This window comes from Anopheles nili, chromosome 2, assembly GCF_943737925.1.
Source record: "Anopheles nili chromosome 2, idAnoNiliSN_F5_01, whole genome shotgun sequence".
NCBI classification, from domain to species: Eukaryota; Metazoa; Arthropoda; class Insecta; order Diptera; family Culicidae; genus Anopheles; species Anopheles nili.
The window spans coordinates 43,638,547-43,698,275 of record NC_071291.1 but is presented as its reverse complement, the minus strand read 5'-3'; the positions used below and the strand labels follow the sequence as shown (position 1 = coordinate 43,698,275).

General features: G+C 48.2%; 8 protein-coding genes and 1 non-coding gene across 9 annotated transcripts; 6 read left to right on the top strand and 3 right to left on the bottom strand.

Moving 5' to 3' along the window:
• The first annotated feature begins 5,227 nt into the window (after window positions 1–5,227).
• Window positions 5,228–6,505, top strand: LOC128730415 (uncharacterized). Its single transcript, XM_053823463.1, has 2 exons — window positions 5,228–6,011; window positions 6,078–6,505. The coding sequence occupies exons 1-2, from the start codon at window positions 5,228–5,230 to the stop codon at window positions 6,281–6,283; spliced, it is 990 nt and encodes a 329-aa protein (XP_053679438.1). The 3' UTR covers window positions 6,284–6,505.
• A 14,639-nt stretch (window positions 6,506–21,144) lies between these two features.
• Trnae-cuc (transfer RNA glutamic acid (anticodon CUC)) lies at window positions 21,145–21,216 on the top strand. Its single transcript has one exon. It is a non-coding gene; the product is annotated as a tRNA-Glu (tRNA).
• A 1,798-nt stretch (window positions 21,217–23,014) lies between these two features.
• On the bottom strand, window positions 23,015–27,216 carry LOC128723756 (elongator complex protein 1). The gene is made up of 3 exons (XM_053817525.1): window positions 23,657–27,216; window positions 23,164–23,579; window positions 23,015–23,079 (listed from the first exon to the last, which is right to left on the bottom strand). Exons 1-3 carry the CDS (start codon window positions 27,214–27,216, stop codon window positions 23,015–23,017), a joined length of 4,041 nt encoding a protein of 1,346 aa, XP_053673500.1.
• Window positions 27,217–33,207: 5,991 nt separating this feature from the next.
• LOC128723745 (uncharacterized) lies at window positions 33,208–36,362 on the top strand. The gene has a single exon (XM_053817514.1). The coding sequence runs from the start codon at window positions 33,208–33,210 to the stop codon at window positions 34,978–34,980; it is 1,773 nt and encodes a 590-aa protein (XP_053673489.1). The 3' UTR covers window positions 34,981–36,362.
• A 578-nt stretch (window positions 36,363–36,940) lies between these two features.
• On the top strand, window positions 36,941–38,032 carry LOC128730710 (protein THEM6-like). The gene is made up of 2 exons (XM_053823789.1): window positions 36,941–37,079; window positions 37,156–38,032. Exons 1-2 carry the CDS (start codon window positions 36,941–36,943, stop codon window positions 37,587–37,589), a joined length of 573 nt encoding a protein of 190 aa, XP_053679764.1. The 3' UTR covers window positions 37,590–38,032.
• Window positions 38,033–38,037: 5 nt separating this feature from the next.
• LOC128723734 (nucleotide exchange factor Sil1) lies at window positions 38,038–39,902 on the bottom strand. Its single transcript, XM_053817503.1, has one exon. The coding sequence runs from the start codon at window positions 39,900–39,902 to the stop codon at window positions 38,568–38,570; it is 1,335 nt and encodes a 444-aa protein (XP_053673478.1). The 3' UTR covers window positions 38,038–38,567.
• Window positions 39,903–40,448: 546 nt separating this feature from the next.
• LOC128721811 (protein THEM6) lies at window positions 40,449–41,175 on the top strand. The gene has a single exon (XM_053815604.1). The coding sequence runs from the start codon at window positions 40,449–40,451 to the stop codon at window positions 41,037–41,039; it is 591 nt and encodes a 196-aa protein (XP_053671579.1). The 3' UTR covers window positions 41,040–41,175.
• A 32-nt stretch (window positions 41,176–41,207) lies between these two features.
• Window positions 41,208–56,020, bottom strand: LOC128721809 (intermembrane lipid transfer protein VPS13B). The gene is made up of 7 exons (XM_053815602.1): window positions 53,061–56,020; window positions 49,865–52,987; window positions 49,641–49,797; window positions 47,902–49,572; window positions 47,173–47,832; window positions 44,409–44,623; window positions 41,208–44,334 (listed from the first exon to the last, which is right to left on the bottom strand). The coding sequence occupies exons 1-7, from the start codon at window positions 56,018–56,020 to the stop codon at window positions 41,352–41,354; spliced, it is 11,769 nt and encodes a 3,922-aa protein (XP_053671577.1). The 3' UTR covers window positions 41,208–41,351.
• LOC128721810 (alanine--glyoxylate aminotransferase) lies at window positions 45,488–47,106 on the top strand. Its single transcript, XM_053815603.1, has 3 exons — window positions 45,488–46,158; window positions 46,291–46,386; window positions 46,650–47,106. The coding sequence occupies exons 1-3, from the start codon at window positions 45,488–45,490 to the stop codon at window positions 47,071–47,073; spliced, it is 1,191 nt and encodes a 396-aa protein (XP_053671578.1). The 3' UTR covers window positions 47,074–47,106.
• Window positions 56,021–59,729: the final 3,709 nt, after the last annotated feature.

Sequence of the window (59,729 nt, the reverse complement as noted above, 5' to 3'; positions counted from 1 at the left end):
GCATCTGCCATTACAAGTGTACCGACCGGACCCGGCTACTGGAAATGGTGATCAGTTGAGTAGGGCCTAAAGGGACAGCGAGATTAATCTACCATCTGGCGTCGGTGTTCTTGGGTTGGTTTGAGCCTCTACTTTAGACACGCATGAGGAGTTCTGATGCATGAGCCTCAAAATTTGCCAGCGCGCATTGGAATTGTGGAGAGCATTCTTCATTAATAAACGTTGTAAATGCGAGCTCATAAATCTTGTCTTTGGTTTAAACATTCCTAGTCATACTTGCCTACTTAGCCAAGAAGGCCCTTTGATCTGGTGCCATTCAGATGGGAATTTTTAATCCCCACTAGCCTTTAGCAAAGGGTTCGGTTCTTCTGCGCTTCTAGCATACAAGAACAAAACCTTTCCCACACCGGCATTTGGCACAGTATGGAAGCTTCCGAGTGGCAGAACGCGCTGCTTTGTCTGCGCTGTTCTCCCCGCAATTTGAGCCAAGTTTCCCAACACCCCGGGGAAAACGAAAATTCAACGCCCGATCGACAGTAGGCTGGGGCCAACATCACTAAAGCACGAAAAACACAGCCTACGGACACGGACAAAGGCTCGCAAAAAATGGCTGCCCCAACCTCCCCAAATAGCCGGTGGGCGCTGGGAAATGTTCGCGCAGTTCAAGGGTAGCGCACTAAGGCATTTGCGACATCCAATGCTGTTTGCAAAAGCGCACACTTGCGCGCCTGGTATCGATGGAATTATTATGATACGGTTGGCGATGGCGAAGGCGTAGGTGATGGTGGGACGTGCTCAGGTGGTTATGAAACCAGCACACGCGCGACACCGTGGAGTGGTAGCGTGGAAATAGCGGCCAGCTAAGACCTGTGGCCTGTGGCTGAAAACACGCGCCCATCGTCGGTGAGGGATTGGTGAGGGAAAATCCAACGGGAACGGTGTCCGGTGAGGTTCCCAGCCGTGGCGTTCCCGCATACCGGCCGGGTGGCCTAATTTTGCGCCCGGGAACGAGCGAGGAAAAAAGTGGATCAGTTTTCCGCCTCGTTCTGCTGTTGGTGCACGGGCCGAGAAAACCGGTTCTCAGATCGTCCGTACGATCAGGGGACACTCGGTTCGAACAGGGTTGAAGTTTTCACGTGGAAACGCCACCAACCGAGATGCCCCACAAAGGCAGCGTCTTAAACGCATTCCAATGTAATAATTGGAATATTACCCCGTCAAATGTTAACCTCGTGGATAAAGGATCTTTAAAATGTGCATTAATCTTCATTTTCGCGGCATTTGCAGTTCGACACGACACGCAAAAGAGGACTCATGCTGTCAGTCCGATCGCGAAGAAGATGGCTTGTCAAACCGGAAGGGAAATAAATCCTCCCGGAGGCCTGTTTTGTGCTCCAGCGAAGCTTTTAGACGAGATGAGCTCGATTACTGACAGGTGCATGACGAAGTGTACGACGAGCTGGCAGAAGAGCTAGTGAGCTGAATCACGATCAAGGGATACAACCAAAGCGAGAACCGAGTCTGTTTTTATTTTGTTTGCCAGTAGTTAAAGCAAAATGGGTCACAAATAGGTGTACGGGAATTGTTTCAGTGTTGCGACATCTTCGCGTGGAACATTTTTGCTCCATGAAGGATGATAAAAAATGTCCCCGTTGTTGATGTGCAGTTGGTGCTTATCTTGGGCGCTCCGTTACTGTTCTTAGGGTCCACCTCAAACGGGTGTCCTTGGTGGGGTAATCTCGTAGACCTGTATAAGCCGTTTTAATAAAACATCCATTTTAAGCATCTAACATCTAACTACCAACAGACATTTCAACAAAAATATAATTTCAAACAGAAACGATGACGTCCAAGTCATCTAGTCTGTTAGCTTTCACATCTGCAACGGCAAGAAAAACGGCTTCGAATTATGCTCATTTGCATTTACGTAACGTCGTGCTGCAGCTAGCCAAAAAAGGGCTTATAAAAAGCGCTCAGATCATCCGCAGTGGCGTACCGTCGATCATAGCTGACAACAACAGCGAAAAACCCACCACCTCGATCACTGTCCATCGTTTGTCCGTAGCCAACACCTTCCTGTGGTGTTCGCACGTCGTCATGCGCTAAACTGTCCATCGTGTGATGCAACCGATGCCTTCCCTTGTGGTTTAATCCGTCGTCATGCGAGGCATTACTTCGCTACAGAGACCACAGGTTTGAAGAAACACACGAAAAAAAAAACCAACCCCCAAACACACGTTCAGTGTCTGGTAACGTACTAAGTGTTGTCGACGAAGTGTTTCGAATGCACTTAACGAAAGCCTTAGGCGGTGTTTTTCTTTCGCCAAAATAGAAGCTTTTATGGTGAACATGGTGAATGGTGGCGTTTTTTTCCTTAACTTCCGTTTATTCCGTGCCATCTCGTGCGGTGAAATGCAGGAAACAGGTGAGCACAATAGTAACCACAGGTGGTCTTGTCTTTCGACTGGTCGTGGTAATCGCAGCGATCGACACGAAACACGCGACAGCTAGCTCTGGGGGAGCTTTAGTGACGTTCGAAACGTCCGAAAAGCGGAAGCAATTCCCGCAGGTTATAAACAGGGGGTTCATAAAGGCCGTACCCATATATCTTTAATTTCGTAGTTCCTCTTATTTCAATCAACTTTCAAGATTTCCATCAACTTGACAGATGAACACCTCCAAGAACTACCAGAGCATCACCAACCTAATTTAGATGTCTTTCGCTTCCGGTTCGTCCCACCCATCGAATTCCGTTCCACCGGAGATCTTCACATTCCAGCAGCTAATTCTTGCGAAAGCCAATCCCACTCAACCATTGCGAATATTTCCCCCACCGGGCGAAGATTGAAGAACCAAACCCTAAAAACCAACCCAAGCTGCCTCCCTTAGCGCTCGAGAGGTTAGCTTCCTTAGCGCCAATCGTCACAGATCGCTTGCAAAACGCATCGTTTGCTTAACGAGTTGTCCCCCCGGCAGTACCGGCAGCGTCGGTTGACAGAACTGCGACGGTTAATCCCATGCTCGAGGGATTGCGCCCGCCTAAGCTTGTAGCGCAACCGATTTGCTTACCCAATTCCCGCCACTCACTAGCGCTGGTTTGCGAAGCCAAACCCTCGAGCAACACGTGCGCAGAAGCCGTGCCTAAGAGCTACTATTGCTGCTGATGCTGTCGTCTCACGACCCACGCGCAATCGGTTGCTTGCTCTCGATTTCCGTACGCCCACTTTGGTTGGGTATTTTGCGCACTCGCTTGAATCACTGCGGAACGTGCTATTTCTGCCTCAGAAGACCCTACACGGGTGAGGACAACAGGACAGACCTCATTCCAGCTTGGGAGGGATTCCAGTAGCCTTTGCTTGTCTGCCATCGATCGATCGCGGAAAAAATGGAAAACAAAACACACAGCAAACGCCATTAGAGTCTGCTGGAAACGGTCAGAAACTGGAGCACAATCGATAGCCGGAATCCGAGGTTGAATAACAGGGTTCTAGCCACGCTCGTCATATGTAGCACAACTCCGGTAGTTGGTCCTCCAGAATTAGGACACCCACCGTCACTAAACGGAACCGACGGCACGTCCTCGTGAAGGAAGGTGCCAACACGAACTCTACCATCCGGACACACTGAAGGACACGCTCGTCCTACCCCAACAACACACACACAATGGCGCCGATTCCAGTGGAAGGGGTTGCGAACATGAGTCGGAATGTTTGACGCCCACCCCCGAAAGGGGACGATTGCGACAAAACGAGAAGGGAAACAAGAAAACGAGAGCAATAAATGTGTTTAATACGAATGCAACACGCAAACGCGATAAATGACATGGCATGTCCTTACACCCGCCTATCCGGTGTCAGTCGTATCAGCAAACGAGAGAGAGAAAGAGAGAGAGAGAGAGAGGGTTGATTATTTCATGGATTCGCGCAAGCTGGTGTTGCTGATTTAGCGCTGGATGATGAATTTAGCAGCACGAAGAAAGAAAAAAAAACCATCCCCCATTGGGCCCAGCTGGTACGTTTTTCGAGCAGGTTGCGTGCTTTGGTAGGTGGAGGATGTTGCGCTGTGTGTGAGTGTGTGTTTCTTTTTAATGTTTTTTGAAGGTTCCACCCTCAGACGAAACCGTTTCCTAACGTCCGACGAAATGGACCAGACCAGAAAACGACGTTCGCTCTCGTTCGCGATGCCCTTCGACGACGTGGGTAAGTAACCAGAGAGACTGGTACATTCACCAACCACGGTCGTTAGTAGTTGGGGGTTTTTTCCAACCAACCCAGTGGGTGGTGGCATGATACGATCGAGACGAAACGATCCATCCTCCTCGAAACAATAGCCAACAGTCGTTTGGCACGATTTGGATACGTTCAACGGGTTTTCTAGAAGGTTAGTGCAGCGTTGCAAAAAAACACAACTACCCACAAAAAAAAACAATGAAGATCTTCAACATATTGCTATCAGAACATTTGGAGCACGATTTCAAAGCAGGATGCGCGTTATCGGTCGTAACGTGCCAACCACCATAAGGGCCAACCGTAACGCTGGGTACGCCAGCCAAAAACCGGACGCCTAATCACGATCAAGACCACGTGTCCACGCGACCGGTATTCTATCGCGTCAAGGGGTTTTCTTTTCGTTGCTGGTGATTAAACAGGACGTATCTCTCGCTCAAAAGCGTCCCCAAAAAGCCGAACCGATCGCAAGAAACTCGGCTCACGCGATACAACACGTACGCTCCGGGTGTTGCTGAGGCTTATCCTGCCGACTGGCGTCATTCTTGCCCTTGCTGGTGCGTTTCGGCGAAAGTTCTAGCCGTGCCCCTTACGCAACGGTACACCTGCTGGTACGAGAACAAGCCCGACCAAGAAGACCACGCAGAGTTTTAGCGTAGTTGTTTGCCCCGCATTTATGCTAATGTGGGACGCGATCAAAACCGACCGACGGCGCGCTTGCGCAATCGCAAATTTGTGCGAAACAAAAACGCCAAGTCGTAGTGAAATAAAATAAACCCGACTCCAGCCCGGCAAACGAGAGACAATCGTCATCAGGCCCAGGGCCACTTCCGCGGGTTTCCATCCATCCGGCGACTGCATCACGGCCTCATGCCGGCTCAGAATCGCGCTCAATTGGGTGGAATTATTCAATCCCGCCAGTGCCGTCGGCCACTTGGTCCGAGGAGAGGCACGTATAAAAACGGTCCCAGCGCCACCCGGGCGCGGTTACTAACGGTGAGATGTCCATCCGTGCTGGACGGACGCGCGTGATGGCTACATTGCGAGTGTTCCTGACAGTGGCCCCGATCGTGGTGATCCTTGCGATCACGCCGACTGCAACCGGCCACCAGTGTTACTGTGGTGTGCGGCAGGCCCAGAACGAATCAATCTACCCGGACGTACCGATCGAACCGGGTGAGTGGCCCTGGCATACGCTCATCTATTTTTGGGCCGGTTCACGGCTTGATCCACCGGCAAAAATCTGCGAAGGTGCGCTCATCGATGAGCGGTTCGTGTTGGCTGCAGCTCACTGTCTGACGGTGCGAGGTTCCGGCGATCTTCTGCCCTCGGATCAGCTCGTAGTGCACGTTGGTGCTGTGTCGGTGCAACAGGATCACGAGCGATCACGCCGCTTTCAGGTGCGCAATGTCACGGTCGAAGATGAGTCGGATCTAGCGTTGATCGAGCTGGTTCTACCACGTGCACCGGAACCGATCCGGATTATGCCAGATTCGGGCTCGGCCAGTGATGAAACGAGTGGTGATGGACCGGCTATGGATGTAGATCCGAGTCCGGTCTCGGTTGGAGGTTGGAAACCGACGCCTGTTTGTCTTGTGGATGCGCTTGATTTAACAACGCTTTATGGTACGGAGATGTACATCCTGAATCAGAGTCAACGCAACCGGCTCGGTGGGTACGAACCGGTGCGATTGTTGCTGAGTGAGTATCTCCTTTGTTCCGGATCGACACTTGCCATGAAGCTGCGATCTATCAATGGTACAACCGTGTCCTTTACCATCAACGGTAAGTGATCGAGAAGACCATCGCCTGATGTCAGGAATGCCTCATTTCTGATACATTCCCTTGCAGATCTCAACCTTCCGAGTCACGACCGGGGTACGGCACTCTACTTCCGGCATCAGGGCACGTGGGCCTTGCTTGGGTTCACTGTGTCCCGAGCCAATCGCCAGTGGACGCCCGGATCCGTCTGCCTACCAAACGACATCATTACGTTCGATTGTCTTTATCCCGCGCTCGACTGGGTGATGGAAAACTTCGCCGACACCAACAGCTAGGGAGCGTTACCGGACGTGGTTGAGGAAAACCCGAGCAGCGGAAAGGCACCTCCTATTGTATGTGTGTCCGGGTGTGTATGTGTATGTGTGTGTGAGTGCGTGTGCTTGTTGCTCTCCTTTTTGGAGCTCCCCCTTTTCCGTCACAGGCCGTGCAATTTTTCTGTACGGCTCACCCGGGTGAGACAATAAATAGCCATTGTGTCCGTGTACCGGCCGGAGGGAGTTGGGGTGTTCCTTTTTTTTTTTGGTTTTGTTTTGTTACTTCTCTAGGGTTGTGCCAAATTCCCTGACTTCCGACTTTCCGATCAGCGGCCGTCTGGGCCGTCCGGGAACGTTTGACCCGATGCCGAGAGCAGCCAGCGGAAATGCAAATTTCTCTTTCAATTAATCGACCATCCGGCCGTTTCTCGTGAGGCCACTTGAGCACAATCCGGGTTGGGTTGTCTTTCTTTCGTCTTTTTTGTATTCTTTGTTCAAGCCTAGACTCGTGGTGTCATTGAAGAGGTCTGTAGCGATCCGATCGCTTAATAAGACCGACTATAGGGCGAGAAAGTAACAATCGCGAAAGCATCGTTTACTCCGACTCGTTCGGTTGAAGGAAGTAAACCGTATCGTTAGTGTGGCGGTTTCACCGTTTTGCAACAGAATCGTACCCATTCTGGGTGATGATGATGCTTTACAACATTATTTTGTTGTATAATTGTATAAAAATTGTATAAGTAAAGTTGACAGAGTGTAGAACAAATTTTCTCACATGATCAAGATCCTTCGGGTGTATGATCATCAACTAACTAATCGCAACTACACATGATAAGCGAACAAAAAAAAAACGCCCCCCAGCAGTAAACCACAAATGGGCGTCAAGAAACAGTCGACATACGGAAGGGCGGATTTTGCTTCCGCTCACTGTTTCCGCTAACCAAACAAAAAAAACATGTGCCTTGTGTGCGCAAACATTCTAACCCTCCACCGGATATGGTGGACCTTCCGAAGATCGCAAAATTTACGAAAGAAAAACCCACGCCCAAACGATATTTGGCAAACGATATTTGCCACCAACTCCGGTTCGCATGAGAACGCAGAACGGTGTGCAACCGAGATAAGGAGCGTACGATTGCAGCCGAAAAAAAAACACCCCCAAAACAAGCCCCTTGTCTTATCGTGCTCTAGAGCAAGTGCACGTATTTTATGGGCGCTAAAAGCATACACACACAAATCCTGGCCATTAGTTTGGGTTGCTTTCGTCAGAGCGATCACCAGCCGTAGTTATCGGTTCGCGTATCGAAGCAACACAACCGCCGACTAGATGTAAGTGATCGAACTTTGTTGGTCTTTTTTTTTCTCTGCTGTCTAAATGTTACATCAAAAAAAGAGCGAAAATAACAGCGGTACAAAAATGAACCGGCACACGAGCAACATCCGCGGGGCTTTCATTACGAACATCACAGTTTCATCGTTCTCTGTACCAGCTGTTGAATTCAGCCAGCCGTTACGTCTGCAATGACTCATCAGGCGGCTCTCGGCCCATATCATCTGTTTTGCTATCTACGTTGCCTTCCGTGTTTGCGCAAAATATGATTTTTGTTGTTTTTTTTTTTATCGTAGAGTAACAACCCCCAGAAACGCTTTCGCTAAGGTGCTGCCTCTAGCCCTTCTCGCAAATATACATATATGAATATGTACCTTCGAGATCTCGTAATGATGCAAAACTAAAGCTAAACACGTATAAAAATGAATGCCAATGCTCGGTGCTTCGAACCTTCGATGCAGACCAGAGAGAGAGAGAGAGAGAGAGGCGAACGCAAATAAACGCAGCTGTGAACGTGTTTCACTTCGATGCGCAGCAGATGCAGAAGCACCTTCTGAGCAAATGACTTGAAGGTAGCTGAACCACGCTGGTAGAATGCCATTGCCATTTTACCCTGAACGAGTGGGGTAAAGAAGACACCTCGCCTGGGTTCTTCTGCTCGGAATGGAGCTTTTCCGTGAGCCAGAACCCGTCATTAGGGGCAATTTTGTTGACGCGATACGGACAAAGAAAATCGTTCGTTTCGTCTTGGCAAAAAAAAAGCGGCAAACACCCGTTGCCCCGCTCAAAGCTTCCAATCTAATGATCATAATTAAATGCCAACGATAAAAAAAACTAAAGTGTCTCTGCTCCACAAAAACGAACTTCTATGTAATGTAAGAAAAGGATTGATATTCTACGAAGAAGCTGGAATTCGAGGGCAAAACATCCGGCTCCTTCCTGGAAGGGCGTGATGGGAAAAAGTCATCGTCGATTATGTATCATGAATCAACTATTCAAGAAAACCTCACTAAATATATCATCATAATTAGATATATAAAATAAGAAAATATCTTATGAACACGAGCTAATAATAATTTATCATTGCTTTTCTATATTCTATATATTCCAGAAACATTTTTAGAGGAACGATGACCTTCTTACAGCAATCTTAAATACCCACCCAAAGTAGGACATTCCTCCGGTCTAGCGAAATCAACACCGAACCTCTGCGAATCATACCCGAAAAGGCAAGCGAATGAAAATTTCCCTTTTTCGGCTGTACCTTTTCGACATCGACCTTCGAGTTTCGAGCCGTTTCCATCAAGGGCAGGTAGGTTGCCCTTCGGAGAACGGAAGCTACCACATTCCACCGCCTTTTGCAAGCCAAACTCTTCGCTATCTCTCCGGTCAAGCCGAAAAAAACATACAACATGAGGATCAAAAGTTGCAAAGTTGTTCATCAGACCATTGCTGTTAGAACGAAGTTCTAAATTTATATTGCACATTTCCGGTCGCCAGGTAGCACGATGCGCTCTTCCGCACCGTTGCGAGTTGTGCAAAACTTACCATCAAAGCTCGATTCCTTCGGTTACTGCCCCAGACTTTACGCCTTCCGCACAATTTCGAGGGTTCGTCACTTATAGTCCGGTCGCTCGATGAAGTCCATTGAACGAGTTCAAACAAGAGGAACGATCTTGAAATCTTGCGATCACCTTGAACACTGAGCTAACTGAGCAGATTGTAACTAATTTCCTGTAAAATATCGTTCGGTTCGTCTAATCTAACTCTATCCTAAAACACCAACGGAAAAGGCAGCAAACAAGAACAAAAAATGAATAACTTTTCATATAAAAAAAACACTTTGATCGCGGCTCGCACCGCCGGAGCTTTTGCAGTCGTCGATCAAAACAACGCGCTGCTGTTGGGAAATGTCACCAACACCAGCACGCGCCGGGTGTGTTGTCTGTTTTACAACCGTGCAGTTAGGTTTACGATCGCTCGCGATCGCACTTTTGTCACCCTGAACGCGTACCGTGTGATGAGAGACAACACAAGAGACAGAGAACGAGAGAGAGAGAGAGAAAGAGAGAGCCAAAGCGTGAACGCACGTAAGGGGAGGGAAAAAAACATTTAAACAAGCGCGTACGACAAAACGGTAAAAAATGTTGCTGGATTAAAGCTCGCCTATCTCACTCAAACATCGATCGCAGGATAATCTTGCCAGCACAAAAACCCGCACACACAGCCACGCGCGCACGCACACTCGTCCGTGTGTGTATGGCCCGTACAGCGAGGTGGCGTTTCCCGTCGCGGGCACATACACACATACACCGGCAACCACGAAACCACCGTCGTGATCTTACGCGAGAGATCGATCGATCAGTCGATCGTGCGTTTTGCGTGTTTCTTTGTACTGCACGCGTCCTGCAACGCGATCACAACGACTCAAGCGGTCCGCGAAACGACCGCAGTGCAGTGCACGTGAAACGCATGATTCATGATCGAGCTTGGGCGCCACATAAACATCCCTTTCGAAATATGCGTCCCGATCGGTCGGTCGTCATTGAGAAACGGCACTCTCGAAATGTCATCAATGGGACAGGCAGCCTAAACCAGCAGCGTGTGGTCGTCGTTGTCGTCATAGTCACCAGTTGGCGAGTGGGGCAACAACACGGGAGAAAACGCACACTATCGCAGTGGGTTGAGGAGCCACACGCAACAACAACAACACAAACTTCACCGTCCGCTGGGGAATGCCCCGACACTCGACGCTTTTCCAGTGGGAATTGGAATTTTGCCTTCGATTGACCGACGAGCTTAGTTTTCTTTTCCACACAACCAAATCAAGCAAACGCTCGAGTTCCTTTGCCTCAAACGCCAGGAGGAGTACCAACAGAAATATGATTCACACTTTCGATTCACACCCAAACGCCCCGTAAGTCTTTGCGTAAGGACCCGCGTTGTGGCTTTGCACGTGTGCCACACTTTGCGACGAGCTGCAGAGGTTCGATTCGTTTTGGTCCCGACATCCATCCGAGTTTGCTAGGCAACCGCGCGAAGGTACGTGCCCTTAGAGAGAAGGGCGTACCAGCAACAAACACACAGCGTACGCACCCGCAAAACACTGAACAAGGTTGGAGACTCGGGCGCGCAACTAAAACGCCACGCAAACGTCCGTCTTTCTCGGCGGTGTGGTTTCGAATGGGAAGCTCGCGTTGAAGCAAGTGCACCGAATGTGTGCACCGCGCGCTGCCATCGAGAGAGGATGTACTTGCTTTTTTTGTGCCTTTTTCTGCCTTATGTTGCCACTGAGAGAGAGAGACGAGAAAACGCGTGCTGAAGCTCGAGGTCCGTTGGGCAGGTATGAAATGTTGATCGAACTTTGACTAATGCAAAGTGGCATAAGCTTTGAGGATCGTTTGATTATTTGAGCATCGAAATGTTCTCGACGTAGACAAATGATTGGAGGATGATTTATTCCATTGTTTGCTAAGCGCTTTTAACATATTTTCTATTGCTTACATTGTCTAAAGCCAAAAGGTATATTAATCGTAAAATAATGATAATATACCAATTTAAAAACGTAAAGTAAACCTAGCTATAAAAGCTTATTTAAGCTAAAATCCATCAGTAACTAAAAACCATAAAACGACCATTAACGACCCAAACTTTTTGTAACACTCAATATGCTCACCCAAGAGAGCGCCAATCCCATTTAAATGTTGTGCGTGCTTTTAGTGTTTCTCTCCGCGAAACAAAAAGAGAGAGAGAGAGCGGGCAAAGGAATGCATGAGCAGAGGGGAGTGCAGTGCAAGCTAAAGCGCCACATACACTGGCAACTTCACCTAGAAATCATTAGGCAATGCGTTGGAAGAGCATAAAAAGAAGTATATTTTTTGCCCGTGCTTTACTGTAGCGGAATTCGATTTTAGTATAATTGGACATTAAAGAAAGTTAAACTACACGTGTATTGGATTTAAGATACAGAAAATTCCCTATGTATAGTTTGTCTGCAACAGACCGAAGCCCAGGATACACTCATCATCCGTCATCGAAGATCGAATGGATTTGGTTCGGGAATTGCTAAGAAACGAATGAGGAGTAGAAAAAGAAAAGTTTCCCGTAAACATACGGCTGTTTGGGTCATACAACGCAACAAGTAGAGCCTCAAAAAATCCTCTTCATCATCGCCGAAAACGTACGATACCTCCGATGTAATTTTGCATCACCCACCGTGAGTTAGACATAGAATGAGTGCAGTTAAATTTGCCAGAATAACATTCCACACCACCTTCAACGGAATTAAAGAAAACCGCAATCCACGGCATTCCCATCGGATTCGCAACCATCGCGAAAGATCCAAGCTCTCTCGTAGGCACTCGTGCCGGTGGATTGCACTTATTAGCTCACTCATTAGCCACTTTCGATCGCCGACGAGGAGGCGCAACCGCAACAACACCAGCAACAGCAGCAGCAACAGCAGTAGCAGCGGTTTTCCATGTTTGCCTGCCCAGCGCCCAAAGAGTGTTGCTTCTCTCGCATTTCACCACCAATCCAGCGCCCGGGCGGGAGCTTTTTTTTCCCGCCCCCGGCCAAAATTCGTTTCACTTTTTCCCGCTTCGGTGCCCCCCAGGGGCAGGTGGAGGATGTTGGTGGACCGGCTCCGGAAGGTGCATCTTCGGACGAGCGCAGCTGACCCGATTAAACCCCACCCGGTCGGACGGAGCCAAAACTAATGCGCAAGCATTAAGCACACACAAGCCAGGTGCCAGGATGGTGAAAACGGGGGTAGGGAATTCGAGCCACGGGAAGGGAGCAGCACCGGCTTCGAAAGAAACGGTCAAACGTTAAGATAAACCAACCTCGAAGAGGGTTTGCGGACACATCGTGCGGAGGAAAAACCAACTAGAAGGAATTATGTTTCATTCATGACGTAAGTAAAAGTATGAGTTTTCACCGGTGGCCTGAGGGAGCGAAAATTCGGAACGAATTTGGAAAAGGAATGAGGCGAAAAAAAAAGCCACCTCCCTCTAACCGGAAAAGTTACGGCCCGCCCCAATAAGCTCGGCATCGGTAAAACAACACATCGACCGATGCGACCCCGATGGGGCGGCGAGTTTTAAAGTGGTTAAACATTAATTGTCTCCCGCACGGTGCCACCAAACCGGTGCAAAAGCGTTAGTCCGGATGCGTGTGTTGATCTACCGGATTGTCGCGATCCGGTGCTGCGGGTTACTTTCAACCCGACGCATCCGACCGGTCGCGGTGTGGTCAATAAAAAGCGCACTCGGGAAACGACACGCCACGTGGAATGCCACGTGGGGTTGGAATAGAAATTGGAGCCCCCCATTTGTCATCGCCAAATCCGGAATCCCCCTGATCTTCGGTTGATCAAACACCGATCGAAGGTAAAATGGATTGACTTTCCCCCGTTTATTGGCGTGTCGGTTGCGACCGAGCAACGTGTCGTGTGGCCGGGTTGCTTTTTTGGGCCCCAAATTTAATTGGAAAAGCTTCAAACATTTAACTCACAGCATGCGGTGCAATCGAAGCTGTGAAATTGCCACTATAAACACATAAATTCATCGCGATCGAACCCATGTTCGGTGATGGTCTCCTGGCGCATGCTTGTGCAAATGCAAATCGAGCGGCCGATGTCCGAGAAAAGAGAAAAAATAGCTTAATTTTATTTCCCCTGGATTGCTGAATCACTAAGCACTTGAATCGGGTTAAATTTAATTACGATTATTTCGTTGCATATGGCGAAATAAATTACAGCTGTCGTATTTATTGCACCATTAAATGGGCGCTCTTTTACTAGCCGAGCTTTTTTTTTTTGGTTCACTTTGAAACGAAAATCTTCAACGGTGTTTAGTGTTTCCCAGCCGGCTTATATTAGCATAATTTCTATTATATTATGTGCGACAAACATTAGCTCGCCGGTCGCCGGTCGCATCAAAATGCTCGTTTGTTGCGGTAAAACAAAATATCCGCTCACAAGCGTTTTTCCTCCAGCGTGCGGGGCGCTTTTTCATTTACACTCTTTCTTCCAAACATGTACACACAATTTAGAAAGGAAGAGAAAAGCGAAACCACACCACCAAACACCCAAGCGTACTCGGCTCGGAAGGACACGCCGCCGCTGGGACACGGGGCGCTTTCGAAGTGAAAAACTGAAAGCACCGCCTTTCGGTGAAGGAAGGAAACACCGAGGAAACGCCTTTGCCGAAGGTTTCGTTTTTGATTCGTTTTTCTTGGCGGGTTTCCCGCGCCTCACAACACATGTCCGGTTCGGAGATGATCGATTCCTTAACGCTCTATTTCTTTCCTGTCGAGCGGGGCTGTCGTTCCTCGCTAGCGTTCCTCGCATTTTCCTTTTTTCCTTTACCGATTAATTCGCTCTCGGACGCGTGCGCGCGCCAGTCCCCAGTGGGTGTTTTATGCCGCTGTTGGTTTCAATTTCGAATGATTAGAAAATGTGCAAGCGTATGTTAGCGTGGTTGAACAAGACTTGGACTTCGCCAGAGTCATTTTCATGGTTAATCTTATCGCGCATCGCATGGTTTTCAAGACATTCTACCTCGATCTAGTCAGCCAGATACTCCGGCCAAGGTGTTGAGAGAATAATTGAGGAAAATTTGACATATTACTAAAATGAGCTCGCTTGAGAGCGAGATGAAGAAGTAAAAAAACACGGAATTTTTGGATGCCGGGAAAATCTCAACACAACGCGTGGGGCGTGATGGCTGCAAAAATCCCGTTACAAGTGAAAATTGATTCACCCAACCGAAGCGCACATGTCGAACGCGGACGCAAGCGAGGAAAAAGGGGCAAGATCGAACGAGATAAAGCTCGCGCGAGATCGCGAAATGATTTAAAGGCAGTCCGGCTGGACCGAGACCTCGTGGTGTAGTGGGTAGCGGGGAAGCGAGGAAAAACACACCCACCGCGCTCCCAAATCCACAGCGAGCGAGTGAAAAGGGCCTTGTTCCTGGGTGGAAAATAACGTAAAATTCTTTTGCGTGTTCGCGTGCGGATGCTGCGAATTGAAGCGCGAATTGCAAGCTAGAAATCCAAAACAACGAAACGTGTGTGTGTGTCTGTTGAGGATGAGTGGAAGGGCAAAGAAGCGGGTAAATGCTGGGTTGTGGAGAATAACATACGATGAGTGTTTGTAAAATTTAGAGAGCTCCAAAACAAGTCCCTTGCTGAAAGACGTGCAGGCTCGTAAAAGCTCGTCGAGATGTTTATGGCACTTTCCCATTTTGCGCATATTACAGAGCGCACACTGGATAGGAACGAATAGATACTCAAATCCCAAAGTCTATTGAATATATAGTAAATAATCAACTGATGGAGTTGAAAATTATAATTTAAAAATAATGCTGTCGGCTTTGCTAATAATTTATTATCAAAAGGACAGGACTGAGCCTAACAAAATATCATAATACAGGCGATTTACATATTTTATGACAATGTTATATGAAACATACAAACACGACAAGGGTGTTTCACTCGATAAATTGTTTTCCGTGATTACGGACTCTAATGGATTGTTTAATTAACACATTTTACGTCATTACAACTAATACTGACTGAGACGATCGCTTCATGAGGTGTTTCCTCAAGTTTGGCAGTAATAATAAATGGTTTGCATGATGCATAACAACTGAACCCAACAGCATAAAAAGACAGAAAATCATCAATGAGTACATTTGAAACGCAATGCAGCTCATCGCGTGCAAGGCCGTGATGATGGCGAATGTAAACGTTCGAAAATACATTTACTTGAACGACAAAATCCGCCCAGGTAGGCTTAAACTTTAAGGAGTTGACCCAACCATTGTGGGAGAACAAAAAGCTAAGATCCCTCGTTACAATCCAACATGTGATTTAAACCAATATTCATCACCCTGCATCTCAATGTGTCCTTTAAAAAAACAACCTAAAAGACGAAACAATCCAAAAGACGAATCCACCAAATTGCGCAGCCTCAAGCATGTTGTCTCGAAACACCAACACCATAAATTGTATCACCCAAACGGCAACCGTACCAAGGCGAGCAATGCAACGATTTGCATCAACGCCAAGCGCCAACAGGCCGCTTTTCTTTGTCTGTCCTTTCGATCTCTCGCCATCCCCATCCATGACGAAACCCACCCCATCGATGTCACCATCGGGAGCCAAATTTATCCCTCCCACTCCACACAAACACACGTCGGCAGCATAAAGCACAAATGATCACTCTTTCGATCGATCAATCTATTTTCCTTCACTCCGTTTGTCTGCGGATCGCGCGACGGCATACCGACTCCTGTTCGGTTCGTCTGCAATACTTTAATAACCTTCTTTCCCAAGTAGCGCAATGTGTGCTTCGGTGGGAAAAGAGCCAAAATTCCACCGTCGGTAGCGCGAGAAGATCGCAAGCATGGAACAGTTATTCACACCAACCGATGGAGCACGATGAAAATATATGCACAAACAAAATTGGAACCATCTTCGCGAGCAAAGCTTGAGCTTTCGCTTCGCACGCGGCCGCCGGTTGCCGGTTCCTAGTGAGCTTCACCCCGGGAGTGTCAGAGCTTTAAAAGCAAATTAAAAGCAAATTCGAACATAACACACCACCGCCACTCGGCTGACATAAAATCATCGCTCGACCCGGATACCGCCGCACAAAGATTTCCATTTTCACCGCACCACCGGGCGCGCCGAATGTGCGCACTTCAATTTGCCCGCCGGCGACTTGCGCACGGTTATTGCGATCTTATTTAAAGAAGGCCGCAGCATCCATCACGGCGCCGTGGGAAGAGCGCGCGCGCGCGCAGGAAGCGCAAACACTCGGGGCCGGATGCTGTGCTCCTTTTTATTCGCTCCTTTTTGCTGCAGCGAGATAATTAAGGAGAGAAATTCGCTAAACGGCCACGTCCCGCGTGCCCCCGTTTGCGTTCCTTTTTGTGATTGCCCAAAAGCGCGTTCCGCAGGGCCGTGCGAGCAAGTGCTGTGAGTTGTTTCGTCGCCGACTGCAACGCCACAACAGGCGACGAACCCGAGAGGAACGATGGGATGCTTCCACGCGGTCGTTTCTGCATGTGTGTATGTGTGAATGGTTTACGCTTACGTTACCATGGTGAATTTTCATCTCAGACACCGTTGCCGGGTCACGAGCGAATGTGAGCGGGAATCGGGGGCGCGCAAGTTTGCCAAATTTGCCTACCGAAAATTGCCAACAAAAGAAGGAATCAAAATGGAGGGCCGTACCAGCTAACGAGCCGAGGTGGGGTGGAGGGCCGTTAGGTGATTATCGTCCCACTGCCGGATCGGAGGCGGCCTTTTCGCGGCTTGCCTTATGCTTTATGCATTAATCTTTTCCTTTCCTATTTTGGACGTCATTGTTTTATTGAATTTATATCGAGACGAAACACGGCACCCTCATTTCGGTTTCCTTTGCTCTTCAAAATCGAAAAACCTTCACCTGTGCTGTGTGCGCTTTTCGGGGGTCGAGTTTCTTTTTATCGCCTTTTTTTTGTCCTCTATTTCATGTTTCGTGGATGATCACGCTCGCAAGGAAGGATAAATTTGCTGGGTCGATCGAAAGCGTGAAATTTCGCTCAATAAAAGCAACTACCTTATTTACTTGTAGTGTTAATATTTATTTATTTTTTTTCATTTATTTGTATTATAGTGATTGATTCGTAACGATTTCATTCAATGTTTCCCATCGGAGGGGCGTTTTGGCTGCTTTATTTCACCCGGCGGTTTGCATCGATGCACAGGAACGCCGGGCGAAGGAAACTCCGAACCGTGGGCTCGCTCCCTTTCGTTAACGGCCCCGGCAATAGCCCAATTGAAGCGTATCGGGTGAAAAGGTAGCAGCATAATTTGACCATTCGTTCGCATCTTTCGCCACAGCTCACGAGAGGAAGCTACAGGTCCTTGGCAGCGCACGGAGGGCAATCGATTTTCCTTCGTTTTCCCTCTGTCGATGTAACGCCAATTAATAAATTCGTCGACCATCGCAGGGCCTCGCGCGAAGGGCGCGATTTTACAACAACAAAAAAAGAGAGCGAAAGAGAGAACGTGTGAGAAATGTGTGTATTTGACCAGCGCGGAAGGGGCAGATAAAATTGCGCCAGCACCTACGAGATGCATTCCGGAATGCAGTGCGTGGCATGCGAGAAAGCGCACGCTCGATCAGGGCTGCTGCGTTGAAATCCGATTAGAAACCGTGTCCCGTGGATTCGGTGCATCTCTAATCGAGCGACACATGCGAGTAGTTGCCACGTGTACGTGGAAAGCGAGTGCATACCGTGAGCGATCTCAACCGACCGATTGGCGGAAAATCCATCCAAACGACGCGTCACGAGGGTCTGTAATTGTGAGACTAAAATGCAGCAGCACACATTAATCTGGTTTTCATTGGGGGGGTCAAGCTAGAAGCTGCTTTACTTTTGGCGTTTTAAAACGAATTTAGAACGAATATTGTCTCGCAGCAAAAGGAAAACTCCAAGACGAATGTTTTGAAAGAACTTTGCTAAACCGTCTCGGAGGTTTTCGTTAACAGGGACTCTGCATTTCCATCGCAATCCAGACTATCAATGAAATATATTCCCTTGCTTTGACAAGCCTGTCAAATACTGACACGCGAAGCATCAAATTTTGGTGGCCCGAAGAACACGAAGAACATGAAGCAAAGACCGCAAAGGACCGGTAGACCATCCAGCTGTGAGACGAACGTGTTGTTAGTGTGGACTTCAATCACCACTCAAGGAAAGCCCACTCTCAGCCTTGACCGGCACCATTTTTCGGTGCCAGACAGCTCTCGCACCGGGACCGTCAGGGGAAAGTTTTCCCATCCTCACGTCACTCCACGCCACACACTCGACCGGGGTTGCCAAGTAATGCGCCATCAGTGGCTCGAACTTTGCACTCCATCCGACCCAAAGCCCAATCGAACAGAAGGTCCAGGAACCAGGTGCGGAAGCGAAACCGAGGCACAAAATCGACAACCGATCGAGGCCATCGGAGGCGGGGCTCATCTTCCTCGGGGTCCGTTTTCCACCGCGCGATATGAACGTGGTCCATTTGGACGCGTGTACGCCGCGAATTCCTCACGCGCACCTTGGAATTGGGTTACGCCCGAAGGCTTGTTTGTTTTCGGCAACTGTTTTGTCTCGAAACGGGAAAATTTCCCGCCCATCGCCCATCCAGAGATGGTGCACCTTGCGGTGAGAGCTCATCTCACTGGCTCACTGGCTGAGAGGTGAGAAGTGAGAACGAACCTGCTCACTATGTGAACCAACCATATACGAGTGACGATCGAAGTAGGCATAACCTTCCTTTTTGGAGGCTCAAATAGCGATAACAAAAATACGCCCAAAAACGGACCAAGGGATGGATTTAATTGAAAAGGTGAAAACGGCTGCCGATTGCTTATCAGCAACAGTGCGCATCATTGCCATCTACGACAATGCTCAAAAGACACACATTACTAACGGGGTGGTTTCCTTTCTCACGACACCCCACGGGCATCCCCTGCGAGAGGATCGGTTGGCTTCACCTAAATACCAAACCCCGAAGAGGTAGTCACACCCAGACCAGGTGTGTGGGTTAATCGCAGGAGGAGGCGTTGTGTTGCCGTGCAATTATAACTGTACACACGCGCCCAGACCGGGGGCAATCTTTTTCGGCCACCCAAAACAGCCACTCTACGCGCGCCCGATGGGTGCTTTCGATAAAATAATAAAATACAAAAGCAAAGAACAGCCGCCCCGTGGAAGCTGCGAATGGCGAATAGAAAAAAAAGCACACACATACAGATTTCATACATTTCACACGTGGCGAAATATACGCGTTAGCTTTAATGAGGGAAAAAGGAATACTCGCATCGTGTAGAACGGGTGTGAAAAAGTGCACTTCCCTGAGAAGGGAAATGGAAAAGCTTTTTTTTTCGTTTTTGCTTTTCTTTTTCAGAACACATGTTGAACTTGGAATAGCGTGAAAAAAGTGACATCCTTTTCCCTTGGCGCGCACCACCTGTTCTAAACACCCGGAAAGGGGCGTCGAATTGGACGAAACTGCGTTCTTGCCATGTGGTTTGTGCCTCTTGGCCCACATTTATGTGTTGTTTCTATGCTCCACGCTCTTTTTTTCGCATCACACGCCAAAGCAGCGCATTCGCATGTGCGGATATTGCGCCAGTTGGTGGAAATTAGCTAAAACTCCTTCCCATTGATGTCGGGCGGACTAGGCTAATGGGATCGGGGCTTTAAGTATATTTTTTGTGTATCGTAAATTAAATTAACCGTTTACCCAAATCTGCACACACACACACGCGCCGTGCAGATGTGCGAATTATGTGTTTTTCGTTTTTCGTTTTGAAAACGGTTACAAATTGGTTGGATTTGCGCTACCGGGCTCACATTCTGGGCTGAATCGCGTCGTTGATAAAAGAAAGGGGTGGAATCAACCGTTACCCACCGGAAGGCAGGGATCGTCTTAAGGCCTTAAGGGCACGCATTAACTTAATCGGTTGCTTTAAGCCGCTCAAGCGGGAGCAATGGAGCGGGCACGGGAAGATCATTTTTGGCAGTGTTTGGCGAAATGCCGAAATGGTAAGCATTATGTTTACCCACTTTCTGACTCTTCCCTACGCCAGTTCGAGAGGCCACAATCAATGCGATCCCTTCGATTGGGTTAATTGCTGTAATGGTGCCCGCGGTTGTGTTTTGCCAAAATGAGAGATAAACATGGAAAGCTGGCTTTATGAGTACAATTAAAGATGATCGCAACGTTCGCAAATCACCATCAGTGGAAGCGCCTGAAACGCAGTCAATCTCGACGATCTGTGAGGCAGGGTTTTGGTTCTGCTTGAGTTTGGATTTCGCAAAGCCAACAATCGATCCAACAGCCGCCAGTGGATGCGGCATGGATGCCGATGAATTCTTGCATTCCGATCACATTCCACCTCGCTGGGGAGTGGCAATTAATGATAATTTTGATTTTGGCCCGACCCCGCTTCGTGCGGGAAAAATTGGTCAACTTTTGTGCAATGGCACGGAGCGTGCGGCGAAAAGGAGGTGATGAACGAAACAAAACACCCATACACCAAAGGCAAATAATCATCCATTCGGTGCATGTGCAACGCAAGACAGGGATGCAACAGTCGATTGAGGTTAATTTGGGTATCGACGGCGAAACGCTGCAGCAGTGCGCGCTAATGGAAAATTCGCTCGTAATTTCCCCCCGGGCGTTGGATTGACTGCTACGAATGTTAGCGCATATCGCTTCAACGTTGGAAGGAAAATTCGATGGATTAACAGTGCCCAACCGAAGAGCACCATTTGATGCGCCCACACAAACGTGCACATGTGGATTTGATGCGTTTGTTACGAAAGTGTCTGCTTTCTGCCACCTTTGCAGCGGATCAGATGCGAGGGATGGTTCGATTTCCATCGCTTTCCCGCATGATCGTCGTGGAAAGTGTATGCTAAAATTGAACGAAAAGTGCAACTATGCGATGCATGTTTCGATCAGTGCACCGGGTGGATATTTGGATGACTCACCTTAACCATCCCATATTGTCTAGTGGTTAGGATATCCGGCTCTCACCCGGAAGGCCCGGGTTCGATTCCCGGTATGGGAAAGAAGTAGCTTTTTTAAATTTGTCCTATATTTTGTTTTATATCAAATTTTTGAATATAATCTTTGAAAACAACAAATGCTAACGATATCCAACATTATCCACATGAACGATATTGGAAAATGAAAACATAATCGTGCTAATTTTCGCTACCAAGCGTAACAAATGGCTCTACTAGCCCTGAGTAATCCATTTCCTTGTGCCGCAGGACGCCTTAGTAACACCGAATTTTGCATAATGCGTTCAGGTTGTATCCTTGCACAGCGAAATACAATTATTATAAGCAAATATCCAGCCACAGCCGTTTGGATAAAATCTTCATGGCACGTTGAGCGAAGAGGTACAATCAACCGTGGGGCTATAGTAACGTCTTTATAGTCAAAGATAAGACACCATGGCTTCAGCAGCCTGTAAAAGGCCACCACATGTACATCGGCGGGCGTAGAACAATCAACCAATCAGCGAAACAATTCAATGTCAAAAGAACGCGCGTAAGTGCACCCGAGAGCCCGTAACGCCGGAAGCTTTCTGAAGCCCAGCGAGGCGCTCGCAAGTGCGCGAATTACCCGTAAAGCGATTCGAGACGATTAATTTAACATGATAATTTATACGCTTAACTTGCGCGTGCGCATCGGTACTTGTCGGTAGCCGCTTTCGATGTTAGCTACGAAACAATAGATAGTGGCTGTTGAGGGGAGGATGTGCGAAATTACAAACACCCTGTTTTTGCAGCAACAGCTCACCCTTTGTGGCGGCAATGAAAAACCATGGGGTAGCGGCAGTTAAGGCTGCATAAACACCCACTTTTTGATAAAGCGTCATGGCGTTGTTCGTTTATCTCTGGAGACCCTCACAGCGCACATTGACGTTTCAGAAGCCCATTTCAGGAAGTGATACAGCACGGAGATTCACGACATACGAATGTAGAAAACTAATTGTCGTAACTCGAATAGAATCCCTTTGAACAATTGCAATGCATCGTTTGACTGCCATCTGTATGTGATGCGAAATTTTTCGTTATGCTACGAGTTTGGATATAAATACGTTACGAAGTTTCATAAATAAGCGAAGGAATTGAGGTAACGAAATTCCAAACCCCATCGTTACGAAACATTACCGTCTGCATTGAGCGATGAGCGAGAAGAAGGCCACAGCAAACAGACTCGGTGATACCTCCAAAAATATGATCACCTTCAATTGTTCTAATTATCACGATCAAACACACACACACACAAACACATACGCACGTACCTGCCAACGTGTTTGCATGCGGCCAAACTCAATTTGATTGCATTTGAAGCATTATGATGGTTTCGCTCTCCTTTGCTTTGTAGCGCATCTTCTTCGTGCAGCATTCGCCTGCTTTTAGGTTGGTCCACTTAGGAGCCGTATTTCACATTTTCCAGCACACGACCGGGCCCACCAGCCGATCGCCCTTCCGCATTCCGAGCAGGCTTACGAGACTACGAAGCTGTGGTGGATCGTGTTCTAATTACGTGGCCACGGTGAACAAGATGACGATCATTTCGCAATTCCACAAGTGGGCGGGTGTTTCGATGCTGCGGACAATGTTATAATGCGACTTGTGAAACATACCACGCGCCGTTTGATAATTTGATGAAGGTGGATTGAAATGGCCATTTTTTTACGATAAATTTCATTTTTCAACGTTGACGATGATTTTCTCTAGTAAATATTTCTCCAACTTTTAATTACAAGTAGATGTATTTTTACTTTCTTATGTACTTTTTTTTCTCATCGAAAGTTTGTTAACAAAAAATAATGTGTACTGTCGCAGTTTCTATTTCAAAACATCCCACTGCCATGGAATAGATTGTATGTCCGGCTTATACCGTTGGTGTGGCTCTAAAAAAAAGAAAAAAGCAAATTCGTCAATAGGATGCCTATACGTGCTAATTGTTGGAATAAAACTGTTCCCCCAATACTCACTTATCAAAGCGTACCGCTGTGCATCCTGTGCCTGCACCAAATCAGCCGGAGTCAGAACCGATGTTGGCACCTGAGGAGCATCACTTGCTGCATCGCTTGGTGCGGTCGTTCCACCAGCAGGCGGTAACCCGGGCACGATCATTTCCGGCACCCAAATGGCATCCAGCGAGTAACGAATCAGCTGGAAAAGGACACCATACGCATGCTGCAGCTGTTGAGCTTCCGTATCGTAACGCAGCTCTATGGCCACCTGGCAAATGGCTCGAACGTGCCGCTGTCGTTCCACACCACAGACGCGAACGACCAACGCGTGCAGTGCATCGATTAGGGCGATGTCCTCGAACGGGTTGCCTTCCTTAAGGTTGAGCAGCTTCCGCTCGTGCTTCCGGCGGTTTTTGCTCGAACGATGTGATTTGCTAAAACGAGGCGACGACGTAAAGCGTTAAAAAAATGCACAGATAGAACCAACAGCGAAAAAAGGACACCATCTTACCCCGATCGTCCGGAAGTACCGGTGTGACGTGAAGACGCGATAGTGGAATTGTCCGAGAACAGATCGCAATCCCCACAGTCAGCATCTCCGTCACCATCGTCTTCTCCAGCCGCGGCGGCTGCACGCTTACGCAATCGTTCTTCACGCACCACAGCCAAGCGGCCTTTCTGATGCAAAAACTGTTCCTTTTCCGAGGTCAGCGTCGTCTCGAGCGTTCCCAGATAATCCCCGAGATTGAGCCGAATTGTGTCCTGCAAACCAGGCTCAGAGGCAGCTAATAAGAGTGCCCGCTCGTACCGATGATCCTTCAGCAGACAATCGACGGCCAAGCGTGTGTCCTTCATGTGATCGTGGGCTATGGTGGCGGCTGCATCGTATTCTCCGGCTTCCAGCAAAGCTGGCACAAGCGATCGCAATACGGCATCAGCCGGAATCGATGCACTGGTGGATAATCGAACCACCCGACGCCAATCAAGCGCATGTCGTGCGGAAGAGACCGCTTGTTGAAGATCTCCGGCCCGTTCGTACATCAGACTAGCGTCGGCATGCTTGCCACCTTTTCGCAAGAAATCACCATAAAGGGCACAGATTCTCTGGTAGTACGTCTGATTTGTGCTGCCACGATAACACCGGAGCGCTACCGTGTACAACTGGTGTGTGCCGATGAGTTCAATCGCTTCCTGAAACCGATCCTCGTCTGATTCGTACCGCGCGATGTGTTCGAGCGCACGATCGTAACGTTTCAGATGGCAATCGATGCGATACTTCCGGTAGTCTTCCTCCATCCGTTTCAGCTCGTTCAGGAAGGGCAAGTACTCCTTCGGATCCTTCTGGGATTTTGTGGCGACAAACAGAACTAAACCGAAATCGTACATGCCCAGCGCGACATTATAAAGCACGTTCACTTCGACTAAGTACAGAAGGTATCGGAGCGCTTCTTCTGCTGCATCGGGCGTGGGCTGTTTCTGTTTTAGTGTCCATATGAGTGCGAGTCCTTTCTCCAATTGGCCCTGCTTCACGTGGCAGGTAATCTTCGGCAGCGTCAATATAGTTGGTTCCGGATCCATCGCTTCAAGGAGCCGCTCGCAACAGAACCGAACTTTTTCCTCGATCGCGCATCCCCCAGCCTCTGTCTGATCCTCCCGGTTAAGGTAGTTGCTTTCATACATCTGGCGGGCGTCCTGATTCGAAAGATCGGTTATGAACAAATTCAACCAGTTGACGTTTGTAATCTGGACGAGGAAGTGCGAGCCCAGATGCGCCATAAAGCGTGCGAAATCGTGATCCACAAGAAGATTAAGGTTTATGCGCTCTTTGCGCATAATATCGAACGCCTCGTAGTACTCCAACGCGTCCAAATGTTTCGCTATTAGACACAGCGATAAGACGCGAGGATTGATGGCTTCCAGATTACCACGGGGCAGCTGAAAGACGGTTCGGGACGCCTTCGCCACAACGGTCACCAGCTTTGAGCCACGCTCGATTTTCCGCTCACCTACGATGGCTGCCGGAGTACGGGCTACAGCCCGCTCATCTGCGCGTAAGGATATGAACTTCAGCTCGGAGATGGTGGTACACAGGAGATACGATTCGGTGAGCAACGCGGACGTCACATCCGAAGCTATCAGCGTTCCGTTACGGTAAAGATTGCGACGATTAGGAGCCAACGCGAAAAGCGTTTTTTCGGGATGATCGCGAACTGTGAACAACTGCTCACAAAAGGCCGGTAGCGTTGAACTGTAGGGTTGAACAATCTTTTTACACCTTATGCCCTTGTCAAACGTTAGTCCATCTACCTCCAGCAGGCGACCGGAGGACAACTCGACGAGTGCCTTATCCGATCCGGAAGCTTCAATACAGCCGATCCACTCCGTACCACGCTTTTCGATGTGTATGCTCTCGTAAGAAGAACCCGCCATGATTTCTTCCATGCCATCATGGTAATGTTGCTGGCGCCCTTTGTCTGATGCCTCAATGTAGAACACGGCGCAGTCTCCGTTGTGCACCATTACAAGATGGTCCGGATTGATCCACATCCAGTGCTGATACGTATTTTCGTGCGGTTCCGGAAAGGGATCGATCTTAAGCAGCTCTTTGACGCCAGACAGTACTGAACGAGTACCGCAATCGGAAAGTGCAACATCGTATAAAGTGATTTCCCCAAACGAGTCAATGGTATAAAACGCGTTAGAGCTGATGTCCTGCCGCGTGCTTATCCAGCGCCCGGGTGAACGAATAAATCCCACCGCGTTGATCGGATGTTTCTGCTCCAGTGTGTAGCTGCACATGGGCGGAGGAATAACGGCGCGCCGAAAGTTGGTAAGGAGCAGCCGGTTGCTATCGATGACGGCTACCAAAGCCTCATCATCCTCACCGTGGCCGACAGATCGATCGACACGAAACTCAAATCGGATCCTCTCGTAAGACAGTTCTTCCAACGTTAACAAGTGTAAGGTTTTCCCCGCAGAATGGCGCTGGTCCCAGTGCATCCCGGCAACATGCGTGGAGTCCGTGTAATGCATACGCTGCTTCAAGTACCAATGATAATTTCCAATCACGTACAGGTCCACATAGCAGGTGCAGTTTTCACCGTCAACCCAGTGGACGGCAAGAACGTCTGAGTCCGGGCTCCAGTGTAACGAGACCACTTTTTGATTCTTGTGTGGTTCCAGCGGCAATGGTATTTCGCGATGGCGTAAGCCATTCTTTTCAAACAGTGCTATAACACATTTCTCGCCCAACACCTGCGTGATCGCAATCCATTGACCAGAGGGACGCCAAGCGAGTGGTCCGCGCAAACCGTTACACCTCTCCGAAGTATACTGCAAGACTCCTTCTTTGTTGAACACCTTGAAGGCGCGTTGTCCGAAAGGGGCCAAAAAAGCTACCGCAAAGTACTCGCCATCTCCTCGCCAGCTGATGTCGACGCTGGTGTCTCGATGCTCTCGGTCATTTGAATCATCGTCTTCATCGGGATCGGATTTTTTGGCGGCCGCTTTTCCTGCCGACCCATGGAATTGGGTTTCCTTTTTGCCCCAGCCAACGCTCATGAACTGCCGATCACCAAACGTGTCGTCATTCAGCTGTACCTCGCTGATCGCTTCGTACTCGCTACCGATCATGGTAACCACGTTCATGTTACCATCGACGAACACGACGAGTTCCTGGTCTGGGCTCCACTGCATCGCCTTGATTCCATGACCGCAGTGCGTAGGTACGCTCGAGACAGAAGTGTTTAAATTGTATACTACCACACTTCCTTCGGATAGTGCACAGCACAGCTCGCCGGTCAGAAGTAGATGTTCTACAGCGATTATTTTCGAGTTAGGGCAACCGTCCAATATTAGCTCATCGGCGATTGGATACTCTGGTGCATATTCCTCACATCCACCGACTGGAGTGGCCGGTTCATTGAGTGTTACACGATACAGCCGATCACCGGCAACGTAATAAAATTGATCGTCATTAGTTTGATCAATGATAAAGGCGTCAACATCACCGAAATCACTAAGATTCTTCAGATCGTGTTTCGAATGCGATACACGGTACAGGTTCCTCATTGCGTTTTTGTTGCTATAATCATAGATTCGCCTGTATATAAAGAAAGTGTAGATACTATTTTAGATGATACTTTAACGAATGCTTAGTGATGTTGCGATTTTAGTTACTTTATGCCGCTTTATTAGTCATTTGCATCTGGAACTACGTTCGAACTATCACCATGCGGCAATTCACAACTGTCATTTTAACCCTCAAGAAACGGCATATACTGTACCAGATGTAAACAAATGCACACAGTGGTGGAAAAGTTACTATGTTTAAATATTCAAACAATTATGCTTTAATAGTACTGCTTATAAAAAAATATGTGTCTTAATACGGCCAGGCTCTTCTTAAATAAATAACAATAACATAACAATATATGTCAAAGTAATATTCCATTACCTCTATTAATGCCTTTAAAAAAAATAACATCCTTAGAGTCGTTTTGAAACACAATGAACCAGAAAAGGAATGTCTTAATTGTCTTGAATATACTGATACCCCTAAAAAACAATCGAGATAAATAAAAATAACAGTCTTCTCGACACAATAACTTAAACAAATGTTAAAGAACCTGCTATAAGCAAGCAAAGATCAGTCACTAAGTATTATTCGATTATGGCTCTACACAAAAAGGTTTTAACTCTCACATGGATCTCGTATCTTTTAAATATTTAGATAGGTAACGTAATTAACAACTTTCAAAAGTTATCCGTTCTATAACGTTCTATAACGGAACCATGTTCTATAACTGTGAATAAAATGCAAATATTTCAAATCATTGCTGCAACTGTATACTTTACATACACTAGCCCTGCTACAAAATGTAGTTCGTATAAGCTAAAGCTCTCGCTTTTTTCTGTGTAATAGGAATGCATTGTCTTGCTATTATGACGTCACGACACCTAAAATAAGAGTAAGCGCAATATGGGATCATACCTCTTCGCCCGGGTATTCAGATGCCTTTTTCTGCGAAAATTTTTCGTTCTGTTCAAAACGTTCGTCTGTGGCTCGGTGGATAGAGTGAATTTTTGTGCGTTCAATTTTCTGATAAAGTGCGTTTTTCGTTTCAACAACCTCCAACAATCTCCGTTGTGTCTCTCTTTAACATCTATAGCTGTTGTTCCGCGTGGTAAAAGAAGCGTGATTTAGCATCGTGATTGTCGTACATAGTGCCGTTTGTGTTACCGGTTTTTCGTTGGCGGCGGTAGCGCGAGCGTATGAATGCAGGAAATGAATTGACATCTACACCGAAGCATTAAGCAAAAAGTGCGCCCAACATTCAGTAATTGATACTGCTAAGTGAAGCAAGTTGATCCCAGGAGTTGTTATCTGTTGCGTGCGTGCGTTTCACAGCAATAGCTGGTTTTTATCGTCCGCCAAGTGATTCGCTGTGGTCCCATCCGTACTGTGCGTGCGGAACTCCAAAGGAAGCATTCTGCAGAAGCATAAACCATCAAAATCAGGCGAGGATTCCGCATACGAAAAGGTAAACTTTCAAGGCGCTGAGGGTGTGTTCTTGAGCTAAGGGAATTAAGGTTATTTTCGCTTTCCTTGCGGTCGCCGCAAGTGGCCGCCAAATCTGAATAACGGGTACAAAACGCGGGATCTATCGAGATAAAGGTCTATACAGCAATTCGTAACGAAGAGGTAACCAAGCCGAGACACTGTTTCACCATGGCAGTGGTGCCCGTGCTAAAGGGAGACGACAGCATGTCGTTTCAAAATGGCGCTCGCATTCTGAAGGGCTCGCGATAGTTGCGAACGGACAGAGGTGTTTTTTGTAGTTTTCTGTAGGTGTTTATCGTGTGGATTTGTTATTTGTTAGCGAAATTACATCGAAAAATTATCAGCTTTGTGAAAAACGGTAATTGAAACCCGAAATCGAATAGTTGAATGCACCGAGAAGCCATGTAGTATTGTGTTTCTGGAATCAGACGGTTAGTTATGTGGTATTTCATACCATACGACGGGTAGAACTTTTGCCTAGGCAGCATAAGGGAAACGAATGGTATGAAAGAGAAGACCAATAATACGAGTTCTCTTCGTTCGTTTCTTGGCAACCGTTGGCTCTAGATGGGATGGCTGGTGGTGTCTTGATAATTATTATTGAACCACAAGTGATAAACAAAGCAGGCCCTTCAGTAGTGCACGCATGTAGAAAGTAGAAAGTCGGCAGTTTTTCTCCTTCCTTTTGCAGGAAAAATAAATTGTTCATAAAAAAAAATTACGTTGCAATTGATGATGTGTGCGGGTTAAATCATCATGGTTTGTCAACTTTTGCATTATTTTCATCATTTGTTACTGTTTATAGCTATCAAAATCTTATTGTTCTATTTCAAGATGTTCTATGCCTATGATGATTAACAATTTGACAACAAATGATTTGATTGCAGCTAAATGGCCAGATTTTATAACGACCAATTTTTATTGCTCTCAAGCAATAAACTTTTAATATAGTCCAGCACGAAACGCCACTGTGATAATATCTCGCAGAGGAGGGCTCGCGATAGTAACGGATGAAATGAAAAGCCGTCCAACAGGTTTCTTTTTTCTTCCATACGGCATCCACTTGAACTTGCCAAGTGAGTCCGTTGGGTGTTGCAGGAACGACCTCGACAGATACACCGTCTGTTGTTCCGCCTGGTTCAGCGAACATGCTCAGTCGGACACGCTTCCCAGACGACAGGTCGTTCGATCTTCTTCTTGGTCTGGTGGTTGGATTTTTGCGCGCCTTGTGTTTGTAAACATTTTACCCCAATGCACGCTGGCGTGAGGGTGGCAATTTCGCGTACAGTTTTGCGCGCCATTTTTTGAACGGGTTGCAAAGAAAGATGGGAAAGTCAAGTAGTTAATCTGGCCGGCGTGAGAAGAATTTGATGCCCAAGAGATAGGTTTTGTTTGGTTTGAAGAATTTGAAACCAGTTTTAGAGTCCGAATCCGTGTACCGACAATCCGGCATGCAACAACAGGTGCGGTATTGTAGAACTTTGCAGAATGTCTCACAGAAAATCCAAGCCAATGTCGAAGGGACTTGGTATTATGTGGGTTCTCTCACATAATTGGTTGGTTTAGTACAAAAGAAACTGAATCACATAAAAATGATCTTCAAGCAAACAAGCTCAATGCGTACGATTTTTGACTCGCATTAACTAGCATTCGGACTAATCCAGCTATTAAAAAGTGTTTGCGTCTTTGTTTGATGAGCCATTTTCTACTGTCAGGGGGCGAACGTTTGGCAAGGTATTAAAAAAACCTTCCTTTTAGATATGTCATGTCCATCTTGGCATGAGATCTCTCGACTCATTATGGTGATATTTATAAACCCTACCGGTCTCTGAGCGGTTCAGGACACCAGTAGGGCATCGAGCGCCTGTTCCCAAACACGGCTTTACAGATCTGGCAACGGGCAACTCCACATCCACAACCCTCGATCGCTCTACCTTTCCCAAAGGATACCACCACTAACCAACCGACCAGGTCTGGGTGATGGATGACGAAATTAGAACCATGCCGTACAAAAGTGCGACGCGTCGTAAACTTGCGTCGATCCCAATGATATCGGCACACGCGCTAAAACGCGCCCGCGACACTTGCCCAACTCTTACGCCCATGGACCTGCACACACCTAACGATGGGACTTGCGGTCTCTTTAAAAATAGCAGACAACACTTCCATCGCAGTTTGGCCTGCTAGCCGCCAGGCCGGGCCAATGTGTCTCGGTCAACGTGGGAACCGAACGCACGCGAAGAAGCTTATATAAAAAAATTAGCGATCCACGCCTCTTAGCAATGACCGAGGCGGGACTCGTTTGTTAAGATTATAGCCACCCCACGCGACCCGAAAGAACGACGAACACATGTGCGTGCGTGGTGTTGGCGCGACCATATTGGCGGTAGTATTTGTATCGATTTTTTCGCCGCTGCTTGCGGTCGGTCATGGTCAACAGTGTTGTTTTTATTTCGTTAAATTCGCGCCTTTCTGCCTTTCAGGGCAGGCTCGTTCAGTTTGGGAGAACCTCATAACACCGGTTTTATGGTAAGCAAATTTTATTGCTTTGATAATTTACATAAGCCAACATTCACGCTCTGCTGCTTCCCGTCACGTGTTTGTGCCCGCGAGTACGCGCCGTTAGGAATGCTCCGGACAGGTGATATTTTAAGAAAGAGCACACTCCTCCGCGAGCATGATCGCGGGGACATGTTATAACGCCGAGAGCACTGCGGAATGCGCAAGAACTGAATATGTTTGCCTCATGTTTGGTGGTGGTGGTGGTGATGATGATTCTTATCTAATCTTATGCACGGGAATATATGTGTAGAACAGGAGCATTTTGAATCATGATGCTGCCTACATTCATGTTGGAATAATTTAACCTGCAACCAGCGAAAGGAACCTGACAGAGAGGAAATCCTTCGGTTGATTTCCTCTGACACTCACCCGTTCGCTACGTCGCACATCCGCGTCTAGGAATGTTTTCCCTTCGATCTCTTTCTATTCAATTCCTTATTTTCCTTGTGCAGCATTTCTAAACGTCGTCTCGCAAGGGAAGATTAAAACGCAACGCTCGATCGCGTCGTGTTTGAGGCGGACTTGAAGTGGATGAACATCCCCAAAGCATCTCTCTTTCCCTCGGCGTTACAATCAATCGTTTCGCTTGTCAGGCGCAGTCATCGAAGCTGTGCCCGAAACTAGTGAATGACAATATAAAAGCATCTTCTTCCGTCCCTTCAGTTGCCCTCGAAGTGCTATCTTCCTGCGAGCCGGGGGACATGAGGTGAAGCGGGAGTAAAGTGGCCAATGTAGGTGGCCTGATAAAGGTTGGGCGAGACAAACGGGTGGGTGGCCAGCCCCCACACCATGAGCGGGTGTGGTTGTTTTTATGTCGCCTTTATTTCGAATACAATTCTTCGAATGCGTTTCGCAATGTAGGTGAGGGGTGGACATTTGGGAGTTGTTTTATTTTGTACTCTGTTTGCTATGTTGTAGCGCAATGCAACGGAATGTGGATGTGTAACAGAGGACTGGCGAGGGACTGGGGAACGACGGATTCGTTGGGGATAATTATTCCTAAGACCCCACACCAACACCCGCGTGTGCTAGGAGAAGCATTGGCGTGTTGCCGGTTTCGCTTTGTTTGTATTCGCGAACCGGAAGAACGTGTTTCATATTGGCAACACAAAGTGAGGCTGGGCAGCAGACGCTGAAGTAGCAACATACATTAGTGTGCTGTTGAATCAAGCATACGAGCGCGCGATTTTGACGGTGCGAAGCTATTCTTATGTGTGTTAGGCAAGAAAAGCTGTAGCACATTTATTATGTGTCAAAGGAGAGGAACCATCCGTGGGTATAACAATATTTGCGAGCATAATATTCTCCTATACAACGTTTTGTATGTTGTTGAATTGCCTGTTAAGTGTATATTAGCAGCAGGGAGCATGGAAACTACTGTATTTACATTTATTTAGCGTGTGTGGCTCATTTTTTGACTAATTGTTAGGCAGTGAGAAGCGTGTTGATTTCGCTAATATACTAGGCGACGTATGTTACATGAATACGCGCGTATATTCGCATTATATACCGGCATTACTGCCTGCTGTAGTCGTCGTCGAGCGGGTGTATGACCAATCAGTGTCATCTGATGGTATTGGTACGGCATACCGATCTTCGCTGTATATAGAGCACGCGCGACATGTGAGCGATCATCGCGAACCAAGATGAGACCGAAGCTACCCGGTCGAGTTTTAGCTGTAGTGAATACGCCATCTACACACCACCACCAAAGGTTGCGAGCACTCGAGCTCACGGGAAGCACTCACTGATTAACGAACGGCACGTCGCAATCATTCTGCGATCGTATCCAATCTTGCTATACAACACCGGAGGGGTTTTCGTTAAAATACACGCGTGTAGGAGTATAGAAGTTGTGTCGTTTTCGAAAAATAAATCCTTCGCCGAAGTGACTTTATGTACTAACTCTTCTCTTTGTTTCTCTTTTTCTCTTGTAGATGTCGCTGCAAGTGTCGAACCAAACGTCCGGACGCCGTACACCACAGGTGTACCAGGGATTCGGCGGTGTAGCCGGAGCTGGTGGTGCCGCAACAACACCAACGGCCAGTAACGGCAGCTCAGCTGGCAGTGGACTCGGAGGAGGTGGCGGTGGATCGGTTGGCCGTCCACCAAAGGGAGCCGGCAAGCAATCGCAAATTCCGATAGCGATCAGTGGCGCCGGTAGTAACGAGACGACAGTACCACCGATGGCCGTGGTACAACAAGGCGGTCCAGCATCCCTAGACGGTTCCTTGAATCAGTCGGGTTTGCCCACTCCGAAGCAGTACCAATTTGATCACCAGTACGGGACGATGCTTGCGAAGGATGTCGCTATGCAGCTAGCACCGGGTGGTCAACCGTCCGCAGGCTCCGGACGGAAGGCAACCAATGGAAGTGGTGGTGCACAGCAGACGAATACCGGTAACATGTCGGCACAGAAGAAAGGATCTGTCCTTGGTTCAGTGGATGTGTCGGTTGGAAAACTGGAGACTACCACCACAAACGTTGCAGCCGTTGCTGGCATTTCGGCTGAAGGCTCAAAGCTGCGGGACAGCCCTCGGTCGGGCACACGAGCCCAGCAGCAGCAGCAACAAAAGTTGGACGAAGTGGTAGCTTCGCCCAAAAAGCAGGAACAACAGCAAACACCAAAGCCGTTCGATAATTTGCTGTTAGCGGAAAAGCCACTCAAGGGCTTTGGAATAGAAGACGATGATATGGAGTCGCTGATGATGTCGACGTGGGATTGGGAGAATGAGGATTCTCCGTTGCAGCCGGTGCGTTCCGGCACCACACCAGCTAAATCCAAGCTTCCGAAGGCAACCCCACAGGTACAGGTCGGTGATAACCCATCCAAGACGAGTGGCAAGCAGGACAATAAGACCACTACCACTACCGGAGCAGAGGAACAAAAGTCCACGGGAAAGAAGACGACCGGCAACACGGAAAAGCAGCAACAGCAGGAAGAGATGACACGCTCTCCGAAAGCGGCTCCGGTTAGCGTTCCGGAAGCCGATCCGCCCAGCACACCGACAAGCGGTGGGGGTGAATCGCTGATCGGTCGCCCACTGCGCTCCATTTCCGGTCGTCGTTCTACGCGCCCGATAAGCGACATTAAGCTTACGTTCCAGCGCCGGTCGACCGATGCTCACGATGATTCGTTCTCCAGTCTGAACGTGACGGTCGGTTCGGACGTCGGTAACAACAGCCTGTTGTTCCGTACGCCGGGATCGGCTACACGCAAAAGAAAGGATATGACTCCCGAATCGACATCGGACGGACCGGCACATGTTGACAGCCCCAAGCGGGCTCGGCTCGATTTCAGTGGATTCCTTGGTTTTGTTGCCAGCCCTGTGACGATGCTGAAGAACCGGCTATCGCGTGTCAAGCTGCAGTCGCCAAGCGTGGCCCGTTCGCTGGCCGTCGAGGAGGAGAACGCCTCTAAGGTGGTCACTGCCGAAGCCACCACAACTACCAGCGCTAGCGTGACGACTCCGTTGGAGGTAGCAGATGCCACTAAGGATAAGCCGGAAGAAAAGGAGGCCTCTGGAGCGACGTCGATGGACGTTGACGTGGCCAACAAAGAACCGCAGGAAAAGATCGACCAGACGGAACTGCCTCCGAAGGATGACACCGATCAGCAACAATCTTCCTCCAGCACCGCCGCCGATGATGAGGTCGAGGTGAAGATAGTCACAGACAAACAGCAGAAGCAGTGGTGTAGTATTATGTAAAGAGCAACAGGGCTCGAGGCGGAAATTTGAAACCATACCGCAACAATCCGGGTCCCCAAACCACCTCCAGCATGATTCGCTGCGGTGTGTTAAAGCCTCTCTTTTTTCCACTTTATTTTTTTCTTTCTCATTTTAAAAGAAATCTCGCTCTCACATTTTTCAAGCCCCCACGGCCGGTCGGTCAAGCTTCGTTGAGGATGCCACGCCCTTCCATCGCCCTTTTTAGGCATCCATGACATATTATCATTATCAAAAACAGGAAGGTTTCCACAACCTGCATATATGAGCTGTTTATCAGATTTTTTTAAAATTACATTTAATAGGGATGTAGTGCGTGCATATTTCCATCAATTCTTGGAAAAGTGCAAATGTAAGGATAGTGGAGGTAGAAAAATAGTGTCAACAAAATATGGACCTATATTTTGTTTGTTTGTTCAATTTGTGTTTTCTCAATGCACTGCACGCGTTAGAACGGTATTCAACATCAAAAGCAGAAAGCTATACCGTAGTAGCTTACGGTGGTTCGTCGTTTCTCTGTACTCATTAGTATTTTTTATTGCTATCAATAGAAAGACAGATGAAAAGGATAATAGAAGAGCCACAGAAGGAATCATATATAAAGAACAAGAATATAATCGGTACATCCCGATCGAGAGAATAATATTTTGTGAAATCAAATCAAACGAGAAAAAAAAACAGGACACACCACCAAGATGAAAATGATACGTACAAAAAAAACAGTTTGAGAAGGCGGAATATTTCAAATGCGCTAGCAGAATTTAGATGAGGAACGTTTTTAGTATCCACATTAGAGTCGTTTATAATTTGTTTTAACATGATAAACAGTAGAGCGAGTGCAGCTGAATTTTCGATGTGATTCGAAATACGTAAAAATCCGCAGAATTACAGAACAACAACTAGAGGAAATATTAAATATCCATGCCAGTACGCGGAAAAACGTGGCCGTTTTGTTTGTTCATTTTTTTTTTTGTTTTTTGTTTTTCGATTGCAAACCGGCAGCGTGCAGTAACTAGGGGGTTGAAAATAATTCATCCGTCTTCCCGGAATGCATGCAAATAAATACGTAGTGCAAGTAGTTCTCTCTCATCTATGTGTTCTACTTACGCGGAGATTAATGAAGCACTAATCTACTCATATGCATTATTATCGTTAGTGGCAATGGATGTAGCAATGGACGTAATGTGAGAAAATTTCCTCAAGAAGGTTAAAAAACGAACAAAACTATACAGTTTCGTGAAACGTCTTCAACTTCGGTATAGGAATATTACAATTATATCACAATTTATTGCGTAACTAGTAAGTTTTCGTATAATTTTACAAACCGATCACAATCATAAACGAGAAGAGTGAATAAAAAGAAGGTCGGGCAAGCTGAGAAAACCTGCTCGCCGATCGATCTACACATGAAAAAATGTAGCATTTTCGAACGTTAGAATAAATTGAGAAAGATACGTCTTAGATCGCTTCAATGTATCACGAGAGTGCGTGCAATATAACCGACATTTTGACGATCAATTGCGTTAGCCAACGGCAGTTGCGTGTAGTCGATTTTACGATATCCTCCCCGTACCACGTGTTATCTAATCGCGAGCCGCTAATCTGAAAACGGAATTACGTGTGAGTTTGGTTTTGATCCATAGAAAAAGGCATGTACTTCACCATAAGCTGCCTTTTCGCACTTCGAAACCGAGCTGAATGGTAAGTTTGGATTGTAACAGGCGGGAGATAGTAGTATATATTCCCTTTTTAACATTCTTCAAGGATGCCTCTGTTCATCAGGTCAAACGCATGCGCGCGAAGTCTATCGCACCTGGTCTTCTAGCGGGCATTCTGTCAAATTGACAGAAACGATCCGAAGAGAACCACGCGTATCGTTTAACGCAAGCAACGAGAGTTATCTGGTTCTCTAGTATCGTTTGCACGGCACAGGTGAATAAACATGTGGTCGCTGGTAGGATGCGTGGCTCTACTTTACGCCTTGTGCGATGTGAATTACTTCATCCGGACGTTCTGCAGCTTGTTGCACGTGATGCTGGTGCCGGGGAGAATCAAAGTTACGGACACACGATCTACGGTGAGTTGAAGGCGGTTCAAGCTGGATGCTGAAGGTCCTAATTCAAATCCGTCCGGTTGGGCGATTGTTTACTCCTGCAGGTTTCTGTACGACGCAGGACGTTGATTTCCTGCTGAATCACATGAACAACGGGCGGTACCTGCGTGAGCTGGACTTTTGCCGATTCTACTGGTACGGGCGGACGCGTTTCTGGCCGCTCACAAATGCAAAGAACTTGCTGCAGGGCGAGTGTATGGTGCGTTACCGACGCATGTTGCCCATCTTCAAGCCGTACAAGGTGGAAACGCAGCTCGTCTGGTGGGACCAACAGTCGATCTTTTTCGAGCATAAGTTCATCACGCTGCATGACGGATTTGTCCGCACGGTGGCGTATACGCGCCAACGCGCTATCGGCACCGATCTGCTCGAGTATGTCAAGCAGTTCCCGGAGTGCCGGGACAGACCAACCCAACCAGCCGTGTTGAAGAGCTGGATCGAAGCCAACGAAGCGAGCAGTCAGCAGTTACGGAAGTGAACCAAGCAGCACCTTCGTTCGCGCTTGGTACGTCTGTTTACGATCGCACTTTCTTCGATCTCTCTTTCGTTACCTCGATCGCACGCGTAGTGTGTGCGTTGCGATCGCGATGAACGCACACCACCCTATGGCCGACAGTGGACAGTGGAAAACGATCAGCCAGTCAGCAGCAGGTTTTCATCGTGGCATATCGATCGCATAAAGTGCTGAGCACCATCGTATATCTAGTCGTTTCAAAACAGTACCCCTTGGCGTGTGCGTGTACCTTCGTAGTTAAAAGTTACGGTAAGCTTACGGGTAGCATTTTTTCTTGTGTATTATCGTATCGCCGTGAAAAGGGCTGTGCGGATCTGCGTGCTTTGTAAGTTTCGTATTGCAAATCGAAGAACAGGGCAACCACTAAGTGTTATGTCTGAAATCCAAGCAACCCTTGACACGGAAGTTGGGGATAAAGTCCACATTAAATCATGACAAGCAAAAACTAGAAAACAAGTGCTTGCAGAGAGGCTTCTAAGCCAGGGTAGTATTATACTTTTTCATAAGTATGCACAAGCGAGTTTGAATTATTGTAAAAAAAATCCGTTAATGGTTAAATTAATACGACCGGTTTTGTGTATATTTTACAATAAACTCTTGCAGTGACGTAAGCAAACAGTTACAATTCATCATCCAAAGGGAAACTAGTTTATAGGCATGTTTTTCAAATTTGTTTGGAAAAAAGGTCGTTAATGTGCCATTTTTAAACACTTGCATTTGTATGCAATTAGCAGTTCCGTGCATATTCAGGTATACACAGTTATTTCGATAGAGACAGTATTCCTTCTGGAGCATGGAAAATAATATGAAGTAAAGTGTATGTACTTGAACATTTAACATTGGACGTAATATATTTTTTTCGCTCATAAATAATTTGTTCAGTCACATTTGGACGCTACTTAGTTTCTAGTGTTATGGAGTAATTTATCATTATTTACGGGCTCACAGTTCATCTTTTGGGTGCCCGTAAAGCGCTACGACGAAATCGTCGATGTTACGCTGAATTTCCCGTCTATACTCCCCAAGTTCCACGTCGTCCGTCAGCCGGTTGTCGAGATTGTTTCGTAACACAAGTAATGCGTGCCGGAACAGCGGACACTGGGACCAGGAATCGTGGCAAAACAGGCTACAAACCCTTAGCGCTTTAACCGTTTCATCGATAAGGTTATCCTCCGGGACTAGGGCGTTTTTCTGCAGGTGAAAGAATTCCCCCGCGTGTTTGCAGAACTCCGTTTTCTGCAGCCCCTCGGTGAGCTTCGTCGAGCGATACTGCTCGACCGTAATCGCATCATTTTGCTCGGCGTCGACCGCATTGGTGTAGTCGTCCAGTACGTCTGCGATCAGCTGCAACACCTTAACCTTTACCTTCAGCTCGACCTTCTTGTGCCACACGTCGTACAGCACGCTGTAGCCGTGTGGAGTGAGCAGTTGCTTTTGTGCGAATGGAAATTTACGCACCAAACCGCCGAACGCAAACAGGGCGGCCGAAATTTCCTCCGTTGCCGTGGCGCGCCCAAGTGCAGTGAGCAAGTTCGAGCCACCGTTTCGGTCGATCAGGGCGACCTTTGCTTTGGGATTATTCTGCACGATGATGCCGAGCAGTTTGAGGCCCTGCACGCGTGTCAGCATATCGTCCGTGCGGTTTATGCTCGGCCAGATAATTTTCTCCACACCACCGCGATCGATGAACAGCAGTGCATTGTCGATCTGATGCGATAGGTACTGAAGGTCTTCAAAAAGTGCGTCCAGCTCCTGTCGTTCGGAGCCCGATCCTTTCGGGAGTGCTTCACCGAAACGTTCAAATAGATCGGCCATGATTTCACCATCGCTTTTCAGTTCCACGTTGGCTTCTTTTAGCTCCTGTTTGATCTGCTCGTAACTTTTGTACCGGTCACGGACGGATTCGTCCGAGCTTTCGTCATCGTACTCATTTGCTGGTATGTCTCGCAGGGCTTCTTTGAGTGCCTCCAACTTCATACCGCCAACGGTTGTTGGGTCTCCAACGTTAGCACCGCGTACCCGGTGGTCTTGTAGTTCTTCTCCCGGTACCATAGACAGCGACGATTCGCTACCATCGTTGTCGAGCAATTTCGCCTCCTTTTTGCCCGTAGTCAGGTTGATCCTCACATGCAATCCTTCCGGGATCGATTGGCCCTCTTTGATCTCCTGCCACTCGTGGGTTGCGACGAATTTTGAAACATTCGACCCTAACTCGGCTCGTGCGCTGATTGAACACAAAACTGTTAAAAATAGAGCTAGCAGAAGTTTCCGCTTCATGTTGTCTGTCGTTTAAATGCCTGGTGCCTGACTACTGAATGGATTGTGACGAAGAGCAGGTCTTATACCATCACGGTATGACGAAACAAATCGTCCTGATTTCGAGGGAGAACTTGTGTTTCGTGTTTCAATCCTACGAGGTACACGTCATAGTCTTCTCTTTGATGGCACTGAGAAGGATATAATTATCACGAATTGAATGAAATCACTTAAGAAATAGCGATATTTGAATAGTACCTACAATGAACCGGTCTTTTGAGTAAATTTGAGGGCAATCGTTCTTGTTTGGTTCAGAACAGAAACACACGTCAGTGCGGAATGGTTATGATGTGTAACCGAGCAGTACTAGATTTATTTTTCGAGCAGTTAGGAATGTAAACAAACGCAGATTTTTCGAGTTTCATGGATTTGAATTTTCGTGCGATCGATCGTTTTTTTCTCAATAACAAATTTTTATCAACATTACATCCAAAATTAGTTTTACAATTAATTCTGCTTCGAATAGCTATTAACATTATTTCCCTTTTTTTTCTTCAACTGTAGACAATGTTTACCTGTGCGTTTTTGGTCGGCCTGCTCGTCCTGTACATGATCTGGGATGTGAACTATTTCCTCCGCTGTGTGGCCACGCTCGGTTACGGTATGCTGTTCCAACGCAAACGTAAAGTTACCGACCAGACGGCCATATACGGGCTCTGCACAACCCAGGATGTAGACATCTTTATCCGCCACATGAACAACGCCCGATACCTGCGGGAGCTAGACTTCGCTCGGTTCCACTTCTATGGTCTGACCGGTATTTACGGTAAAATAAAGGCGAAGCGAGGCGGTGCAGTTCAGGGTGCATCCAGCGTACGCTACCGACGGACAATCCCCATCTTTACCGCGTACAAAATTACCACCAAGCTGGTTTGGTGGGACGAGAAAGCCATCTACCTGGAGCAGCAGTTCGTAACGCTCGCCGACGGGTTTGTACGTGCCGTTGCCATGTCCAAGCAGTGCATCACCAACGTAGACGTACTGGAACTGATGAAAGAATTTCCCGGGGCAGAGCAGAGACCAGCGATGCCGGACGATCTCAAGCAGTGGCTCGAATCAATTGAAACATCCAGCCAAAAACTGCGCAAGGATAAGTAATCCGACGCACCACTGACAAGCGCGACGATGTAGTTTTAGTTCCTGTTCGCGGGCATTCATTCTGGGTTCAACGGGAGAGGGATTTACTTGCCATGCAAGACAACAGTACTGATTACTGCTTACATTCGAATAAAACATACGCAACGTGTCCCGAGTAATTTTCGGGCTTTTTGCCACACTATTAGATAGCAGGCGTCCCCGTTTATTGAGGTACATACAACATCTACATACGCGGAGCGTCCGTGTGAGGCTCGTACAGACTAACCCTTCAATATGCGAAACCTATCTAAACCCTATGACTGGAATGAATGTTCAACACTCGAACGGAGGAAAAGCCACGCTGTCCTCCGTGCCGCAACCTGGGTGGTTGTCGGTGGTCCGTTTCAGGAGGTCCACGTAGGTGATGAGATACTTCACCAGGTTCTCCTCCAGGAATATCACCACTTTGCGCTCGCTGTCGTCCTTTGTGCCATCCTTGTGGTCCACCTCAAACTCATCCTCGTTCTCACCGGCCATTGCTGCCGTGGTGGAAGCGGTTTCATCATGCAACAGCAGCATCCCGGAATCGTTCATTCCGTCTTCGTCCACTTCGCTAGCCGTGGAAGATTGCTCGATGTTCAACACGACCGATCGTTCATCAACAACTGCCGATTCAACTCCGGCAGCCGTCACGGAACCAGTTTCCTTCAACGTGAACGCTTCCTTGCCAGCGGATCGTCCATAAATGGGCTGCTGTGGGGCAATCCGTGGCAGTTGCATAGTCGAATCACGCACAAAATCGTACGTCCGGCTCGAGATCGGATACTGGTCAAACTCGGAACACGGCGGAGGTGGCAGCTTTGGCCGCACGCGGATAACAAGCCGTGTCGCATCACCTTCCTCATCCGTCTCAAAGAACACCGTCTTGGGGTCAAGGAGCTCCACCAACTGGCAATCGTGCACGTCGTACATCACGAAAGCCTTGCTGTAAACCGCAACCAGCACGAGCCGATACTCGGAGCCGTGTGTGGCCAACGTTGCATGAGCCGTGAACAGCAACGAACCTTCACAAATGGCCTGTGGTTCCCAGAGGGCCTTGTACGGGATCAGTTCTAGTCGCTGGAGAGACTGACGGGAGCGCAATTTCGGCTTTGGGAGGGTGTTGTAGCCGACACTTTGCAGCATTCCTTGGCCTGTTAAGGCGACCAGTTCGGCCGCACCACTGATCGGTTTGGCCAATGCACCGACGATGCCTTTGCCCATGCCGGTCACTACACCGAACGGATTAGTGGCCTGTAGCGGATGGTGAGCCAATCCACCAACAGCTCCGAGCAGGCTTATACCGAGACCGGTCAACCCCTGCGTAAATCCGTCAGTCATTCCCTGTGGACGGCGTCGTCGTAATGCGTCCGTACGCTGCACGTGCTCCGAATCAAGCGTCAACCGGTCAAGATTGCGCGATACCGATTGAGCCAGCTTTGTGACCGAATTGACCGTTCCAGCGGTTATGTTACGGATAAGCGAGGCTGAACCTTGCGTTACACCAACTAGGAAACCCCACGGACCTCGGAAGAGTCCTTGTACGGGTAAGGACACGAAATCACGCAATCCACTCGTAACCGATCGCGCCAATCCGCTAGGGCTGCCGAGGATCTCGAGCGAACCGATCACCCAACCACCACCGAATATTGCCCCCGAAAGGTAGTGCATTCCGACCGCATTACCAAACTTAACCGGAAGCGAACGCACCGATCGGCGTTCGAAGGCCGCAAACTCGAGCGGGCTGTGATCAAGCGCGATATAGAGACGCATGCAGGCGTGTACTGAGAGTAGCACGGCGAGGGGTTCGATGCGTACACTCCGGAATTTGACCGGTTCTGATAGGTAGCTGGATTGTTGCATGACCTCTCGCGGTATGAGCACTTCACCGGGTTGGCAACGGACACGCACTGATCCTGGTTCGTCCTGGTATTGCTCCTGGCGCGTATCCACTGGTAAACACTCCACCAGGTAGTCGACCAGCACGTTAATGTACGTGTCCTCGATGTACGCCCGGATCGGGTTCACCTTAAGTCGTACCGCTTCCATTCCAGACCATCCGCGACCGGATCCATCGTCCTCGTGGTGGTCGGTAAGATCACACTCAAGCGTACAAAGTGCCACTCGAGCCAGCTGTTCGAGCTGATCCTCCAACCGGTAGTGGTTCGGTGGGCTTTGTGACGGTAGCTTACGCTGCTTTGTTTCGTGATCTTCGCTACACAGGACGACTGGGAAGTCGTACTCACCGTCTGCGTGCAGCTCGTTGTCCACCTGCACGTTTGCACAATACAGGGTGGCTCGGTTCACGGTGTTTCCGTGCGATCGACGTTCTGCCTTGAACCCGATCCGATCGAAGTTGAACGAGATGATGTCCTTTTTGTTACACGCACGATTCGGCTCATCGTTGAACAGCGTGATCATGATCGACCGGAAGTAGCTCTGCAGTAGCTCTTCACGACCCGGGACGTTCGATTGCGTGTCAAGCTCTTCCTCCACATCCACCGGCCGATAGTCAATGGGCGGACCGGTACGATCGGAGCTTGTTCCCGTCTCCTGGGAATCGGAGGATGACTCAACCGGATTTGACAGGCGCGTACGGATGTCCTTGGCGGAGAACTCCAAATCCTTGCTAATGTAGTCGATCACCAGCGTTGTCGTGCGGTTGCGGACTCGCACCGCTAGCTTTAGATCACCGTAGAGCGGAACGTTTAGGAAAATGCTCTTGTCCTCGTCGGTGGTGACCGGATGGGACCACCGAATGGCGCTTCCACTAACACAGGCGAATATGAGCGCCATCTCCTGCTCCTGCGGATCCGGGAATTGTTCGTCCAGCGTGGGTGGTGTGTAGAAAACCGTCTGCCGCGAATCCACCGTCTGAAACCAGGAAAAGTTGCTCTCTACCGACTCGGCTACGGCCGTTGCCGCCTTGTTCGGTTGGACGGTATCGGACTGAGCGACAAATATGTTAAAATCGGTCCGATTTTCGATGGCATACGACGGACACGGATCATCGTAGATCGACACGTGCTGTTGGCCCTGATGTGTCACGATCGACAGTGACAGTGCATGGTGCCTTCGTTCAACCGGACCCACGTGGTACGGTATGCTGAGGGACTTCCGGGCGATCGGTTTATTTAGGTAGATCGGAGCGGAGAAATCAGCCCCGTTTTCACGCCGCTGATACACCGTCAGATAGTGGTTAAAACTGGCATTCGGTTTGATCTTTCCCTTGCGCTGGGATACGTTGTTTAGCATCGTTATAGCGGTCCCTTTGGGGCTGTGGAAGAAATAAGCAATGTGACGTTAGAAAACGACGGCCTTTTTTGTGCTAACGATCGCTTGCATACTTACTTCTCACATTTGGTGTCATTTTTCGGAATACTGTAACAACAACTGTGGGGCCCACTATTGCCCAATTTGAACTGCTCAAGTCGTTCGTTGGCCGGAAGTGCAAACGACCAACAGTGCAGATCGAGACTCGAGTAGTTGGAGACGACGAACTGCGAGGCTAAGATGAAAATTCGAACTTTGTTCTCTGTCAGCGATGTCAGGACTAGATTCATAACCTGGAACAGAAACGAATATCATGACTCAAGGGTTAGAATTTGAACTCACATTGCCGTTCAGTTGCTCACAAACTCTAACCGAAAAGAGTGAAATAACACACATCTTTCTTCCTGATAACTCCCGCTAAAAACCATGACCTAGGCAACCACGATTACTCGCCACGAAAACCACATCCTTTTACCATCTCTTGATGCATGGATACAACGACCTTTTCGCCCTCGTAGACCCAGTTTTATGCCTTGCATGTGATTCCGTAATAGATAGATCATGGAACAAAAAACGTTGTTGCATCGCATGGTTCAACTTCGTTAAATTTAAATGTCCCATAATGATCCGTTAAGGGAATCCGGTAGCCCAATACCAGAGCTACAGCAGGGAAGAAAATGCGTCATGACTGTTACAACGTAAAATGATGAAAAAACGAGAGAAAAATAAGACTTAATTTTTCGTTACAAAACATTCGCAGCTTCACCGCGGAGTCTGCGACGGTGTTTTGCGTGACATACGACACGATGACGCGTTGCAAGCGCCAGCTTCACCCAACGAACCTCCCAAACGGAGGGAGGCATGATTGTTTTCTTACGCTCTCTCGGTAGATACGCACCGGGTGGATTGTACAGCTGATAACGTACTCCAAAACCAAACTACCCACACAACGACGCCAGCTGTGAAAAAGCCTGCGAACAAAACCACACACGCAGCAGATAAGTTCACGTTTGCACGTTGGTTTCATAAAAACCGGTCGATCGCCGCTGGAATCAGCTTAGTCAGTCGTAGTTCGGCGCGGGTTCGCGACACTAAACACGTACGAGAAAACGCGGTGAAAGTAAGAAAAGCCTCTTGATCAAACTCGCACAGAAAACATGGAGTATCGCGTGAGTGCCCCGGAAGTGTTGCGAGATGCGCTAGTTGTCCCCGACAAACTGCTCATGGGTCCAGGTCCGTCTAATGCGCATCAACGCGTTCTGGAGGCGATGAGCCGACCGATTCTTGGCCATTTACACCCGGAAACGCTGAAAATTATGGACGACATCAAGGCGGGTTTGCGGTACCTGTTCCAGACGAATAACGCCGGCACGTTCTGTTTGAGCGCTTCCGGCCACGGTGGCATGGAAGCGACCCTGTGCAACCTGCTCGAAGACGGTGATGTCGTGCTGATCGGACACACGGGTCACTGGGGTGATCGGGCGGCCGATATGGCCTCTCGGTATGGTGCTGACGTGCACATGGTTCGAGCTGCCTCAGGTAGTGCTCTGACGTTGTCCGAGATCCGGAAAGCCATCGAAACCCACCGGCCATCGGTATTGTTCCTGACACAGGGTGACTCCTCGACGGGAGTGCTCCAGAGTCTGGAAGGTGTCGGTGCGCTTTGTCGAGCGAATGATTGTTTGCTGATCGTGGACACGGTTGCGTCACTCGGTGGTACACCTTTCCACATGGACCGCTGGGAGGTAGATGCCGTTTATACCGGTTCGCAGAAAGTGCTCGGTGCGCCACCAGGAATTACACCAATTTCGTTCAACCATCGAGCCGTGTAAGGGAACGAAACCGTCCGTTTGTCCGTTATCAAGCTGCGTCATGTTGGTTTAATGATACTTTCTTATGCTTCCTTTTTTTTGCATTCACTACGCATTCTGATCTGGAATGTTACGGAATGACCGAACAGTGACCGATACAAACGGCGCCAGTCAAAGGTGAAGGTGTACTACTGGGATATGTTTCTCGTTGGCGACTACTGGGGTTGCTTTGGAAGACCACGCATGTAAGCAAACCTACGGTGAAGTCCTTCATCATTGCACTGAGTATTAATAAGACTGTCTAAATGCGCCCATCGCTCAACGCCTGCTTTGAATTTTAGCTTAGATTAGATAGGATCTGTACTGTAGTTACATAAAGTAAACGTCTTCTCAATCTCTATCAGATGCATTTTTTCAGAAGCGGCCATAAAAACGTGACAACCCGACACGATACGGGCCACATAAGACACACAACCAGACAATGATAACTGAACTACCTATTCCACAGCTACCATCACACGATATCATCAACTCTGCTCTACGGTCTACGTGAAGCAATTGCCCTGGCATGTGAAGAGTCGATCCCATCGCTCATTGCCCGACATCAGGATTGCGCCAAACGGCTCTACGAAGGATTGCTTGGCATGGGCTTCGAACTGTACGCTCAGGAACGGGACAGACTGCCCACCGTTACTACCATTCGCGTGCCGAAAGGAATCGACTGGCTGCAGGTTGCGCAGCATGCGATGAAGACGTACTTGGTGGAGATCAGCGGAGGACTAGGACCAACTGCCGGTCAGGTGTTTCGCATAGGGCTTATGGGACAGAATGCTACCAGCGAGCGAGTGGACCGAGTGCTGCAGGTGTTCCAGGACTCGGTCAAAGCGGTTAAACCAGACTTTGCGTTCCGTAGAAATACGTCAAAAATGTAATGTAAAATGTACCAGAGTGGAATGTAAATGGAACACGGAACATTTCTTCTACATAATAAATTTGCCCAAAAAAGTATCTTATTCTAGCTGTCGACTTACCCCAGTTTCCGTGCGAATACTGATGTCGATTGAACCTTCCAGTGGTAAGACGGCGAACCCGTTCGGGGACTGCTTCTTAGCGTCCGCACCGTTAATGTAGATGAGCTCTGATTGAAGCGGCTGGCCAAGGCCAACATGCATCTCGAGCGTGAAGCCCACCTCCACGTGGATCGGCATAATTATGCTGTTTGGAGCGATGATATTCGTATCACTGCTGGTGCAGTTCTTGAGCCGTACTTCACAGCCCAACTGGTTGATGAAGTGAGCCCATGGAGCAATGTTCAACATCAGACAACACGACATTTCGTACGAGGTCGAGCAATGATACAGCGGGAACGTGGCTTCCTGAATGGAGTTTTCCCGCCGCCAGCGTAGCTCTTCCTCACGTGAGCACGGCCAATTAGGCAAACGTTGGCCTGTCTGCAGCGCGTCTAGTGCCGCCTCGATACTGCGAAAGCGAACGGGCACCTGGAAGAACGTCTTCCCATCGATCAGCCGATAGGAGAGCAGAGCCTTGCGTTTGTCTTCGCCATGTGGTGAGGTAAAGTCCATCCGAAACGACAGCTCATGCTCGTCCGAGTACGTCCCTGCTACATTCAGCTGTTTTCGTTGGCCCTGCCCATAGATGGAGTAAGACTGATCGAGTTTTTCATCATAAGCCTGTGGAGAAATATCAACAAAATAAGTTAATATGAGAAAATGCATTGTGCTTTACTCCAGGCAACTTACCGTCGTGTTGACAGTTAGCAGAGACTCAACCATAAACAGTGGCCAAACGATCACTAGTACCCGTTCCAGGACTTCTCCGGTGGCGGCCGATTTGCTATCTGAGAGTTTTTCGCGCACGATTCGTACCCAATAGCTGATATATCCTTCGCGAGTGATCGTTGTCGTTGGTATCTTTACCAGGTATGGCATACTGCCTCCGTTCTGAATCTCACGCAAAGGGACATCTCCCGACCAGCCGATACGGCCTCCATCGCTTTCGATAGCTATGTTGATAGTCTGCTGGGTTTTGTTATTAGCAGGTGAAAATAAATTCGCACTATTGCCGGATGCTATTTGGAAGCCCGTCGTCGTGTAGTTACGATCACTATTCGGTACAATCTTGTAGTATCGATACTGGAACTTTAGGCTTTGCGCGGTCATATTGTAGAAACCGATCTGTCCCTCGATCGTGATACTGCGCTGAGCGCTGCTACCATGACCACCGCCGAGTGAAATGTTGCTTATCCGCACCAGCAAAATCTTTTCATCCTCCATATCTTCCTCGTGAATCGGCTGAACGCAGACCTGCTGCAAGCTCTCTGAGGACACGTCAAATGGTCTCGTTGCCACCTGCGCCGTCCCTTCGGTGAAGTAGATCTGCAGCTGCTGAGCCTGCCGGCAGCTACGGAACGCGTATAAGCACAGCTCATTCGGTCCAAGGTAAATCATTTCGGTCGTTCCGGTTTGGCCAAATTTAAGGGCAACCTGGGTACGATTGCACACGATATATCTGCTGTATAGTACTACTGGCGGATCGGTCTCCGCTGTCAAGCTACTCCGACCCCAGATTCGCTCTGCCACGGCAAGATTGTAGCCGATCGAGGGACCATACCGTAGACAGATATCGTCAGATATGGTCTTCAGTTCTAGTGACCGCTCTCCGATCCAGCCGTACGCTTTCAAATTGCTCACTTCTATAGCATTTTCGAAGGTAAAATGATTATAATCCAGCAACTCACAAAGCATACTAAGCTCAGCGCTCACAAACATGTCTAGACTATCATAGATCGAGCACTGGCCACGCAACCTGTTTGCGTTTATCATCAGAAATTTGTGAGGACCGAATTCGGCCGACTCTCTGCAAAGTCTGTATCGTTCGAACGGCTTCGGAAGTTCGCGGTCGGGATCGAAACGTACGTGATTGAAGAAATTCAACTGCACTGGCCTAAGATCGATCGTTATATCCACGTTCGGTACCAGTCCCGCACTGAACATCGAATCAACCCGCATACAGGCAACGAATATTTTGGGATGCAACCGATACGGTAGGTTCACCACGCGCTGTCCTGGCAGATAGGAACTGTCACTGAGAACGTCGGTGATGCTGGTCAGAAATGTTCTGCCGCGGGTTCCACCCAGTAGCTGATGGTTCGTATCGGCATCGTTGTCGTCATTACCGCCACTAGTTCCGATGTCTTCGTCCTCGTCATCTCGAGAACGGCCAGCTACCTCGTCGTAGACCACGTTCTGCGTCATCACGATTCTCCAAATGGCTGACGAAAGCTTGCGCTTAGGTAGCTTAAGGTAGGTTTTCTCGTTCTCGGAGAGTGTAAATTGACATACCTCCACGAAATTGTCGCTTATTTCTGCATAGTGCTCCAGCTTGCACTGGATGTTGACCGATTTCGTAGTCTGGAATAGGTAAAGTAAAAGTTTTATTAGAACATCTACTGTGTTTTTCTTCCTTAATTTCGACCTACATTCATGGGAACTGGATAGACGATCACTTGGTGTAACGCACGTGGTTGTGGATATCGCCAACAAATGATACCGACCTCACGGTTGATGATCTTGATCTGATAAGGAAGCGGTAGTTCATTGATTTTCATTGATTCGATGAACTGAAAGGCCCCAGCCCTGGAACGGGGAAAATCAAAATTTTAATAACACGAAAATGTATGCTGAGTACGCTAACTACCTTTACCTCAAATCATCCTGATAATACTCCTCTTGCATCTCTTTCGAACGCTTGCGCTCGAAACGCGGTGGGACGATCGGTATGAGCAATTCGTGGCTCGGTGACATGTTCACGCTACGCACCGTTGAGACGGAATCCTTTCGGCTGTCTTCACTTGACGTTAGCGCTCTTTCCATGTCCTTTCGTATCAGCTCCATTTGTTGAAATACGTACGGAATGAGATCTAGCTGCATATAGGATGATTTCACCTTTATCTGCACCAAAGGATCACGCTTCCAGTATTCCTGCGAGAACATCAGCTCTAGCTCAAAAGAAAATGGATGAAGCACTACGAATGCGCCGGTACTGAGCATCAGCTCGTTCAGTTCTAACCCAAAAACAATCCGTTCAGGTCGCTCCTGTACCCGCACAGTCGATCGCACCGAGGAGAACGATACTTTCATGCTGTACTGCGAGGCCGTACTCGACACATCCTCGTCCACCAGATGCAGCATCACTTGGGATAAGCCTATGTGAATTCTTTCCACATCGAACAGCTGAGATTTAACTAGCAAAAATTTGTTCCTACTTAACACGGGCTTTAGCGGCGGTTTTGTTGCTTCATTCGCACATCCTTTACTTGAAGTTGGTGGGATGAACAGCTCATTCAGCACACTTACGAGTTCCGTCACCTGCTTTACTTTGCCATGCGAGATGGTAAGCTTTATCGGTCGCTTAAAATCAACCTTAAGTTCGCGATTGCGCTTCGTCAGACTGTTCACAAAGCGTGCCTTCACTATTGGTTGCGGTATGCCAAGATCGTCCGGTTCACCGGTAACCGTTTTTACGATAGCGAGATCGCCTACTTGAACTGTCAGATCAAACAGTGATATTTGAAAAATGCGCTCGAGCATGTTCAAGGATACGAGCGCATTTGGTTGGGCAAACACCAACCTTACCGTGGGTGCATCACCACTACTTCGTTCCGCTTGGGTATACAGATTTATCTTAAAGTGTCCACCCAGCAGACACACTTCGTACGGAATAACCGTTTGAGCTATCGAAGAATTCGTCTGTGAACGTGTGTTCGGTTTGATAACGCTCTCTGACGAACGCGATGAAACTTTGCGCTGCCGTTGGGGGCCACTTTTCCTGCTGCCACTCGAGAGGACCTGCCTGCCGTCCGACGTACGATACGATTCCAGTCCCGAATCCTGCTCGCATTTGGATAGCTTCGAGTTGCTCCTACGAAACCGCGACGATGGAACCGAGTCGCGGTAGGTTTTCACTGATTCTCGGCCAGTGTCTTCTCCGGCCACAGCACTTGAGGCGAACGTAAAAGAACTGGACGCATCTACCGAACTGTTGCTACGCGATAGTGCCACGGTGCCTACCGAGGAATGACGCGGTGATGTACTTGGTGTCGGGAACATGCGGCACTTGATGTCATTGACTTTGGTCAGCAACCGTTCGGCCAACCGTAACTGATCGAGATCGACATCCACCACCAAATCGGACATGCAGTTCAGCTCGACCGCGCGACTGCAGATCAGCACGTTTTTGTAGATAATACACGGCGCGTAGATGGCGGAAAAGTTGAACTCTTTAAACACGGTCACGAGCTCGAAATGGGACGAACGTTGCACTCCCTGCTGCAGGTTGTTCCACTCGAATGCCGGATTGTCGTGATGGGTGGTGGATGTTTGCTGCTCGTGCAAATACCGCACCACATCACCCCAGTTGGCCGTGCTTAGTGAGACATCCTTCAGCAGCAGTTCGTACTGGCGGTCCTCAATTTTTGATCCCGGTACGTTCAAAATGCGCATCTGGGCTGCTTTGGTGTATACGTCCGGTCGGAGCGGAACACGACAGATCGGATTCTCAACGTTATGGTGCACGGTTATCGCGGTAACCTTAAAGATGTACACCGAGCAACGCTCATCTGGTTTTTCGGTCTGTTCGGTGCGCAGTGGCAAGAACACGGTGATGCCCTTGCTAGCGAACAGAATCAATGGTAAATCCTTCACACCCAGCACGGGGCTTGGATCCGCGTTCGAGCCCGGATTGCTCTCATCCGGTTCCGAGATCGATACGGGGTCAGGTTGGAAGGCGTGCAGTAACTCCCCGAGCAGGTATAGATCCAGCCGTAAATCGACCTGCTCCATCTTGATCAACACCTCCACAAGGATCTCGTTGTGCTCGCGCGTTTTTCTCACGGTGTCCCACTTCGAGTGGACGCTCTGGGTTTCCGCTCTGGTGATGGTCATGCCAAAGAACGTGTCCGTTCCGGCTGCTTTACTCGACTCACTGGCCTCACCCGTTTGCACCGTTAGTGCTAATGCTTCGTTGCGCACCCATTCACCTGCTGGCCCGTCTACCCATTCGTAACAAGCACCGCTCATGCCACCAATCTTCGCCTTCATCTGAGAGTACACTTCTTGCTTGTCCAGCGAATAGATTATATCCTCAAAGTCGAGCTTCAGTTTAATGCGTTCCTTTCGCGCTGCTCCACGTTCCTCCCGTGTAATGCAGCTGACAGTGATCTTGGAAAAGGTCCACTGTAGCCACAACGAGGGCATCACCCGGCGTTTTCCCTCTTTGGATCCGTTCAAGTTCTCTTTCAAGGTTTCCTCGGAGCCTCCACTGGAGTTGTGCCCAAGATCCAGAAATTCTCTGAGATCGCCAGCTGCTATCGTGCTGCCACCTGGTTGGTTTGGTATCTCGAGACATTGGTGCAAGGTTTTCGATTTTCCGCAACCAGAATCCGGTTGCCGTTCTCTGGACTGCAGCATCGGCAGCTGCATCAGCCGCTCCAGAGTGGCACGCATCAGTCCCAGCTGTTCTTTTACCATCGTTACCCGGAATGGGGACGTGTCGATGTGAAAACATACCGATGAACACGTGGCAACTGCTGATACGTCATCGTTAAAGTTTAGTACAAGGGAAATGTTGGTCGTCGTTTCGTCAAGCAATTTGTTCATCTCTCCGTTCTGGTACGTCCAGCTCGATGCGTTAGCTAGGGAGATAGTCCAGGGGAAGCTTTCCTTCTCCGCTGGCCAAACGGATTTGGCGATACTGATCGGGAATCGGTTTATGCTACCGGACAGCGTTTGACACTTGAATGCAGAATTAACAGTAATCAGAGGCAACCTGAAGCGAGAGAGCGTTCATTTTCTGTTAAAAAAGTGGATTTCTCTAAAACAGAAACAATCACCGTACTCACTTGATCATAAATATTTCGTTTTGTCCGAACTCGTCCTCTAGCGAGTCACTTAACGAGTGGAAGATTATGTTGTTCATCGGAAGACATACGGTAAAGTGACTAATTTCCAGCTGAAAGATGATCTTTTTGGCAAGCTTAACCCAAAATTGCTTATCTGCGGGTGAGTTTTGTCCTTCCCGATCAGGGTTGGTTTCCTTTGGGGCTATTTCGTCCACGCCAAGCGTAGACGCTGGTACATGTACAGCGGCACCGGCATGTACGCCAGCTTTGCCCGAGCTCGAATGGACAGAGGTGGCTTGTAAGGAGTGCTCCTTTTTACCGTCACTTCTAGCGTCAGTCCGAACACGTGCTGCAGTCGTACGATTGGAATGTTTCACCGTACTTCCTCGGAAACGACCGTAAGGTGCGCTTTGCTCTACTAAAGGAACCGCCAGCTGCCACAAATGCAGAAACGCCAGAAAGTTTGGATCCAGATTGAGGCTTAGATCTAGGAGCTTTGCATACAGCAACGGCGGATGTTCTACTGTTGCTTCGAACTGCTTGGGCAACTGAAATATTACGGTTAAGAAGTCTTCTTCAGTGGAATGATCTGGCCAGAGGGCAGTGAGGGATTTCTCGTTCGCCAGCGCGTACTGATACGTGAGGAGCTTCAAGCTACGAGCCAACAGTTTGTAGCATTCAGTGCGATCAGCTTCAACCTTTCTGAGGTGAACGTACGAAAGCAGTAGGTCTGCTGTAGGAAGTGATTGTTGGTACAGACTATCCCAGTCCAGACAGGGCGCCTCTTGCCGCGCCACCAATGATTGCAAGATGGTAGCACAAGTAAGGCCTTGTAATGGATTTGCAGATAGTTTCAAATCGGTCACGTTGAGATTGTGCTCTGCCTTGTTTAGCTCCCCGTTGGGCCAGAGAGATGGATATATAAGGAACCGTTGTTGACAATTCATGCTGACCGCCGTGACAACGGTTGTGTCGGTCCATTTGGAATGATGAAGATTCACCTGCAACCGTTCCAAGTTACCCGATATCGACTGGTAGCAGGCATCAAAAAGCTTCGCCGGAGGTTCCGGCAACTGGCAGGTGGTATAGACTAGCCGATTTGGGTAGAGTGGCGCCAGAATATTGCACTCTACACGGGTAAATTGAACCGTGAGTGAGGGTTTCGATGCGGAAGGTGCCATTTTTCCGCTGCTAACCTTTCGCAGCAACAGTTCAGCTGGTCCATGATCATACGAATGCAGCTCGATCGTGGGACTCTGCAACGTAATGTGGATCTGCCTCAAGGGGATTTCGTGCATAAGTGCGTCATAGTCCTCAGCTGAGGGTGGAAGCAACTGCGAGAGTGCTGGCAATGGTTTATCCTCATAGTATGGTGGATATTCGTAAAAGTCCTTATACGATGCCAGCGTCTCGAAGCGATGTATGGTGTCGGCATAAATTCTAGCGCGAAATGGACCCACAAACATGCGTATCATATACTTTTCGGCTAGATTACTGAACTCCAAATCGCTACCAAACTCCGAGGTTCTCCTATCGTCCGGCAACTGTACCTCGTGAACGACATCGATCGCAATGGCAGGGAACTTCTTCAACAGGCGATCCTGACTAACGCTGCTTAGATGGTAGTTCCAGTTTACATTGTACTTTAGCTTACCTCCAGCACTGTCGCTGAAGAAAGAGTTTTCCAGATGATCCGCATTTTCCTCACTACGTTCCACTTCTACGGATTCAAAGATATCCTTCACGCCTGCGTTTCGGTGACCACAGGGGCAATCTTCGAGTGACTGAATCTGCACCCGCGAGATACCGGCCGTAACGTTGAACCACTTCAGGCCACAGGCGATCATTTCTCCGCAGACATTGTGCAAATCGAACCGCAAAATTGGGCGGTATTTTATTTTCTTGGTTGTTCCTACCATCCCATCGCCAATCAGTTCCTGCGTCTTGAAGATAATACGCAGCTGATCGATATACAAGCCGGCGTGCAGGACGCGGAAGTCATGCTCCTCGGTATGATCGCTAGCGTTTTCCTCCGGAAAGAAGGACGGAAGCAGATTCCAAGCCCACGAGAGCAGCGATTCTTGACCACTTTCGTCTTCCACATCCAGACCACCATCGGAAACGGTATGTGCTGGTTCGTTCTTTAGCTTCCCCTGCTTAAGCGCCAGTGCCAGATCGAACAAACGCATCAGCATCGGGAACTGCTGGGAGGATACGTTAAAATCTAGAAATTTGGAATGAACATCGATGCGTGTTAATGAGGAGCGATCCTGTGACGAAACGTTGTACTTCACAAGCATGCGCAACTGCAGAGTGCTGCGGTACAGGACGGGTTCCTGGCAGACCTCGATCTTTCCGGCCGAATTACGCTTATCCAAGCAGATGGTCAGGTCCACGATATTGATCAGCTTCCGGAGGGACACCTTCGTCGGTGACATGTCAACGAAGGCCGGATTCCAGCCGCCATCGGCCGATTCCATCGACAGCTGCTGTATGTTCATGGAAACAACGATATCCTCCTCGACGTACTTTAGTATCACGTTGTGGCATCGGATCGTGATGTTGTTGGCGATTTTATTGATCAACGATGCCATATACCCCGGTGGAGGTACTTCATCCGTGCCCTTGCCCTTCCGCGGCGGCTCTCGCTTCGGTACGTTACGATCATTGTTGTCGCGCAGTTTCAGCACAAACTCGATCGTATTTATGGTGATTACGATTGGTTCTGAGGCAATCTTCGTCCACGGAACCCGTATCGACAGCTCGTGGATATGACCGGAGAGAAAGTTGAACGGCAGCTGTAGCTCCTCTTCCAGCACGTCGAGCTTTAGGTCCAGATTCTGAAAAATGACCTCGCCACCCCATAGCGAAAGCTGCGAGTCTTCGGGACGGATGTTTTTCACGTACTTCTCGACATAGCTCAGGATGATGGGAGTAATGTACGATTCGATTTTGAACATTACTTCTCACTGGATTTACGCACTAGGTTAACACCGGGATGACTGTTCCACCCGTTTTTTTTTTACCGCAATGGGCAGCTTCCTTCGCCCTATCTTACTCCACGCTTGTGCGAAACTTAACCGGGTGGAACGACTAAACTGACTCGAACCACATTGCCGTCACGTTATCACAAATTGAATGGAATTAAATCCGACATGGATAAAGTACAGCCTCTAATTGTATGTGGCCTGTTCTGATATCGTTCACTCAGCGAATCAGTTAGCAACAAACTTCACGTAGCTGATAAGACAGATTTGGAGGACAATTCACTTGAATTTTATCGCAAAATTTTGTATAGTAAAATAACCAGTTCAGATGTTACATTATTCTGACCATCGCACGAATTTGAACTGCCATAATATCGCAGATAGCATTGCTTGTTTGTTGCGGGCTACTATTCCACGCTAGCGGAAAACAAAACATCGTTTTCGCTATGCACTGTTGGCACTTTACCTAGAAGTGTGTTTGCATGGGTGTGCCGGATTGGTTTGTTTACTAACGATTCAAACGACTTGCAGTAGATTGCTGGAATTGAAGTGATGTTACCACACGGCAAACTATGTTTTGCACACGTTCTTCTATTTTCCGGTCTGATACACTTTGCGAATCCTTTTATTATACGGCTTTATGCAGCACCGATGCAATTCAATAGCAATAGCATCAGCAGTGACAACAATAAATAAATAAAATTCCTTCCTTTCCTATCAAAACAATCGCTCTCACGCATACTTTCGTAGCGATATCTCAAAAGTCAAAAAGCTATTCAAATTTAGCTGCTGTTTACATCGCATAGTAGAAAACCCTGGTCTAATAAACAGTTTTAGTTCTAATTCGAAATATGCCGTTTTAACGGGCGATTTATTACTCTTGCAATTATGTTGCAGATTTGTGCAATAAAAAATAATTTAATAAATTTCCAATCCATAATAAGTCTTCTTACAAATGAGTTAGAAATTACAGCTTAATAATAATAATAAAAGCAACATGTTAATGCGAGAAACGTTAAACTAATTTAGCAAGTATAAATTGCGAAATGCAAACAAAGTTCAATGCTGTTGCTATCTAATTTAAATGACACCAAGTCTTCCAATCTATAATTCAGACCTCAAGAACCGGGAAAGCATGCAAAACTCTGATTAGAATGAAGAATTGAAAGTTATCGAGATTTGTACTTCAGAAGACTCCTGCAGCAAGTTCAAATCGTTTTGCAATAGTGCCGACACAAGGTTCGTTTATTAAGCAGAATAGTACTACGGTATACTGTCTTTTACCACACAAAAATGCAATAGTATGCTATGTTGCATTTTGTTGATTCTGATTACATCTCATAAGCTGAAAATGGAATAAAATTTACAACTGTCAGTTTTTTTTACCATTGATGCAATCCATTTATTGTGAGTAATTTCATATTTTCATATATGTTTCGTTTATCGGTGCTCATACTCTCCCCATCCGTGCGCTTTTTTGGGGGCTCGTTTCCGTGACACAAACATTCGAGTTGCGACCCTTGCGACGTGTACGCAGTGCCACGATCACACATTTCTCGCGCGGGAGCTAATGAATGTTTTATTTATACAGCCAGACGGCTGCTTGTGAACGGTAAAACGTAGAGCGCAAGGCAAACTAGGTGCGAGAACGGAATGCCTGTAGCACAGGAAACATGGTGCCGTTCGATGGCTCCACTTTTTACCATAAACACGCGGTCCTTTCAACATTCCAACTAAGGGATGCTTGAACGAATCGACTCATTGTGTACGATGACTAAAACACACTCTACGTGTTTCATCCATTGCTTACTATGATGTCGTCATTCTTAGCTCATAACTTTGTTCCAAGCCGTATGTCGTGGCGGCGTGTCCAGAATTGGCGCGCTCTCAAAAAAAAAAACACGTCTCGCATGCGTTTGAAAAACATCACCCACTTTTCGCGCGTCATTTCTCTTCCTTCCCGGATGAGATATCCTTCCGCTAGGCGCAATGATGTTGGCCTCGCTTTCCAAGGTCGTTTGGAGGTTACCATTTCTGCCAGTTCCCACGTTGCATCATGTGACGCGCGCGCGGGAAACGCAAACAAACGACCTATACGACCAATCGACAATATACCTCCATAGAGTTGCATTGGTGCTGTGGTTGTATTGTTTTCCATTCCCAAAAAAACGATTCTGTTCTAATGTTTACGATCCAGATGGGGCTGAGAAAACACGTCCCCGTACCAGCAGTTACTTCGTGATGATAAACAACGGCCCCTGCTGGAAACAGGCTGCCAAGTGCAACAGCGTCAACAGCGGGTCTGCCGATTGATGCGGGACTTAGAAATGGGTCCAAAAATAGCCCCGAATGGGGTTTACCGCTCCATAGTGGGTAAAATCGAATCTAAAATCCCACTCCCCCTCGGTGCTTTTGTGCATCGAGTAAATATTATTTAACTGCTGCGCCTACAACCGATCGTCCCACGTTGCACAACTGCGATTGAGCTACTCGATAGACGAATAAATAATTGCAATCGTACGGTCGGTTTGAACTTGTTTGGAGGCTGTTGTCGGTTGCAGTGGCATTCCTATAAATAATAATCAGCACCAGTGGGTTTGACTTGTGGCCGCACAAACGCGCATCCGGACCGAGCGTTACGACTGGAATGGAAGTTCGAATGCCATTATGAGCTTATCCGAGATGATATGGGGCACATAATCGATGAAACGCGCCCGTTAGTTTGAAGGATACTCGTGCGAGAAATCGAACACCATTCCGTATGCGTGGTATTTAAAGGTTATTTCCCGGTCATCAAGAGGGTTCGACCCTTGTCAGCGTTCTGCTGGAGAATCTAGCTGGCCCGGGAGCAATTATTGCGTATTTCGACTTCCACGCCCGTGTTGGCAATCGTTGGCATGATGGCACGAGAATGACGAAATATTTCCCATCTCATGGGCAACATTCAAGCCAAAAAAAAATGCTCCCTTTCAGCTGCACCGGCAACACATGCGTACGTTTGCATTCCCAGTCCTTCGTTCCGTCGTCTAGGGGTTCTTTAGATTTTTCGTTCTAAAAGAATAAAAAAGGGTGCCGTGACGTACGGGGCCGTGTTCAAACAACATGCGGCCACGTGAATGCCAAACATCATCTCTTACGCGAGAGCGAGAAAACACGGAGAAAAAATGGCCCTTTTCCGCGCGTATTCGCTCGCGTTTGTGTCCCTTCGAAGGGGAAAATCGTCTCGCCGGAGAAACCACCCGGTTCCTGACGTCACGCACGTGGACCCCCGTGTTCGGTAGCCCTCGAACGCTAGAAAGAGCGTGCTTGAGAGAGCGAAAGCGAGAGAGAAAAACCATCACCAGTTCTTACGCACGGTGCCGGTGTCTCCGGTTGTTTGGCGTGGGATCGCAATCAAGGATATCGCTCTCCTGCACGACGCCGGGTGTGGGTGTGCTCCCTCCATTTTCCGGCATGAAAATCGATCACGGCCGTCCTATCGCCATTCCTAGCAAGGCTCTCGGAAAGGAACCGTCCTCGCCGTTAGTACACAACTGACAGTGGCACCGTGCAGGACGGTGTTCCGGTTACGGAAAATCGAATCTTCACCCGGTGTCGTTGTTTTTCTTTTTGTAGGAAAGTGTCGAAGGTTGAAGGTGAAAATCAAACCGCCGGTACTATTTCTGTCGAAAGTCGAAGCACC

Coding starts and splice junctions, on each gene's coding strand:
- LOC128723745 (XM_053817514.1), top strand. CDS start 33,208: ATGTCGCTGCAAGTGTCGAACCAAACGTCCGGACGCCGTACACCACAG.
- LOC128723734 (XM_053817503.1), bottom strand. CDS start 39,902: ATGAAGCGGAAACTTCTGCTAGCTCTATTTTTAACAGTTTTGTGTTCA.
- LOC128723756 (XM_053817525.1), bottom strand. CDS start 27,216: ATGAGGAACCTGTACCGTGTATCGCATTCGAAACACGATCTGAAGAAT. Junction 23,580..23,656: donor GGTACTTCCGGACGATCGGG/GTAAGATGGTGT, acceptor GCCTCGTTTTAG/CAAATCACATCGTTCGAGCA. Junction 23,080..23,163: donor ACAGCGGTACGCTTTGATAA/GTGAGTATTGGG, acceptor TCTTTTTTTTAG/AGCCACACCAACGGTATAAG.
- LOC128721810 (XM_053815603.1), top strand. CDS start 45,488: ATGGAGTATCGCGTGAGTGCCCCGGAAGTGTTGCGAGATGCGCTAGTT. Junction 46,159..46,290: donor TCGTTCAACCATCGAGCCGT/GTAAGGGAACGA, acceptor ATGACCGAACAG/TGACCGATACAAACGGCGCC. Junction 46,387..46,649: donor TGCTTTGGAAGACCACGCAT/GTAAGCAAACCT, acceptor CCTATTCCACAG/CTACCATCACACGATATCAT.
- LOC128730710 (XM_053823789.1), top strand. CDS start 36,941: ATGTGGTCGCTGGTAGGATGCGTGGCTCTACTTTACGCCTTGTGCGAT. Junction 37,080..37,155: donor GGACACACGATCTACGGTGA/GTTGAAGGCGGT, acceptor TTACTCCTGCAG/GTTTCTGTACGACGCAGGAC.
- LOC128721811 (XM_053815604.1), top strand. CDS start 40,449: ATGTTTACCTGTGCGTTTTTGGTCGGCCTGCTCGTCCTGTACATGATC.
- LOC128730415 (XM_053823463.1), top strand. CDS start 5,228: ATGTCCATCCGTGCTGGACGGACGCGCGTGATGGCTACATTGCGAGTG. Junction 6,012..6,077: donor CGTGTCCTTTACCATCAACG/GTAAGTGATCGA, acceptor ATTCCCTTGCAG/ATCTCAACCTTCCGAGTCAC.
- LOC128721809 (XM_053815602.1), bottom strand. CDS start 56,020: ATGTTCAAAATCGAATCGTACATTACTCCCATCATCCTGAGCTATGTC. Junction 47,833..47,901: donor TGCTAACTGTCAACACGACG/GTAAGTTGCCTG, acceptor ATTTCTCCACAG/GCTTATGATGAAAAACTCGA. Junction 44,335..44,408: donor AATGACACCAAATGTGAGAA/GTAAGTATGCAA, acceptor TTTCTTCCACAG/CCCCAAAGGGACCGCTATAA.